The following is a 72,089-nucleotide window of genomic DNA, read 5'->3' on the forward strand; positions in this document are numbered from 1 at the left end:
CTGTGTAGGATACGGATTGGTCGTTCAACAAAAGACAGATCTGGCTCTAGCTGAATATCAGTGGACTGAATCACATGAGATTCATCAGCTATATACTGTCGAAGTAACGACACATGAAAAACATTATGTATACTGGAAAGATTTGGCGGTAAAGCCAAACGATATGCAACATCTCCGATCTTCTCCAGTATCTGGAAAGGTCCAATAAAACGAGGAGACAACTTTCCTTTCACGCCGAATCTCATCACCTTCCTGAAAGGTGATACTCGAAGGAACACATATTCACCAGGCTCAAACTGAAGTGGCCTGCGGCGAATATTAGCATAACTGGCTTGTCTATCTTGAGCAACTTTGATCCTATGCTTGATCAAATCTACCTTGTCTACAATCTGCTGCACCAATTCAGGACCCTCGACTTGTCGTTCCCCGACTTCATCCCAGAATAACGGAGTACGACACCGTCGACCGTACAATGCCTCAAAAGGTGCCATATCAATACTACGATGATAACTGTTATTGTAGGCAAATTCGATCAAGGGTAACTGATCCTGCCAAGATAAGAAAAAATCCATGACAGAAGAACGTAGCATATCCTCCAGCATACGAATCATCCGCTCTGACTGCCCGTCAGTCTCCGGATGATATGCAGTGCTCAAACTCAGAATGATACCCAACGCTTCCTGAAAACTACCCCAAAAATGTGAGGTAAATCGCGGGTCTCTATCACTGACTATGCTCACTGGAATCCCATGTAATCGCACTATCTCCTGGATGTATAAACGTGCCATGCGATCATAAGAATACTCCCGGTTATAAGGAATAAAGTGTGCTGATTTCGTCAAACGGTCAACAACGACACAGATAGCATCACACTGACGTGACGTCATAGGCAAGTGGGTAACAAAGTCCATAGTCACGTGCTCCCACTTCCATTCGGGAATCACAAGATTCTGTAGTAATCCACCTGGTCGTCGATGTTCAGCCTTGACCTGTTGACAAACCAAACATCTCGAAACAAATTGATACACACTCCTCTTCATCCCTTTCCACCAGAATCTAGTTCGCAAGTCTTTATACATTTTCATGCTACCAGGATGAACTGATAATCGACTCCTGTGAGCTTGAGAAAGAATATTAATCCTGAGCTCCGCATCATTAGGTACAACCACTCGATTAGATAAGCACAATAAACCATCTGCCTGAAAATGGAATCCAGATGTATTAACTCCATTGGCTAGACGTGCCAAACTCTGAGTCTTAACATCATATATCTGAGCATCTCTGATCCGAGAATACAATGCTGGCTCAGATAGAATAGTATACAATCGAATCCCATTTCTCCCTTTCTTGTGCTTGAGCGTAAAACTCAATGAACAGCACTCTTGAATCATATGAGATACTTCACTAGTCTGAAGTGCAGAAAGTCTCACCTGCCGACTCAAGGCATCAGGAGTAAGATTAACAGAACCTGGATGATATTTGATTTCACAATCATAATCCTTCAGAAGATCCATCCAGCGTTTCTGTCGCATATTCAACTCCGCCTGAGTGAATAAATACTTCAAACTCTTGTGATCCGTAAATATCTCAAATTTCTCGCCATAAAGATAATGCCTTCAAATCTTGAGCGCAAATATAATGGCGGCTAACTCGAGATCATGCACTGGATAATTATTCTCATGCGTCTTCAACTGTCGAGAAGCATAGGCAATAACATGTTCATGCTGTGTCAGAACACATCCTAATCCCTGACCAGAGACATCATTATAGACAACATAACCTCCTGATCCAGAAGGTAGAGCTAGCACAAGTGCAGTAGTAAGACGTCTACGCAGCTCATGAAATGACTCCTCACAATCCGAGGACCAAATGAAGGTAACATATTTCCGAGTAAGCTGAGTCAAAGGCCTGGCCAACTGTGAAAAATTCTTGATGAACCGACGGTAATATCCAGCTAGACCCAAGAAACTACGAATCTCAGCAACCGTCGTCGGACGAGACCAGTTCAGCACTGCCTCTATCTTACTAGGATCAACAGATATCCCTTCATTAGAAATCACATGACTAAGAAACACTACCCGATCAAGCCAAAATTCACACTTGCTCAATTTCGCATACAGCTGCTTATCTCGTAACGTCTGTAAAACAATCCTCAAATGCTGTGCATGCTCATCCTTGTCATGAGAATAGACAAGAATATCATCAATGAAGACGATGACAAATCTATCCAGATACTCTCGAAATATCTGATTCATCAGATTCATAAAGACTGCCAGTGCATTCGTCAAACCGAATGAAATCACAAGAAATTCATAATGCCCATATCTGGTCCTGAAAGCAGTCGTAGATATATCTGAGTCTCGTACCCGCATCTGATGGTATCCAGATCTCAGATCTATCTTAGAATAAACATAAGTACCCTGTAGTTGATCAAACAGATCATCAACCCGCGGCAAAGGATACTTATTCTTGATGGTGACACGATTCAACTGCCTGTAATCAATACATAATCGCATCGATCCATCCTTCTTCTTGACAAACAAAACAGGTGCTCCCCACGGAGAAACACTCGGACGAATATATCCCTTATCAAGCAGATCCTGTAACTGCTGTTTCAATTCCCTCATCTCTGATGGTGCCAGACGATAAGGTGCTCGAGATATAGGCGTAGTTCCTGGTACTAAATCAATACCAAATTCAACCTCTCACACCGGAGGAAAAGCAGGAATCTCATCAGGGAATACATCAGGAAACTCGCTGACAACCGGTAACTGATCAATACCCGTACTACTCGTGGACATATCAACTGCATAGATGAGGTAGCCCTCCCCACCTGACTCCAAGACATGAAATGCCTTCAGAGCCGAAATAAGTGGCATCGGAGGTCGCGCACTCTCACCATAAAAATACCAGCTATCACCCTCAACAGGATAAAACTGTACCAGAAGCTGATAACAATCCACAGTAGCATGATACAAAGTCAGCATATCTATTCCCAAGATACAATCAAAATCTGCCATCGCTAATATCATCAAATTAGTTGCTAACACATTACCCTCAAACTCCAGAAGGCAACCCATCACTAGACGCTTAGTTACTATCTCTTGCTCCAACGGAGTAGATACAACTAAATCAATATCTAATGATACATAAGGTAATCTATGTCTCTTAACAAAGCGACTAGAAATAAAGGAATGCGATGCTCCAGTATCAATTAATACAAGTGCAGGAATACCACATAACAGAAAGGTACCTGCCAACATGCGATCGCTTCCCTCTGTAGCCTGCTCCTGAGACAGAGCAAACACCTGCCCTTGAGTCTGGGGACGATATCCAGAAGAACTCTGTGGTGCTGGCTGCTGACGTGGAACAATAAAAGCCTGAGATCCAACCTGTGATCCTGATCCACTAGCAGAACCCATGCGCTGAGGACAATCTCTCCGCAAATGTCCCTGCTGACCGCAAATATAACAAGCACCAGTAGCTCTCCGACATGAAGCTGCAGGATGCTTCCCTCCATAATGGCTACAAAATTCCTCCTTCTTCTTCTTTTTTCCAAAACGGAACATACCTCGTGAACCACGAGATCCAGATGAAGTAGTAGGAGTAGAAGAAGACGTAGGTCCAGATTGCACAACAGATTGAGCTCGAGGCTCAAAAGATCCACTAGGTTGTGCTGGCATCAACAACTGTGCCCGCCTGTTGCTAGTCTCCACAAGACGGCAACGGTTCACCAAAGTCTCAAAAGATACCGGGTCATCACAGACGACAACCTGTGAGTAGATATCTTGGTTCAAACCTTGTAGAAAGATATCATACTTCGACGCATCACTCTCATTGATATGAGGACTGAAAGGTAGCAGATCAAGAAATCGTTGCTGATATTGATCAATAGTCATTGATCCTTGCCTCAAAGTAAGCAAGTCCATAGATCGTGCCTGGCGAACAGCCGAAGGAAAATACAATTTCTGGAATTCCCGACAGAAATCCCCCCCAAGTCACCTGTCCTCTCTCAGTACGTGCGTGAGCAGCTTTGGCATCCCACCAAAAACGTGCTCGATCTTCTAGAACAAATTTTAGAACTTCCAATTTCTGATCCTCAGTACAATCGAAAGCACGAAAAGTACTCTCGAGTTTAGACATCCAACTCCTCGCCTGTTCAAGATTCTCACCTCCCACCAAAGGTTTCGGTCCTACTTGCATGAACTTATTGATAGAGTAGCGACGTCTACCCTTATGATGACGATGATGATCATCATGATGATGATGGCGACGATGATGATGACCACCTCCCTGGCCAACACTACCGTGACTCTCGTTAGCCATATCCTGAAAAGAATTGCACATTAAAATCCCAAATGTGCAAGAATTACTCAAGACTAAACTAAATCCCAAGTACTAATCCCAAAATCTAAGCATGCTCTGATACAAAAAATGTAGTGACCCTATATGGTATCACCTACTAACTGAAAACTAATAGCATGCATTAAACTTAATACAGCAAAATAACTTAACAGAGTAAAACATGCGGAAACAAAACCATAATTTACATATCAGTTTAGTAACATAATTCAGGTTTAAATCTGTAGTGATACAACCAAATCAAAATCTTAAACAGTAAACATTATACAGCTATATCAGATCCTGCTGTATAATAAAATCCTCAAGGCTCCTGCTCTCTAGTCCTGCCTTGAACTACCAGCTCCATCCATCCTGCGACCTGCCCCATGGAATAGGGTGTCCAAGATAACAACTAGGACGTGAGCGCTAATGCCCAGTACATAGACATGAGTAAACATATGTATATAATGCATGCAACATGATGACTGGTAACGGGTCATCTGAAAAGTCATGCTCAGAACCGGCGCCACATGAGTGCTGCCACCGCACGGATCAACCTCTGGGTGCATCCACACTCGTCTAGTACACCAGAGTAGACAGACATAAATGCCCCCGCCGTCGCGGTACTCTCAGTGACAGACTATCGAGTATAGAGCTGAGCGGCTCTATAGTCAGGTATAACAAGGTATAGGCTCAACGTGTATATGCACATGACATATGAATATAGAAAGCAGTAAATCATATATCATGCCATATAATAATGCCAAATAAATGCAACATATAAAACATGTATACTCGCTGGCAATCTCAGTCAATGTGTACGTACCTCTAGGCTAGTTCAAGTATAGTAAGATCCTAGGTTCCAAGCCTATATTCAAAAATTTACCGTATCACTACATAAATTCTATAAGCCTTAACTAAGCCAATAAGTACTCCCAAAATTTAAATAGATTTCCGGACCATACCTTCGTCCGTAGTTATCCCTTTGAAGTCGCTAGTCCCGGATGACTATAACCACACCTTGGTTATTCCAGAACCTCTATTATAACCGATAGTGTCCTCAAGTGTATATCTCACACTATATAACTGAAGAAGAAAACTCGGGAATTCGTATTTAGAAATGAATCTGCAAAGCCCTATTTATAGGCAAAATTCCCGGCCAGGATCGGAACTTCCGATTTCGGGATCGGAGCTTCCGATCCAGCTCATTGCGTGCATGCAAGACACGCCAGGATCGGAACTTCCGATCCGTCGATCGGAGCTTCCGATCTCACCCCCGATCAACACTTGTCAAAACTCGCGGCTGAGTTATCGGGCAAAGCTGGCAGCCGGAGATCGGAACTTCCGTTCCTGGATCGGAGCTTCCGATCTCGGTGCTTCCGCTGAGCTTCCGAAGTGGCTGGGATCGGAGCTTCCGATCTGAGTTCGGAACTTCCGATTCGGCCCAAAGTCAAAAGCCCAAATTCTCTTCCGAAGTTCAATAATACTCCGAAATTACTAACCCTTAATCATGTTTAACATATTATTATCTTAAAATAGAACATGGGTTACTACAATATCGGCTGAAAACCTTGCGTAACCGATAGTTCTGCTTTGTCTGAACTGGTTCGATAGGTAAAACAATGTCACGTACAAAGGATTAAATGTTAAACACTTTGTTAAGACAAATTTGGGGACCACTAGGGAGTTGAAACAAAGAAATTTGAGTATAAAGAGTTAAAAAAAATGTTTGGGTTTGGGAATTTTAAAATAATTTGCCCTTTATTTATTATGTATGATATGAAAAGTGGTAGGGAAAAAATAAATTCATCTCTTCGATCTGGTCTACAGGTTTTTTGACAGTCGTGAATAAGTATTATTTTTAGACGTATATATCCAATCAAAGTAAAGATGAAAAGTAATAATTTTTATATATATATATATATATATATATATATATATTTACAAACAGTCTCAACAAAAAACATTCAACTCACAAATTAACCTGTAAAACGACACCAATAAAGTTTGTGTGCCCGTGAAATACAAAGCTCGTAAATATATGCATCGCATACGTGCGTGTTGTTTCCTTTTATTATGACACCACACCGTATCATCTCCATCTTTGAAACATTGGGTTTGCCAATTTACTTGACCTATTACAATTTTGTACCCGAAGGCGACTCTATACCACACTGTCTCCGTGTCTCGTGTGTTTTTTTTGGGGAAAATTCATGTTATTTTTTTGGATAACTATATTCAAAGGCTAGATCGAATGTCGCATATTCATTTGGATCTCATGTGCAAATGAATTTGAGCCGTGGATATAGCACACGTACACTATCCATCTTCCAGCATCATCGACCGAACAGCCTTTTGGCCTTCAATTATTTTAATTTTGTTTAAATTTGGTGCAGCATATCAAGAGACTTTCCACGAGATCATACATCATATTCCAGAGTGTAAAAAACACAAGTAGTCGAGAAATATGTTACCAAAAATTTGTTATATGTCAATGAGAGTATTCCACTCACGCAGGCAAAAACCCATCACAATTCATTCAAAAAAAAAAAAAAACAATTTTTATACTCTGGAAATAAATTTCTTAAACTAAAAACCAAAATTCAAGCAGTTTTCTTGTTCATCTTCTGCACAAGCTGTCTCATTTGAAATCTCCATATGAGGAAATAAATCAAACCCAAACCAATCAAAACAAAAATCCACACATTCTCCTCCTTACTCTCCGACTCTGATTCCACCTCTACTATGCTAAATTCCGCCCTTTCTGAATCTTCACTCATCCCTTCATTCACATGCCCATACAATACATACACCCGGCTCTCTGCCCCCACCGTTACCGCACTCGCCTGCCGCTCCTCCAACAGAGGCGTTTCGTCGAACACAACGCCCTCGCTCCAGCTATCATCACTCTTGATGTAGTACAGCTTGTGTCTCGACACCACGACAACGACGCCGTCTGGCCTCGTGGCGATCCCATCGGCCGCCGTTAAGTCCCTGTTCAACATGACCCTTCTCGCCGTCCCGTCCTCGGCGTCAACTTTATACAGCTGCCCCGTGTTGGATTGAGTCACCAAAAGGTATCCCTTGGTGTTGTAAACGATTCCGTTCAGGCCGCAGTCCCGGTAGAAAGCGGTGGTGTCCACGGGTTTGGATTTGAAGAGTTGGGATTTTGAGAGGGTGGAGACATCGCCGTGCTCGTTGACTTTGAAGATGACGTCGTTGGCCGAGTCGGTGACGTAGGTGTTCCCGGAGTAGTCTACGGCGACGTCGTTGGCAACGGCGGCGGAAGGGAGGTGGGTGAGGGAGAGAATCCGGAAGGTGGGGAGGTGGTAGGATGCGAGGGCGTTGAGGAGAGGTGCCGGACGGTGGACGACGGCGAGGAGGCGGTCGAGCCTGGGGTCAAGGGCGATCCCGAGGAAGGAGGAGTTGGGAGGGATGGTGAATTCGGAAGTAAGGGCAGATGTGACCCCGGCGTCGGACACGGCGATGAGCTCGCGGAGGCGCGTGGAGCCGACGACGAAGTGATCCGACTTGGGGTCCCAGGTGAAGGACTCCGGATAGAGGCCCGGCCAACGGAAATTGATGACGTGCGGCTTCCGGGCGTCGCTGCCTCCGACGAGGAAAACAAGGACGAGGATTACGAGGATAGATTTCAACATGTTTGGATCTGATATTATGATTGCTTCATTTTTGTTCTCTTCTGTCCACTGCTTGGTTATATCTGTTTATAATTAATTCTTTTTTAAAAAAAAAAATCGAATATTTCTTTTATAGGTGTTCAATATTAGTGTCATTCTTGGCCTAAATTTGGGAGAAAAAAACTATATAGCTCATGAAGATTTAAGTAAAATAAAAAGCCACGGCTGATGATTAATCAGCTCTGTTTATAATAATTGGAACGAAAAGAGTATATATATATATATATATTTATTTGATTCTATTTAACATAAATCATACCTCATGAAATTGAGACATGCCATGGAAATTCTTAGGTGTTGAATATTAGAATATCATTTTTGGCCTTTATTTTATATAATATAGACCATTGGATTGGATAATTAGATAGACAAAATTTATACTAATTACATAATTTAATGTGAACATATAAGTTGAACTTGAACCAATTAAAAGGCTTGTTTAGTCTCAAGAATGATGATATGCAAGTTTTGACCAAGAAGAATACGCTCATCAATTTTGTCACGCTACTTGTATTTAACTCTAATATTTTTTTATAAAAAAATAAGACTAACAAAGGGAAAATTATATCACAATTAATATAATACGTGTGACGTGGAGTCGTCTTCATGGCCTATGACGTGTGTTTATTTGTTCTCACAAACTTTCAATTTCTGAATAAATCTATTTTCTGTTATAACGAAGTCTCAAATTCGATTTTCTTAAAAAAAAAAAAAATAATAAGGTCTCAACTCGATACCTCATTCTACATTAAAGCGTGACCCCTTTTTAAGAAACAATATATAAAAATAGATTCTCGACGAGACCGTGAATAACCTGATTCACTGATTTATATATAAAAACACAATTGTAAATCAGAAAAATAAAATAGGGCAGGTGTTAATAGTTGGGAACTTCCATATGATATAAAAAATATTCTCTATTCGTTTTATCATGTTGTTTTCAATAAAAAGAAATTAAATTTTAAGATATTGTTTGATTGATATATAATATTGTTGATGATTTGGAATTAGAATTGATAAGCATGATTTTTTTAATTTTTTTAAAATTGATGGTTTTTAATATTGTTGATGATGTGGAATTAGAATTAGAATTGATAAGCATGATGAGCGTGTTAACAATGGAAATGGATCCTCTATTTTACATTATCCTTCAATTTGAAATGGATCCTCTATTTTACATTATCCTTCAATTTAAAATAGCTAAAGTAATGCGATATTGCTTAATATGGATTCCAAAATTCATGACTTGCTAATCATGAATCCATTTTTTTTATTAATAAATCATCCCGTGAAATATATTTTATTTTAAGATTTTACTTATTCCAGTTTATAGAGTATGTTCGATTTATGTTTCAATGTACAAAGATTTATAGTGCACTTCAAAAACAAAATAAAAAATTAAAATCATAGTTGACAAAAAAATTATCATGAGATTATCTCAGCGATTAATTTTATGAGTCAAATCTCTTTTTCGATCCAATCAATTAAATAAAATTATTTTTATATGAAAAATAATATTTTTCATTCAATCACCTTGTTATGCAAACCTACCTTCTCGCTAGTATTGGGTGCATCAATTAGTTAAACAGCGAAAGCACACATATCTCTCCCTTATCTTGTCACACAGGCTCCTTCTAAAGAAAAACCCCCAAATTGCTTTTTGCCAAAATAGTCCAACATTCACTAAAAGCTAATTGAAAAAGATAATGTGCTTTCAAAGCCACATAGGCCCCATTGCCTTTATTTTCTTTGCACTTTATTCGAATTTGCTTTGATTTCTATATTGAAAATTGAAATTCAAATTTCAAGAATTCGGACGAGAGGATGAGATTGTGCAAGCGAGGAAACTAGATTATAGAGATGCAAACCATTATATTATTTATATATATTTTTTTACCACGACGATCAAAGCCATACTACAATCAGTAACAGTTTTGAGTGATTTACATTACACTGTGAAGTAAAGGACACACGAAACAAATACAATAACAATGACTTGCAAAATCAACAAGGGGGAAAGAAAATCTTGAAAATTAAAGACACTAGATTACATATGGAATTTAAAGACGTACAAAGCCTAGTTAGTGGGAAAAAAATCTTTTATAATCTCGTGTGCTTCCACGTTTTCCTCTATTTTGTTCCCCTTTAAACAAGGTTAGTCAACATTATTTCTTCCCTCGATCTTACTTTACACGATTTCTTGGATTGAAATTGGGCATAATCCATAAATTAGGGGATAAGTCAGCTATCAATGCCTCCAAATTCTTGGGAAGGAATAAATTTTTCCTACATTGCTCGACTTGTTCTCAAGATCCAAAGTTAGAGACAAAGTATATGATTTTGATGTAGCCCTTGATGCCATCGGACATTGGAAATTATCTTTGAATGTCGTCCGAGAATCTTATAACCCAAGAAGTATGTAATATACCAGAGTGATTGGTAAAGCGATCAGCATTCCAAATATAACCCTGAAATCACAAAACGTGAAACCATTTGTTAGAAACATCAAGATTGATACATCATTTATCCAATTGTGAATTTAGAAAATTTTCTTACATGGTGCTAAGAATAGCTGGATGAACATTGTATTCTTTTGCGAACACAAACGGAACAATCCCTTGTGGTAGTGCAGCCTAATGGACAAGAATATATATATGTCAGGGAACAAAAAACATTACAGCACACGGGGTTGAACTTGAAGCTAATGTATGCAGCAGATGAATTGAATCTTGCATGTATAAAAATAAACTATAGATTCTTGAAGTTCTAATCAAAGTTGAGAATCAGCAGTTCCCAACATTAAAAATAAGTAAGAATTTGTCATTTTTCCCCATTTACAAGTTGGCGCATGGTCCCCAACACCCGAGTCACAAGAGCATATGGTGTGTAAAATTTGAACCGTTGGACTGTCGTTTAAAATATAAAAGAATATTGTTAATCCTTAATGGTTCCCTACGTGGTCTTTGGCCCGTTATAGTGATCGCATGTATAATCATGTAAGAATTTCACACCGTAAAATGTTGACGTGAAAGCGAAAGTCACCTGCACGATTGCGACGTGGAGGAGGGTACCACGAAGGCCAATGGCGATGGCAGCCACAGCCATTACTGCCGGACCAGTGAGAAATCTCACAGCCATGGCGAATCCCGCCACGGTGTTTCCACATGCTATCAGCTTCGGTTGAAGGGCCATAAACAAACCTGTAAAGCAACCAAAAATCGGTCAAACCAAATTCCAACCTGTAAATCTCAACCACCTTTGTTACTATGGCAACATTTTGATTAAAGGGATCCAGCATCCGTCGAGTTCATGACCGCGAATATATCATGCTCATCGGCCCCATATGTCGGGTTGCTTTCTTGCAAGTTTTTATTTTTTTAAGAAAAGTTTTTTCATATCATCATATTTTCATGCCCAAGAATGAAAGGCCAGAACTTTTTGCTGTAAAAGGAACTCTCGAAACATTTAATTCTAAAACTTTTAACAAGAATACCGATGGGGTAAATATCCAGTCAAAGAATCTGAGTACGTGCTCACCTAAGCTAAACATGGCCATACCGAGGCCAGCATCAGAGAGTATAGAGATTGACTGTGCTACAATTTTAGGCATATGCACACCCCACCTGAAATGTAACATCTGCATAGTTGAGGACTAAAATGTTATCCCAATTATATTCTTGATTGGATTCATGTTACCTGAATGAGATTAGAGACCAGATAAGACCAACGAGGCTGGAATAAGTGTTGGGATTTCGAATAAGTTTACGCCAAACCATGATCAAGATGAGGCGAGTCATGACACTCGCCGGCGGCATATGTTTAACGGCGGCTGCCTTTGGGTCTAGATCAGCGGTGGAGCAGGACCCCAGTTTTGACTGAGCTGTGAGGCCTTCCTTATCTCTGTCATCGGTTCCATGATCTCTGCCTCCACCACCAAAGCTAAAATCTTCTCCACCAAAATCCCCAGTTTGCGGAACAGCTAGAATAAGGAAACAATAATTTTTAAAAAAATACTTGATTTTTTAAGCAAATGAATGGTGCTTACATTTTCCACTTGATCAATAAAAAAAAAAGATCTCACCTTTAGATCCTCCATTTTGAGGTATATCATTAACTAACAACTTGATTTCCTTGGCAGCTTGATCAGACCGTCCGGGTTGGTCGGAAGAACCAAAATCCGGTCCCCCGAAAACATGTAGGCCGCCGCCGCCACCTCCTCCTCCTTCAGACACCGGCGAAGCGCTTGAGCTCCACACAAACATGTGAAGCTCTTTAGCGTCGTGATTGGCTTTGCTGACTTGGTTCTGAATCTGGGCCTGATGGGTTTTCCCTGTTCTTGGCATAGTGGACGAAATTTCAGGATTTGGAGCGGGATAAGAAGTTGGAACAGTCTGTGTGGGATAGTACCCGAATCTAGGGGAGCTCATTTGAGCCCCTGGAGCGCAGGTTTCTTCAAAGTTGGAAGGCCTTGGAGTCGGACCTCTGGATGATTGAACCGAGTACATTTCAGCCACGTTGAAATTAGACAATCTGTTTGTGTCAGATTGACCAAAATTAGACAGCCTCCCTGGAAATCCCATCATCGAATAGAAATCTGAATGGTTGAAATTAGAGCCTCTGGGAGTTGGATTTCTGGAAGAGCTCAAACTGTAAATTTCAGCCCCTGTTAAATTCGAAGGCCGGGGAGTAATCCCTGTGTAGGAGCCAGGCCCCAGCGAACGCCTCGAAGCATTAGATTTCCTGACAGTAACATGAAGCTTTCCATCATTTCCAATCTCCGCGTCAGTTTCAAGAAAATCTTGCCCATCCAAAGAGACGACATCGGATTCAACCTTAAAAGACACGATGGAAGCAGCTGTCTCAGGAAACTGCTCCATAATCAGCATTTTGGCGCCACGGTACTCGAATAAAAAGAGCAGTAAAGTGTACCAAATGATGCATTGGAGCACCACAATCTGCACCATGAGGCTGCCGGAATACTCTCCATACATGGCGATCAGCAAAGGAATCCCCATTACAAGAGTGTTGGGAAGAGTGGAAAGAGAAAAAATGGTTATGGCCCATTCCAAGCTGCCATTTTTGGTGAAATTTGCCCACAACCCAAGAAGTACCAGCATTATAATCTTTTGCAGCGTGTCAGCAGCGATGAACTTGAAGTTCATGGCATATATATCGTTGGAGGAAATAAAGTGGAAAGACAGAAGCGGGACTGCGAAAATGGCGACGAATCGGTTGATGCCGGAGCATTGATCCGGAGAAAAGATTTTCCACCATCGGACAGAGCCGTAGGCCAAGATCATGGCCACATACAGAGGAACCATAGCAGTTAAAACAACGTAAAGATCGTGCCAGGAAATCATTTTCTCTGTTTTTGCAAGGAAAAAAACAAACTAAATTTCTCCCAAAATACCAAAATTTGACAAATATTTTCGAGTCGGGGTTGGTGATATAGCGGCGGAGTATAGAAAGGTGAAGCAGAGACCAAAATTTTCAAAGAGACTTGCAGAAAGAGAGAGGAGATGGGGAATCAAAGGTGGTGCAAATTACAGAAGATTTGTGTATATTCTTGTATATATATAGAGAGAAAGGGTACCTCTAAAAAAAATTATTATTATTATTGATATTATTTATTTTTTTAGGCCGATTTGAACAGGGCAGGGATAATGGATATGGGATCTGAGACCAGTTGAATTGGACACATGTTTTCAATTTGACCAGACACTGTGGTTAGTCCAGTGTGGGACTAAAATTTTTATTATACTTTACCTAATTTAACCGCTGTTCCAGTTCATAATCCACTTTCTAGCTTCAGTATCATATTTTTATTGTTTTTTACTATTGGGAAAAATCGATGCTATCATGAAGATAGCACCCCTAGAGTGATCTGGACGGATCAGATCATATCAGCCGATCAAATTATTTGATTTGTTATACAATTTGGTCTGTTCAAATCATGTTGGGTAGTTACCCTCAGGATAGCATGAATTGTTCCATACTATTGTAGTAACTATATTTTTTTAAAAAATATATATATATATAAATTAGTTGCATAGAAATTTATTTAAAAAATTAGTTATTTCCCATTGTGAGTTCAAAGTTCCAACTCAAATCAGATTTGAGTAGTAAAATTAAAACAAGACTAGAATCCGAGCATCTCATGATCACTTTGCCTCAGCTGGAGTCGCACTGTTTTTTCCCCAAAAAGCATGGGAAGGTCACCGCCCTTTTCTTTGAAAAAAGTGTTGCTTGCATGTGGTCTGCTCATTCAATTTGTTTTCGATTAATTAAAGCATAATCAAGATTCTCACTTGGGCTCAAAGATTAATTTAACTTGGTTTTCGCAGATTTGCTCACTGTGTTTTACTTTTACCCTTCTTTTCGAGATTTCTTAACGTATTCACTTGTCCATATATCTCTAATATATATTATAACACAATAATCCATTTGTTTACTAAAAGTGCGCTATAATCGATGGGTTCTCCATTGCTTTGTCCACTTATGTCACATTTGTCGGATAACCCCACACCCCCGCACTAATATTCATGTGGAAAATCAGTAAAATAATTAACTTCATGCTGTTAACCCAACATAATTATGACACTTGATTTAATTATTTGTGTCACGTCACGGGTCTCTTACAATACTAGTTGATCCAATTTATATTTACATTACATAAAAAAAAATCATATTTTTTCAAAGATAGTCGTATGAACATTGATTTATTGGTCAGTATCATGCATTCACCAAAAGGATATATGGGCTATGGCTCCTCAAACACTCACATGCACTTGATTCGAGTAAGAATAGCATATGATAGCAGGAAATTATTGTATTCCTTTGCCTTTTGGTATCCACAAGCATTACCCACCCACCAATGAAGCTTCTTTCTATAATCATATCTAATATTATGTTTCGTTTGGACGGTTGTTTGACTCGTAGAGATACTCGGATCTATAAATCAGATTATGTAATAGTATATAAACCCAACCAATAGTATCCAATAATTCTAAATTTTAGTTTTTTTTAAAATTTTATTTCACTTGTTTTTTTAACAAAACAAATTATAGACCAACATTACTAGCGTGGTTGACAAGTTATTTACATTAATCTAATATGTATATAAGAGCAATAGCTACATGTTTTGTACATTTTATGCGTTTTATTTGGTTAGTAATTAATTTCGATCTGTTTAGTTACTTTTTTCCAAACTTTAAAATATGCGATGATCGAGTAGGATCTCAAATAAGCAAAATTTTGGGTTGAAACACCTAAAGCTTGGAGACAAAGCCTTTATAATAAAATGATATAATGGGAGTTGGAATGCTTAACCACCTATAATCCAATCATTTGACCTTAATTGATCTTAATCATTAAGTGAAAAATATACATGTGCAGCAGTGTAAGAAATTGATAGTAATCATCCAACAAGAATAATCCAAATTTATTTTCTCCGTACAAGCTATTTGGTAGGAAATTATTTATGACAGTCGGCCCAATGGACTACCAACCCACAATCAAATTAGGCCCACACTCATCTTTTGTTTTCCAACTTTAGGTATCGTACTGTTTCTATGAACTTCAATTAGGCCCACACATATATGTTTAGATAGATTTATTTTTTGAAATAAAATTAAATAAATGAGCGACTAATTGTGTAACTATCTCGATTCTCGATCATATATTATATAAATATTAATTTATAACATTTAATAATTAATTTTAAATGTTGGGGTACTATATTTGGCATCAATGAAGTATGGATGACAGCGCCACAAATCACTTTTTGTTGGTTCTTTTTGACATCTTGCGGTCTAAGGCCCCGTTTGATATCAAAAGTCAAATCAAAAAAGCAAAAAAAGTGTTTTTTTTAATTTATAAGATTTTTAAATGGTCATTTAAGTGCTTAAAAAATATTTTTTTTAATTCAAATTTAGAGCTTTTTCAAAAACAAAAATTATATCTTAAAAAAACTCTTTTTTTAAAAAAAATTGCCTGTAAAATCCAAACGGGCTCTAAATCCTTGCGCTACATAACTCCATAATCTGGAAACAAAATGGGCCGGTCAGTTACACTAATTTGGGCCAGAAAGCCCACGAAAATTGGTTTCACCGAGCCGACTCCATGCACAAATGCACGAAAGTCGAAACGTTCATGAATTACACGAACACAACAAATCATTTTAGTTGAAAAAATCAAGGCAAGAAAGGAGCCAATTTGTTAACTTTAATTCTCTCTGCCAAAACATTCTTCCTCCACCATTTTCAACAAGATTTATCCACTGTCGTTTCTCATAATCTCATTACAAAAAGAGATTTTCTATATATATATATATATATATCATAAAAAATTTTGTGAGATCGTATCACGTATAAGATGAATAATTTACTCGATCCGATTCATGAAATTTTGTTAGAAAAATATCATAATTGACTCGATTCATAAAACTATATTATTTTTTTTGTGCACAAAATACTATTTTTCATTCTATATATGAATTGAGTTCACTTATGTCACAAATAGATATTTCGATATCATTTCATATGAGACACGTACAAGTGATATACCATGATTATTATTTGATTTTTTAAATTATTAATAGTGTACATTAATGTTGTAATTTCAAAATCACTAGTCCGTTATACATTATAAGTTGCTTTTTATTTAATTATCCTTCAAACGTAGTAAATGTTATATATATTTTATAAAAAATATTACAGCAATCCTTTATTAGACTGGCAATATCTTCCGCTCCAATAAAGTATATATAATCACTGATACTTCTACAATTTCCCTTTCTTGCTAAACCAAATATTATTTTCGATTCATTTCGAGAATCTTGCTCCTTCATTCTCAATCTCGAATCAACGTCTCTTGGAACGAACACAAAAGGAGTAAAGCAACGACAAATCTCTATCATAAGTATTCTCAATATTCGTGCAGAACAAGTGTAGAACCCACAAAAGAAACCCAAGATTCTTTTTTCAAAACTACCATCTTCGTCAAGATTGAATTTTTATCACCAACTACATAAATTTGATCCCCAATTTTTGGTTTATCAGCGCAGAGCTAAAGCTAATGGATGATGAAGTGGTGCAGCGAGTATTTCAAGAAGGCGGCCGTGATTTATATCAACAGGAGCCCTCCACTTCTTCCTCTTCTTCTTCATCGATTCTCCAATCTCTTCCTCTTCATGTGGTATTTGTTTATTTCGTGTTGTGTTATTTATTTTGTTATTTCCCTTCATTTCCAGTGTTGGCTTCTTTAATTGGTGAAAAGAGTTCAAGTCCATTGAAGTTGTTCAAGTTTAGGATTCGAAGATTAAACTGATGTCGATTGTTTTTAATCGACCTTATTGTTCGGGTTGATCGATGGCAAGAGTCTGTGGGATAGGATTTTTTCGTTGCCTCATTATATTTTTGCTTTTTGAATCGCTGCATTTGTATTAGGATTCAGAAAGCAGTTCAGTTAATCAGTTTTATTTTTTCCTCTACCCGAAGGAAATAAATTTTCAATTTTATACTTCTTTATTCGGGGGTTGGGGGAAGGAATTCGTGGGCGATGAATGTGTATCCTAAGTTTTAGATAATTTAGTAGCCATCGATTTCAATCATATAAGCATGATGGGTTTCCGGAAATTTGCAGTCTTTTGATCGCGGATATTATTTGTTGGTAAAATCCATTCAAGAACTCAGATCAAAGAAAGAGGGCTTGGTGACTGTTGGGATTGGAGGTCCGAGTGGGTCTGGAAAATCTAGGTGCGTGTCTTTCTTCTTATTTCACTTATCTTTAATCTTTTACGTGTAACGTACACATGTAAATTGTTGCTGCACTTTTCTGCATTATCTATCACCCTTTAATGAGTTGAAGGAGTGCTAAATTATGTGAATGTTTTGATTCTTGAAGCTTAGCTGAAAAAGTAGAATCTGTAATCGGTTGTGCTGTTATCTCTATGGAGAACTATCGAACAGGAATTGATGACGGGAATGATTTGGATTCAATAGATTTTGACCTTCTTGTGAAGAATCTCGAGGTACTCTTTTGTTTTATGAGTAAAATCTTCGTGCATACAAAAAGATTGGATATTTACCGTATATTTCTGTGTATGCCCAAAAGGGGGTTAACATTTTGAAGGATTCTTTAATGATTAATTGATGTGTTGTTATTTACTCGGAGTTGTTGACATACTTCTGGTGAAATATTTGCTCGACTCTTGGAAGAAATTTTTTCTGAAACACAAAATGCTTTTGCTATTTTTACTTCCATAAATTTGCAAAATCTGTATTATATAACCAAGGCTTCTTGTTCGTTATAGGACTTGATTAACGGCCATGACACGTTGATCCCAGTGTTTGATTTTCAAGGAAAAAGACGTATTGGCTCAAATGCTATAGAGAACAATTCATCTGGTGTGGTAAGACTGCTTTTCAGTGCTTTATGATGCATCTTTTTAATCATACCAAGTTTCATTCTCAATGTTACAATTGTAGGTAATAGTCGATGGCACTTACGCGTTGCATGCAAAACTACGCTCTTTGTTAGACATAAGGGTTGCCGTGGTAATTCTTCCTCAACTTTTTTCAAATTTATGTAAATAGTTTATACCCAAAAAGTTTCTTTGTGGTGGTTTAAACTGCGATGGTCTGCATTTTTCACAATTTGCGTGTGTTCTTAAAAATTGTTTGGTCTTAAGGTTTTTACTGAACTTTCATTATGATGATTCTGCCTCAATTCATTTCAGGTATAAAATCATGATTTACACGCACAAATTTTTAACAATCACTTTGTTTTCCACTCTTTTCAACAGTTATTACTCATAAATTGTTGGGTGTTGCCAAGTTCTATAAAATTAAGGAAGCACCATCTCATAGTTCCTCTTCGTTGTAATCTGAAAAGAACTTTAGATGGGATATTTTAGAGGCTAGCCAATTGATAGCTTAGATTTTTTCCCTATCTGATTTCTATTTGCTATCTTGTTATGATAATAATTTCCTAGTCTCTGATACATATGGGGATTCAGGTTGGTGGTGTTCATTTTAGTCTACTTTCTAAAGTTCAATATGATATTGGTGGGTCTTGTTCTTTGGACTACCTCATTGACAGCATTTTCCCACTCTTCCGAAAGCATATTGAGCCTGATCTTCATCATGCACAGGTTGGGACTCAATATTCTGCTTGATACCACTTAATGATTACTTTAATCTTATTATCGGTTGGATGTGTTCTTTTGTAGATCAGAATTAACAACAGTTTTGTTTCATCATTCAGAGAGCCTATTTACAAGGTCAAATGCAAGAGTGAGGTACATTAAACTGGGCTTCAACTTTTGGTTTTGATTCTTAGTTAATTTAAATGTACAGTCAGTCAACTTTCAAAATTTGTTGTGGTGTGTGACAGTCTCAAAGTGGGCAAGCTGCTTACATTTTTCATGGAAAGGAAGCACAACACGACAAGTCAGTGTTTGAGCCATTCTATATTACCTCCATGAAAATAGTTATATGCAATTCATTTTTCACTTTCTTTATCACAGTGGAGTCTCAACTTGTGTACTTTTGCTTCTAGTTTTATTGAAATGTACCTCAGACCTCCATCAGCAAGTGAAGAAGCAAGAATCAATGACTGGATCAAGGTGCGGCAATCTGGTATAAAGTACTATTTATCACTGGGTGATCAGCGGATAGTTGACAAAAATTACATCATACGGCCAACAGCTGAATTCGAGGTAAATTATGAACGCATGCTATTTTTCTGCGTTGTCTTCCATATGTAAACTTCATTGTCTATGTCACTTTAAAATGCATCTCTGAAAAATACCTGTGTAGTGGAGAGAAATGTTATTTGTTTGCCACATTCTTAAAAAATTCTTTGAACAAAAAACATCAACTCGCGATTTCCATTTACAGCTCCATTTGTGTCACTGTTTTCAAAAGAAATTTTGTGCATCTGACCTTGGGTTAAATTGATAGATCCTTCAACAGAAATTCGAACTAGAAATCCGGGTTCTAGGTTCTGTGATATATTTTTGTTATATTTATATGGCCCATGCATTTGTTTGTTACTTTTCCGTAATTGTTTTTTGCTCCTTGTTCAGGTTCTTTTTGGCCATAAATCCCCAAAAAATTGATGCAAAAATATATTTCTCATTTTGTACAATCTATGTTTCAAATAAACTTTCAATGCCGCTAGGAGGCTAGTTTTTCCTAGTTGCTTCTCTCATTGGTAATTAACAGTTTGTGCTCTCCATAACTGGCACCTTTGAAAGTTTCTTGATATATAATAAGTTTTTACAGATTGTATTGCTGCTTTCTGACGTGCTATTGCTTATAACAACCTTGTTTTTGGGAATCTGTCTTCGAATTCTTTCATTGTAATTTATATATACATTTTTTTAAAATGGTTGACAGCTAATAATCTCTGGGTTTTCTGTCACAGATATCTAACAGTATTTATACCCTCCACAATTTATCAGGTTGGACGGATGACTTTGGGTGGATTGCTGGCCTTGGGATATAGCGTGGTGGTCAGTTACAAGCGGGCATCAACCTCAGTTATTGATGGCAATCTTTCACTGTCATTGGAGACCATTGATACTCTTGGAGAGACCTATATAGTTCTCAGGGGCACAAGTAGAAAAGTATGGATATGTTCATCATCTTTAATAAGTACCTTAATGCTTTCTAATAGTTGTTTTGAATACACCTGGAACTATACATCTTTTTAATTTGATACCCTAGCTCGTTGATATATTTCTTCTGGTTTTTTTTCTTAGTCTTCTAACATCAGATAAATCGTGTTTGATAATTGATATACCCCTTTACTCGCAAATGTTCATGAGCCGTAGGGATTAATTACTTCATTCTCACATGTAATATATATTTTTTCTATTTCCGACCTTGACTCCTTAAAATTTGTTGTCCATGAGCTCTTATAGGTTCTAGTTCTTGTCGCAGCATCAGTCTCATTGTTTAACTTTAGTTGATGTTTGATGTCGTTAAATCCTTTTTTTATTTGCAATTTCATAGTTTATACTTTGACATAAGCCCTTTATTAACCAGGAAAATTTATGGAGTTGAACTTGTTTGACGTATTTTATCTCTTCTATAGATTGTTGGAGCTGAATTATCGAGGATGGGTATTACTGGACCATGGATCACAAAATCATATCTTGAGATGATCCTTGAGAGACAAGGTTTGAACTCAGACATGTATATCTTTGATATCTTATATGCTAGAAATTTTCAGTGAACGGATGTGATTTAGTTGGTTCTATCTCATGTCAGCTGCAGAAAACTGCTTCATCTGCCTAACATTAAATTTTGTATCATACGCTTCTTGGAATGGTTGTGGATGTTTCAAACTTGATTGGAATAAAAAAGTGATGTGCTGTCTCATGTTTCTTTTGCATAAGTTAGATGTCTAACCAAAGCATTGTGAAATAAGTAAGTGAATGCCATGGTAATTGTACAAATTAACTGTACCAAGTGCTGGTGACTAGTCACGCAAAATTGAAAAGTTGGTTTAGATTCTCTTGTTCTTTTTACTTCTGATAACTCTACAATTATCAACTGTATGTAACGAAATTCTCGAAGTTGCAGGGGTACCTCGGCTTAATACACCTCCACCTCTGTCTAGCGCACCTTTGCGAAGTGCTCAAGAAAGGATGATCCAAGCTCCAAAGCCGCTTCGTATAATTCCCAAGCTGGACAACCGAATTGAGGATTTACAACAGCCGTGGACTCGATCACCAACCAAGTCCCAGATGGAACCATTAGCAACGTGGCAATTTATCTCATCAGATCCTCTCCAGACTGAGGGGGCTGTCGCTGGTGTGTTTATTTTTTTCATTGCAGTGACAAAAATATCCCTCCCTTACCCCACCCACCCCACCAAAAAAAAAATGAATAAATAAATGAAAAACTGGAAGTAACTTAAAAACTGGGAAGTCTTTTAAATTTCTTTGTGGCTGGAATATTTTCATGAAAAAACTACAGGTCCTTCTTCTTCCAGGGATGCCTTTAAGCTTGCTCCACTGCCTGAGTCATATGACTTGGATAGAGGATTGCTTCTTGCTGTGCAAGCAATACAAGTGAGTGTTATAATATAATTGTGGGGTTATTGTTCCCTGTACAATTACTTGTTGAAATTCAAATCTCTGCTGAATTTTTTGTGAACATTAACTTCGGTGAACTGCAAATGATCATTGCAGGCTTTATTGGAGAATAAGGGTCTTCCAGTCATAGTTGGAATAGGTAAGATAGACTCTCTCTCTCTCCCCTCTTTATTGTCTTACTGCTCTTTAGGTGTTGTGATAGTTCTAAAATAACCGAATCTATGAAATCTTGGTTCCATTTTTTTTTTTATTATAGTATTGTCACTTAATTGTAGGAGGTCCCAGTGGATCAGGAAAGACAAGTTTGGCTCATAAGATGGCAAATATCATTGGTTGTGAAGTTGTTTCCCTTGAAAGCTACTACAAGTCGGAGCAAATGAAAGATTTCAAGTTCGATGACTTCACCGCTCTTGATCTGGCTTTACTTTCAAAAGTATGCATTAATTTATGTTATTTGTTTTTCTTGTCCTCCATTTTATACTCTTTGTGGTTTTATAATATTTAGAAAATGATTTGAATAAATTTTTATTTTGATCAGCTTGTTGGAACAAAGATTGGTGCCTATAATTTACTTACTTAAATTAACATGGTGGAAGAGTAATTTTTGGATGTTGTGAGTTTATCAGATTACTCATGGAAAGAAGCATCATCAAACACTGGTTTGTGGAATGGAGCCGTAATATGAATATAGTGTTATGAATTTATATAACATGTTATAACCACCTTTCTACAGTTCTTTACCAATACATAGCCTCCTATATAAATTTTTTATAAATTGACAAATTGGAAACACTAGAGGAGAAATGTGCTGATTAACGTCACTTCTTCTCCAATAGCAATTTTTCGATGCTCCTTTTATCTGAAAATTCGTTTCAACATTGGCAGAATATTGATGACATAAAAAATTGCCGAAGAACCAAGATACCTGTCTTTGATCTGGAGACTGGTGGTCGCAGTGGTTTCAAAGAACTTGAAGTATCTGAGGATTGTGGTGTGGTGCGTATTGGAATTGTGATAATTTGATTTCTTACATATCTTAATTCCACCTGATTGAATGATTATTCATTAAATCACGTTGAATCAAGATAAACTGGTCTAGGACTCACTATCGTGTGGATCAATAATTGCTTGGGTGACCTTGATTGTTATCAAAATGGTGTATTATTAAACTTGGTTTAATTTTCATCATAATAGCCTAATAGGTCTAAGAAGTTTGCTTGCCTTTTTTTTTTTTTTTGTCAAGGTAATTTTTGAAGGAATCTATGCTTTACACCCTGACATCAGAAAACCTCTGGACTTGTGGATTGCTGTTGTGAGTATGATGTCCATTACACTCATCTTTTCTTTGCTTACTGTTTTCCTGATCCCTCAACTTTGAGTAAGATTACCTCTTTGAAAGTAAACCTTTGGTACCAAACAGGTTGGTGGGGTCCATTCACATCTTATTTCTCGAGTTCAAAGAGACAAAAACAGAGTTGGCTGCTTCATGACCCAAAATGAAATAATGACGACGGTATTTCCTATGTTCCAGCAACATATAGAACCGCATCTTGTTCAAGCACATGTTAGTTCCTCGATTTCATTTGAGTTTCTTTTCGCGTTCTTGTATTATGGAAAAGACAAGTGTTTTAACAGCCATGGTGCACATAAGAGCGCATTAGGACTTGAAGCTCTTTCAAAAGCAGCATTTTTTATGAACGAAGTGTTTTTTTGGTTGTTTTTTTAATTAAAAAAGCACACACACAAATTGCTTTAAAAGGCTGGATTTTAGAGGCCAGGAAGTGGTTTCTGGGCATCGATCTCTGTTTCTTTTTAGATAGATCACCAAAAGTTTTTTTACTATCTTGACACAAATCTGCTAATACATTTTGGGAAAGAAAAAAGAAAAAAAAAACTCTTCTTATTAGGTGCTTTGTTACACCAATTCTGCTTATTAGGTTCTTTCTAAAATAATGATAAAATAAATGGAATTCTTCGTCAATTTGATGCAGCTGAAAATCCGAAACGACTTCGATCCCGTGCTTTCACCAGAGAGTTCCTTGTTTGTGTTAAAAAGTAATAAGCAAGTAAGTTGTTTATATGTTCTTCCGTCCTTGAATTTCACGAATGTTTTGCTTTTAACATGCTTGTACCATGCACAGGTGGCTCACCAAGACATCCTGAAAATGCTCGATCCCACTAAGATATGCAGTTCAGTGCAAAATTTTATCGATGTATATTTAAGGCAGTCTGGAGTACCTTCTAATGGACAGTTGACAGAGAGTGATTGTATAAGAGTCAGGATATGCGAAGGTAGATTTGCTCTGCTGATCCGAGAGGTTTGTTCTGTTTGAAAACTTTTCCATCTTGTTTCCATTGTATACATGAAAAATTATCAATTATCTGCTTCAAACTACCCCAAACCACCTCCCCCCCCCCCCCCCTCTCTTTCCTTGTGCAGCCTATCAGAGAAGGGAGTTTTGTTATTCAGCCAAAAGTTGATTTTGATATCAGCATAAGTACAGTTGCCGGCCTTCTTAATCTCGGGTATGTTGATTTTTTGGTGTCAAAGGTGATTAATTTCTCGTTTTCTTTCATCATCCTATCATGTCCTTTAATAACTAGGTTATTTCACATGTTGGTAAACCAAGAAACTTTTGTTGTGAAAAGAGTTGTGGTCAATTTTTTGGGCATATTAATAGCAGATAGATAGAAGTCTCAATTTGTTGATAGCACATAGTTTCTTATTTGGCAGCTTTGTTCGTGCTACTTGAAATTACATGTTGTTATCCATATGACTTCAGGTATCAAGCTGTGGCTTATATTGAAGCTTCTGCATACATTTACCAAGATGGAAAGGTCGTACATACTTCTTTGAAAAGATATCTAGTAACCATTATGTCTTGGAAATCAAGTTCAGTTAACAACTCAATCAGATAAATGAAATGGACCTTTCAGAATTTTCTTATGTCATTAAGTTTGCGATCACTCAGACGATATGGGAATCACTCCAGCTTTAATTCACATGTTGCCATCAAGGAAATGGGTTATTTAGCCTACGGAACTAGTTTAGGACTGATGCATCTCCTCCTTTTTTTAGATTCTCGTTGAGGTTGATCATTTACAAGACGTCCCAAGTCCTTACATTCAAATCAAGGGTGTCAACAAAGAAACAGTAGTAGCTGCTGGTTCCACCCTTGAGCTTGATGGTTCATACACAACAAAGGTCCAGTCTTGTTTCTTATACATTTGCCTGTTCTCCCATTGGCCACATTGATTCTTCGGGTTGTTAAACATTCAATAAGTTGTGTCTGTGTTCCTAACCCTGTCGTCTCAGAGTTATCTTCAAATAATTCTGGAAAGGTTACCTTCTCTGGAGAGAAGTTCAATCGGGATTCATTCTCAGCAAGCTGCAAGACTGCAAGAACTTGTGGAATATATACATTCCCAGGTATTATTTTCTAGTTTTATCTTACGTTGTTCGTCTATCATAGTAGCCTAGATTAATGATCTTGAACTGCGATACAACTAAATAGTCCCGTTTCTAATCTTTGATTCGATTTCAAATTTGTCACGGCATTGAACAGGGTAGTAGTTCGGCTTCAGAATCATCACCAAGTAGAGAAGCATCACCGTTAGAAGCCGTGATTGAAGATATGCAGTCGAGGATTAAACGTCTTGAAAGATGGCATGCAATCAATACTGTATAGTACCCTCTTAACCCCTCCAACTCTCCCTCATTTTAGGGATACAATTGTGAAATCCCTATAGATTCACATTTGCATTGAATTTTTGTTTCATACGGCTTACGCGAAATTTTCTAACTCGATCACTCTTTCGTGTAGGTACTATGGACATTTCTAATGTCTGCATTTGTCGGATATTCACTCTACCAGAGGAAACGCTAATGAATACTCTGAGACCAAGCTTGATCATAGAAAGTAGCATATATTTATCACCATTTACAATTTCACTCGCAACCACCAAACAAAGCTTCATGATTTTAATTTGGAGCAGATTCGACTAATGTCTAATCAAGAATGCCACTTCTAACTTTCAACTGTAGGCAGTGTACGTAGAACATATTAGAGCATGAATTTTGCAATACGAATCTTAACGGGATATCGATTTCTTCTTCTTTTTCGTTTTGGTTATATTGATTCTTGTTATATGCAAAATCTCATGAAATAAAATTAGATATGTTGAATGAATTGAGGAATTTTCGTGTATAATGTAAGAATAATTTGAATACGAGCAATCGTATATTAAGAGGCTAAGAGCCAATGGCATCGTATTCTCAACATGGATGAAAACATCATCAATGACATAATATGAAGTCCACTATTTCTTTATTTGGAAGTAAATATACTGGGTGAAATATGTAAAAACATGTTTATATTGATATTAAACCATTCAGTTGATTATAAATATATACTCGACTGATTCTTGATATTGGCAAGAAGAAAAGAGACTGCTTCCCCAACTGTCAAGAACAAGCAATCTGGTCTTGCGAATTCTTTCGCGTCATCGGCATGTTGCAACTTCTCAATCACCCCGCCCAGTGGATTCACCAAAACAAGCTGCACATGCATGAAAAGATGGCAGAAACAGTAGAAAATAAGAACGAGCCATTCAAAGTTCTTTCCAACACTGACGACTAATGTAATGAACAAGCTTGAGAACAAGGCAACTTGCCTCTAAATTCTTTTTCTCCAATACCATCCTCAAATCTTTGAAGAATGAGACTCCATTGGTATCAATTGAACTCACAGCTGAAAATAATTACCAAAGAATTGAACTAGTGTTTCTTAATTTTTTTCCCTACTTTTTAATCTTTTGTTTGTAAATATCCTCACCAGATAAATCAAGTATCACAAACTTAAGTTCAGGGCGCTTTTTGGCATCATCTCCACCTTCCGATTCCTGTTCGTCTATCCATCTTGTAATCCTGATAAAACAAAATTGATAGATGAGAGGAAAATACAGTGTAGAAACACGGAAATGCAACAAGAAAAACATGAGACAACGTAACAGACCTGTCTTTGAGATAAGTTGTATTAGCAAAGTTGATTGGAGCCTCAATACTCAAGATGAGGAATCCAGGGACACAAGTGGCTTCTTTATAATGTTGAAGATCGCGATAAATATCTGTGCCGGGTATGTTCCCCATCAACACGGTTTTTGGCCTTGTAACTTGCAGTAAGAGCTTGAAAATAGATATTCCCACCTTAAAATTCACAAAGCTAAATACGATCAGTTTGCAGTTTATTGTGCCTAGTGCCAACTATATAGTTTCAAACAATGTATGGAATATGGTGTCTCCTACTGAACTATAAATTTTATTTATCTTTGAAAGGTGTAAAGCATCCCCCAAACGTAAGGAACTTACAGCAATGGCAAGGCCATTTTGAACAGAAATGAAGAGGACACCCAAGAAAGCACATAACATCACAAAAAAATCGAATTTGTCGATCTTCCATATCTGATATGCAGCTGGAACATCAATGAGACCAACCACCGCAGTGACGATTATGGCCCCTAACACGACATTTGGTGTGTACTGAAAGAGTGGCATTAGGAAGAGAAGCGTAACCATAATCGTTACTGCCATTATTATGTTAGACACCGCGGTTTTACATCCAGCATTGTGATTCACGGCTGATCTTGAAAAAGCACCTGCAGTATTATTTAATTTTTTATAGTCATGCATGGATCCACTAATGGTAAATGAAAAGCTTTTGTTATTTATTGTTTTTATTTCTGACAACAATCGAGTTTTTTAGGGTGTCACGCACCTGTTGTAACATAGCAAGAAGTTGAAGACCCAACTATGTTCATCAGACCAATTGCTATCATTTCTTTGTTTCCATCAACTTGGTAGTTCTTCAATGCAGCAAATGTTCTTCCCACCGCGATTCCTTCCTGGAAGGAAAAATTGGATCGAATGATTTTTAGATACTCCATCTTCGGTAATATGATACTTAAATAGAAATTAAGGGGCAACCTGAGTATTATGTCTCTCTCCTATTTCTACATTGATCTTATACATGAGTCTATAATTAATTATGAGAATGCATTACTTACCGTAAGTGAAATGATGCCGGTGACTAATCCAGTTTTCATGACCAACCCCAAGTAGCTATCATGAAAATGTAGCATACTCCATGAAGGAGGATTCAATCCTTCTTGCAGTTTGCCAATCTGAATTAAGAAAACAAACAATTAGAAAATACAAGCAACGCTTGGCCATGTTTGCCCACACTCGGTTTTGTTAGTGGTGATACTTGAAAATTGCTGAAACTGCTTGCTACAAAAGCTCGAACTCATAAGGACAGCATCATAAAGAGTTGTATACCTAATGTAGGCTAGCTGGAGATTAGAAAATATACATCAGAAATTGATATCTAGCTAGGAGACACTCAGATACACATAGACGTTGGTCGAGTACTAGGCAACAAAGGCCTAGTATCATATCATATTGAAATCATTCCAACTTTCTGGCTATGACATCGTGACATTGAGTCATTTGTACCAAAACATAGCGTCCGCCCCGGACAATATAGTCAATAGTTTGATACTTATGATAACAAAAATGAGTTGGAGGAAGAAACTTACGATACTTATGCCATGATTTTGAGCTTTGAATGCGAAAACAAGGAGAGTTGAGAGGATGACCGAGACTAGAGGAGCCCCAGCAGACACCCAAAATAAGTTCGGTTTTCTCATGCTCTGCATGCACAATTACAAACAATACATGCATTAAAACATTGTGCCACCAAAATCGTTTTCTTTTCAATCACTCAAATCACAAGTGTTTCACTAGACGCCTCATTCAAATTAAAATATTGATTCTATTAAGTATTTTTCATTTCATAAAAATGTGTAATCTATCATGATTTTAAAATGCAAGTTCTGTCGCAAAGATCAAAGTCTTCTTTATCATAAGAATTCTCGAGCCTGTTAAAGGGACTCAGAAGTTTCCAATTTCAAGAAAAAAGAATTGTCCAATTAGTATAAGATGATTCTACTATACACAGGGAGAAACACTCTTGATGTCTTTTTAACAAGATGATCGTGTGAAGATGTCACTTGAAAACGAAAATGTACTAATGAGTCTCACCTGTTTGTTTTAGATTAAAATGTTTTCACGAATGCCTTTATAAAAAATATATATATATATAACAGAGTTTTTCTTCAGACGTAACATAAAATCACACGTTAGTATAGATTAAACAATCGTGTTATATCTATGGCGCGAAGCACTGCAATTACCAATATTGATATAGGTTCATAACTGGCAACCATAAATAATTTGCAAAACGGATTTACGAATTATAATACTCTTTTTATTCAATGAATGATCAAAAGATAAATAGAATATATGAAAATAAACACTTACAATATATCTTGTCAAAAGAAGGAAAGACAGGAAGCAGAAGCCCATCAATATAGTTTGCCATGACCACTACATAAAAAATATAACAATATTATTTAATTAACGAACCCGAATTATTATTGTAGCATGCATCCAAAAAATAGAGATGGAAAGGAAAATAAAAATACAGAAACTAATTATAAAGTGTCAGCGTTATGCATGTGCTCAGTTGTCTTGATATGATTCCGCATACTTGTTCGGTCTCTATTGTATTCTTCGAAAAAGGTCTTAACTTTAAGCATACAAAAGATTTCTACACAATATTTTAATTGAAATAGTTTCTAATCAAGATGATTGAGAGGACATAGGTGGGGCAAAACTTGGTTAATTTCTGAAAAAGTATTTTTAAAAAAAATTTATTTAAAAAAAATTCAATTGAAAAGAACTATCATTTTCTTGTTTGATTCTATTTCTCGTCAACCATCCAAACATCCAACGACAAAAGCTACACCCGTGTAGCATATAATTAATCTACCCGTTCTCATCATGTTATAAGCTAGCTAATCAGCCCAGGTCGCCTATTAAACAAAAAACCCTACGCATTTTTCTATTTTTAATTATAATATTTATATCTAAAAAAAAAAAGAGGCACGTACATGGGAAATTTATTTTTATTTTTTTTATTGAAAAGAAAAGAAAAGAAAAAAGAACCTCATGAGTATTATGAAAGACAGAAGTCAAAACAGGAACTATGCCCATTTTCTTGGTGAAATTTTTGATTCCGAGAAGGCTCTTGAGTTGTTGGAGAGATACAATAATGGCAGCACCACCCATGAATCCAATCAGTGTTGCTTTGGAGAGGAAGTCAATCATAAATCCGAGCCTGTCATGAATAATAATCATCATTATGTCAAACAATTTATTAATTAAACTATATAGTTCAGTCGTTAATAAAACCCAAAATTATCTTAAGTTATAACTTGTACTAATGAAATAAATTAACCTTAAAAAGCCCAAAGAAGCTTGAAAAAGGCCAGCAAAAAATGTGGAAGAAAATGCTAGTTGGAGAAACAAAATAGGGTCTTTGACTGGGGAAACTTGTTGTCTTAGCATTGATCCCATGATTAAAGAAGCTATTGAAACTGGCCCTACTGCAAGATCCCTCGAGCTCCCAAGAACGGCGTAGATTAAGGGTGGCACGAAACTTGAATCTGAAATATTATAAATAATACCCTTTTTCATTAAATAATATATTATATTTACATACTTATATATAATAAAATATGTTTTATTTCGGTAGTCGCAAAACGGGAGACAGGATAGAATATTCATTATCGTTTATAATTAATTAATTACAGGCGATCCACGAAAATTAAAACCAAAAAATTATAATCTGAAAAAGATGAAAACCCCGTGAAGATCAATCATTTATAACAAATTTTTTTTTTAAAAAAAGTATCAATAATATCTTAAGAATATTAATATAGAAAAATAATTTTACAATATTTCAAAATTTTCATGGAAAGATTAGCGAGGATATATAGGAATTAATACTTACAAAGACCAACAATTGGAGGCAAATTAGCTAACTTTGCATAGCTTATGCCCTGAAAGAAAGGAGGGAAACCCATATATAATTAAATTTCATTTTATAAAAATATATAAAAAAGGAAAATAATATAAGGAGTAATAATTTAATCATGACATGTATATATATATATGCGATGGGAAAAATGGATTTAATTTCGGGAAATGAAACCTGAGGAATAGCAAGACTTGCAATAGTGAGACCAGAAACAATATCAGATTTGAGTAGTTTAAGGTTATACTTAGGACCCCACTCAAATATGGGGAATATGTATTGTGCTGCCAGAATAAATTTTGTTTTGCAGGGCTGTCCCTTGAACTGCCGGAGAGGATCATCGGGAAAGAAGGTTTCTTTGAGCCGCGACTTTAGTTTCTGAAATGTGCTCCGGCGAGGCGGCGGCGCCACCCTGTGCACCTCCGTCTCCATGGCTATCTCCACGGTGTGAGAGCTGTTTTCAACGGTGCTAGTTTTTGGTGGTTCCATTGGCGGTGAGTTGTGTGTGTGTTTCTGTGTTATAATAAAATGATCGATGTTTGGTGATGTTTAAACATTTTATTTATACTCGCATGTTTTTGCTTTTGGAGATAAAATAAATAAATATTGTGTTTTCTAATAAAATATATATATATATATAATTAATTATTAATTAAATATTAAAATTATTGAAATGATTAAAGAAAAATAGGACCAAGATAAATGTCATATTTATAAAAAAAAATTTGTTTTAAAGAGCGACACTTGCATTGTGTCCCTCCACCTCTGCCCCTAAGTCATCCTTCTATCTTATACGAATTTGTACTCACTCATTTGTTTTTTTATTATTATTTATGAATCAAAAAGTGAAGGTCGTGGTTGGGTTTTTTGTCCCTTAATTTGCATGAAAATGAATTTGCATGATTAATGTAAAAATGAAACTTAGGTCTTTATGGATAAATTAATGTAGAATCTGATACCATTTATTTATAAAGAAGAAAAAAGGAAAAGTTGGTTTGAACGTGATTGAAACCTTTGAAATGAATATACGAGGCATGGATATACACTTATTATATGCATGTCGTATGATGCAAATTATGTAGAGGCTCTTTCGACAAAAAACATATTCATCCGTATCATTTATTTAGTCTACATTTTTATTCATTCAGTCTAATGATATAGTTTAGTTTACATATTTCATATTATATTTCTTATTTTTTTATCAATTAATCTCTACTAAATTAATATCATTAACTATTTGTACAATTATTTTATTCTATTAAAACTTTCATTAAATAAGAACAAATATAAAATTGTTTTACGAAATTAGCTTTTCTAAACATTTTATGTCAAAATAGATACAAACTTGAATAAGAGGAAAAGAGATAATAGCTTGCAATGTCATGATCAATTAAACCGCCTAAAATTTGGTTGGCGAACGATTGGATAATCCAAATTATTATAATCGTGTCATGTTAATTAGCGCAATAGCATAACATGTTTGATGTTACATCCTCCAAGTTGCGTGATTTCAAAGTAGAGCTGTAATGATTCAAGGATCTTTAATTTTTAGCCATTGATAGTACCGATATTTCTCTTCTTTTTTTTAAAAAAAAATCCTTTTTTATGAACACACCACACAAAAATACTAATAATAATGTTAATAATAATAATAGAAAAAGATGCGTGTAAATTTTTATAAAATGATATAAACCTAAAAACAAATTCAACGTAACATTTCGTTTTGTCTCTATTGAAAAATAATTGATAATACAAAAAGATTGTACAAAAACAAATTAATTAAGCAAGCACAAACAGCCTATACAAGAAATCTCAAATGTTGAGAGTAATCTTCTCAAAAAAAAAATGTTGAGAGTAATAGTTTAATATTGATGAGTGGTGCACTTATCTAAGCTGGTTATTAAATTTAGGCAAGTTTTAAATGTGAATTGCTCAGGTGATTTTACTGCTCTGCGAATTGGGAACATCAATGCGTGTACATATATAAATATTGCAAACAAAAAATTAGGGATGTAAATGAGTCGAGTCGAGTCGAGCTTTTGAATATTCAAGCTTGGTTCATTTATAATTGAGCCGAGCCCGAGCTTATTTAATGAATATATTCATGGCTCACGAGCTTATTCGAGCTTTTATCGAGCCTAAACGAGCTTAATATATTTAAACTATAAATTTAAATATTAATTAAATTAATTAAAAACTAAATTATATATTTGAATAAAATATAATATTATTATTAAAATTTGTAATTTTATTCTAATAAATTAATTTTTATAAATTTTTTAATATTTTTCATTAGTAAAGTGTAAATTTATAAATTAAATATCAATACTATTATTTTTTCGTGTAAGAGATGACTTACGAGCTTGTTAACGAGCATGTTCACGAGCTAACGAGCATGTTAACGAGCATGTTCACGAGCTAACAAGCCGAATATTGTAAAGTTCAAGCTTGGTTCGTTTGCCTTAACGAGCCTCATTAAATAAGCTCGAACGAGCTTTTAACGAGCCGAGACCCGAACAGCTTGCGAACTGTTTGGCTCATTTACATTCCTACAAAAAATTGTATTGGAATATATAAACATAAATTTGGCCTCAAATAAACTACCAGCGTAGTACTCCATCCGTTTCATTTATCAGCTGAATTTCATTTCTCATCCGTCTTAATTAATTATATAATATAGTTTTCATATCTTACATTATTCTCTTTACGCTTTTACCAAATTATCCATATTAAATTAAAATTATTAAATTATTGTACAATATTTTTTATCCTATTAAAATATTCATTAAATAAAAAAAAGTAAGAAACTACTTTATAAAATGTAAGGTTCCAAATACTTTCTTAATTTCTATTAAAACACACTTAAGTATCTTATTTACTAACAATGTCTGTCCAAAGAGTTTGAGCTTATTGGAGATCATAATAATACAATCGGTAGCGGTTGTCTCATCTCTTCATCTATTTTCGTGAGCAAAAGATAGAGATGTGTGAGTGTGTGTGTATATATATATATATGAAATTTAATATCTATTAACATTCATGTGCAAAATTGATAGGACATTCATTAGTCAACAGAAGCCATAAAATACTGCTTTAATGAAAGATAGGGACTTGTGTATTATAGGAAAACATCACTTGTTCCAAAATCTTAAACATGTTCAAAATATATATGAAATGCTATAAAGAACTATAACATATTTCATCAATCGATCATTATTAATTGGACAATTGTTGCATACGTGTCAATCGAGTAAATCAATTTCATTACACTTGAATCACGGTCCATGCCCAACGGTTGGTGGGCAAGAATCCGTGCATCATAGTAACTTCTATAAGTAAAAATGTGTTTCAGTGTCGATGAAATTTAAAATCTTCAATAAACCTTTTGTTTTGGTTGCAAAGCTCATTGCAGTACAATAATGATTGCTTAAAATCTAAGTGAGTGGTGAAATAGCTATCAGTGGTGTCTGTCCTTCTCCATCTTTCCAAAACGCAGAGGTATTGTTTCATTGGGACGAAAAAAAAATGAAAAGAGTTCGTTAAAATTACTAAAAAAAATAAAATCCATAATCACATATTTTTGAAAATTACAAAACATTTTCTAACACGAATGGTATAAAATATGGTGGACTCAGAAGATGAATGCTAATTCGCATGGGACAAAGAGTGGAGAAGCGGTAAGAAAGAAGACACCGAGTATAATATTTTGAATAAACAATAGAAATAAAATCAGTTGGTCTTATGAAAGGTAAATATTGTGGGTGTATATGTGGAAACAACGAAAGAGCCTCTCATGTAAGAGACAGTGATAACTACTAGCTATAATTGATAATCGAAACTTGTGGTGTCTAAACTTTAGAGAAAATATCAAGTAGCATTACATTTAAAGTGCAGTTTGGTTCGAATGATGAGATAAATAATACATGTATAAGTAATATAATGTAATATAAAATAAATAAAAAATGATAGTTAATATAGTATTTGATTTGATTGATAAATTATAGTTTATTTGATTTGATTGATTAAATTTTATATAAAAATAATAAATTACCATTTTATCCTTTTAAAAATAAATAAAATATGAATAATATTATTTATAAAGATAATATAGTATTTTAAATTCAATAATTTGATTGATGTAAGATAAATGATTAATGATTTGATTGATGTAAAATAAATAATTAATAGATGGATAAATAGTATGACGAAAAAAAGACAAGATTAAATAAGATAAGTTATACATATATTAATTATACTTATACCAAACGAATATAGTACCGCTATTATCAAATATAAGTGCTACATGTTGGATATTAGAATTCATTTTTTTATATAGATACGATTGCTTACGTATAATATATAGTCTATGATCTGTTTGATAAAAATTTCTAGCTTGTCATCTGTTATTACGATCTACGTACACTATAATAAATTATCGTACACTTTAAAAGGTTCTTATGTTAATTCTAACACGTGTCACAGAAGAAGTTTGATTTAAAGAAAATCATCATTGATTTATATATATATATTTATACAATAAAGATAAAGATAAAATATAATATAAATATTTAAAAAAACGTGGTCGGCAGGATTCGAACCTGCGCGGGCAGAGCCCACATGATTTCTAGTCATGCCCGATAACCACTCCGGCACGACCACTTGTTGTTACAGTTTTGACTCAACATTATTCTAAATTATAAAATATCGATTCAAGAGATTCTAGTGTATCTGATTATCACACGATAGAGGTCCCCTTACCTAGACTAGAGTCTTCGCACTTTCTGAATCACAGAAAGTTACAGGCAAACGCACTAAAGTGACATCCATCCCATTATTGCCATACGAAAATTATATTCTCTATTCATCTTCCTCCCCCCTTTTGTTTTCTCGAAAACAAGCATGACCACTTTTTGCAACTTTATTGTGATTCCATTTCAAAAAAAGAAAAGGAAGAAAGTAAAAAACTCCAACCAGTACTTCAACATCACAAGGGTTATTTTATAATTATTTCGATTTCATACTATATATATTCATTTATTGATTACAGATTCTGCTCAACACTTTCTGACTACAAAAAGTAAATGTGATGTTGGACTCTCTTCTTATCCCTGCAAATAAAGTGTTTTTTTCCCCAAGATCTCATATATCTTCAAAGTTGGACATATGTTAAGTCACCATATATACGTGTAGGATCGGAGAACAGTACTAAAGCATGCATGCCTCTTGTGATATAATCTCCTCAAAATATTATACATCTTTGATACATCCGATTACCAGTTCCAATTCCTAAAAGAAAAAAAAGGCAAAAAAGAAAAAAAATCTTATATATATTAGGCACCGCCCCCATTGCATGATATTCCTCCTACAATGGCCTACGCCAAAAGTGGGGTTTGTTTTATTTGGAATTTACGTTGGGTGGTATTGTGGGACAAGTCATATATATTCTAGCTTTTGAACCTTGTGATTGATCTTTGAAAGAATAAAAAAGATGGTCCTCTCTCCAATATTTTCACAAAAAGATGATGGGTTATATATTACATCCGTAAATTAAATTATTTTATTTTACAAGCAGTACTGGGATAAATTCTGCAGTGTAATTATTGTTTAATCATGCATTGATTCACTTCATAGATGTGAGAGTGTAAATTTGGCGTGTTATGCATCTAATTCAATATTCATGCATGATACCAACCTGCCCTGCACTTCATTCAGATAGCCTAAGATATATCATTAATTTCATTCCTAAGTTGACCAAACAAAAAAAGAAAAAGTTACTAGCTAGCCATCAAAAGTGGGAAATAATATATGTGGGGGCTAGATTAGGAAGTTTGGTGGTTTGATATATAGTTTTGATTTTTGAATATTGGAAATCAGAAGTGATGGCTGATATATTGGGTAGCTGTCCATTGAAAATATTGATTGTTCATTATTCGATCATGCGGGTAACTCTTCATAAATAGTAATATATAGATAACTCATGATTCGGATCAAATTTGTAATGAAGTTATCACCGAGCTAGCTAGGGAGACACCTAAGTTCGCTTGGGGTATTAAATTTGTAGGTTGGTCTATGCTACACCAGGAGAGATACACCCCATTTTTCTTCAGATAAAACATTATGTTAAAAAACCAAAAAAGTTATTGCTGGATACACATATTTTTTTCTCAGTGAGAAACGTCTAATGTTTTTTAACGTGATGTTCGCGCGAACATCTGAGAAAAACACTAAAATGGGTGTATCTCTCCCGGTGTAGCATAGAATATCCCTAAATTTGTAATGAAGGTATTAAATTATTGAACCTACGATTTGCCCACCCTAACTAACCTCTGCCCAGATTTCCTTTCTGAATCAGAACTGGCAACCCCAAATTGGTATTTTTTTTTCAAAAAAAATGAAAATTAAAAATGGAAAAGCTATTCAATAATATCAATAGACTACTTGTTGGTTTTAAGCCCAAAATAGATGGAGTGGACTTTTACATAGTATTGGGCCCAACGTTTTAAGTGGGTTCACTTTCTTGGAGCCTATGGTTTTGGGTCGCAAATAAAATAATGCTCTTATTTTACTTTTCTAATATTGACATATGTTATAACTAATAAATTTTAAAGCAAAGGTCCTCAAGCCTAAAATCTGAGCTGGAGGTTGAAGCAATGCTTTCCTGTGATCTTGAATGTTTAATTTGGAGGGAGGAGCAAGATGATTTTTGGTATTTTTTTAGTAAGATTAAAAAACGTTGCTTGTGGCAATATTGTTTCGTGCACAAATCGACATCAAAACTTATAATCAGAGTTGTTCAATCTCTGATTAACTAGTATTAACAAAAAATCTTGATTAATACCATTTGAGTTTGCCGGCCATCGAGTTTCCTTGAGAGTTGAGTTGAGATAACTCCATTTTTATGGTGATGTTTCCTTAGTGAAAGAGGTATAAATTTTTTGATGATGTTGGAGAGATTCGTTCATCTTACTTCACCTTCATGCTGATCAGCCAGTGGTACTGGTTCTAGGTTATTTGACGGCTGGATATGACATGATCATAGAATAGATATATTGGGTATTTTATTATCTAACATCGGTCAAACATTTTTTTTAAGCAGTGTATTTCATATGACCGAGTCTATTTTCCCAAATATCCATGTTTTTTTTTGGTTTGGGACCCTCTGTTCATTTGCCCCCTTAGCTTGTTAAAATTTCTGGGTCAAACATCAAGAAAATCTGTCTCGTACGTGCTTAAATCTAAATTTTTTGATACATGCATATTCTTGAAGCTGTTGCCAGAGCTGTCATGTTCATGTGTAGGAGGTATATATGTACATGTGCATGCTGATGCTGTACATAAATTTATTACCCAAAAACTATTCATCCATCCATCCAATATAATCTCTTCTGAAAAAGAGAAATAAAATAAAACACGTCCTTTCATGAAATGCGTAATGATCGTCCCATGTTCTATAATATATAGAAAATCGTCATTAAGGTGTACTTAACCTCTCTAGTGGCAAATATTAATTGCATGCACGTAAGGAGGATACCAAATTGCCTATGGGTGGCGTTCATGCTATAGTATTTATTTATTAAAGTTTTCAATGTCAATTTTTTTTTTTGTTTGGACAGTGGATCATGATCATTTTTTACATAAATTAGGAGTTGCTATTTGGCAGATTATTATTATTATTGTATTTTGATTGTGGCAGCTCATGTAAGGTGTATTATAACATGTGAGATGATAAAAATATTAATAAGAATAATATGATGTGTATAGATTGAAAAAAAAATTTAGAAATGTTTAATCCAATAATGGAGGCACTAAACACCGTATTAATCAAATAGAAAAAAATAGAGAAGGGGATCCGAGTCTGGAACCCAAACAAGCCCTAATAATCCATTCCCCCACCCCCAAACCCCCCCCCCCCCCCCCCACCCGGCTTCACTCCGTCTCTCTCGTTCCCCAGTTGCAGTTGCAGACCCCTGCGAGAGAATCTCCATCAGAGCACGTGCCCGCTCGCCTAACGTCACGTGCCCGCCAATCTCCACGCTTTCCCTCTATTCATGATTTCAATCATTTCGCGCGATGATGTTGCTGTGAAGAAAGGAGAGCGATGCAAGCTTACAATCGTCTACCCACCAGCGGAAACAGCAGCCCTTCCTCTCCGCCGGCGTCTCCAGTTTCCCGCTCGCCGCGTTACCGCCACCGCGCGTCCAAATCTGCCCGAGCCGCGGCGCCCAAGACACTCGCGCAGCGTCTCACGTGGATCGTCCTCTCCGTCCTTTTAAAGCGGCAGGGGATTTTTCTGTTTGCTCCGCTGTTGTACATTGGCGGGATGCTGTTTTATATGGGAACGGTGTCGTTTGATGTCGTCCCCGCTATCAAGCACAAGCCTGCGCCTGGGTCGGTTTATCGAAGCCCGCAGCTTTACGAGAAGGTCCTCGCTGAAATGGACTCCGATAATTCCTACGGCGATGCGGTTAGTGGAAATATATTTTTTCTTTAGAAATGGTGATGTAATCAGGATTGATGTGTCTAGGTTCTTGATAGTGACCTGGCTGTTTGATTATTTTGAAACATTACTATTGATATAGGAGTCACTAGCCTTTGCTTAAAAATTCAACTTGAAGGTCGCAATTTTCATGGCACATTAGCTTTTGATAATATAATTTTTTTTAATACCATATGAAGAAATGTTGAGATGAATTTAGAAATTTGATTGAGTACGCACTCATTATCTTAAGCATCTGAGCTTTTATCTTTCTATTGTTTAGATATCTGATTCAGTTCTATTATTTCTGCTTGGTGTAGCTAATGGATATGATTTGATATCCACATTTACTTTTATTTATTTGCTGGATTCGTCCAAATCGTCTATATCTTTCCGCTCATTGTAAGGTGCCAGGCTTTCCATCATGATTCGGAAGAATTTAATCGAGTAAAAAGAACAGCTATAATGTGGTATTATATCTCGAAGAAGAGAAAGATCCAAAGATCACACCAAAACGTTCTTAATTATTTTTCTTCGCATCCCTCTAGATACTGAAATTTCACGAACATTGAGTGTGTTGGCTGATGCGAATTGAAGGTCCGTACACATATTTTTGTGACATTTAAGTGTTATTATTGCTCCATTGTATGGAGATTGATGTATAAGGGATTGTGTATTAGGTTATACCTATCAGGTGTGTGAATAAATTACTCAGTATTTTGATTTTTAAGATGCACTTACATGACAAATTATTTTTTTTGAGGAGAAGATAAGTTGCAATTCTCTTTCACTTTTGTTATACCTAATGTCTTTTTTTTTTGTGCTAAATTTTACTTAGAGAAATCTTTGATTACTTTGTAGATTTCGACCATATGGAAACACTCTTATAAAGGTGGTGAATGGAGACCGTGCATCAACAAGTCCACAGAAGGTGGTAAACTGTCTTACCATGAAAAATTCTATATTCTCTGTATTTGTTTTCCTCTAAGCATAAAATTTTAAAGTAGACGTGATTGGAGGTAATGTAGTCAGGTTGTTAATGGTTCCCTGATCTAATTTTGATTGTTGTGTCAATTCCTCCGCTTCCTTAACTTCGTATATTTGCTACTATGCCATTACTTGAATCTGTTCTTATGGAAAGTGATTAAGATGTGTATGTTAAGTTACATTTGAATCTGTTCTCATGAGAAGAGATTCAGATTTGTATATTAAGCAGTAGATCTACTTATCATTGCAGGCTTGCACGAGTCAAATGGATATATTTTTGTCGAGGCCAATGGCGGTTTGAATCAGCAGAGAACGTCGGTATGCTTTGTTAGCATCATGAATTCCATGGTTTATCGCAGTTTGTGCTTTCATATTTTTTTCACTGGTCAACATGCTATATCTCATTTGTGCTGGCTCTTCCAGATATGCAATGCGGTGGCTGTGGCAGGTTACCTTAATGCAACTCTTGTGATTCCGAACTTCCACTTTCACAGTATTTGGAGAGATCCGAGGTGGGTATTTTTATTATCCGTGAAAAATCTTACTGACAAACACTTTCTTCTAATAACTTTTTTCCAAAAAAAACTTGGGGCATACATGAAAAAATATCAGATAGCGAAAAATAAGTTGTCTCTGTACGAGTTTGAAGTTACTTGGCTTCTGTTCTCGAAATCAACAATATCGAGTATTTCATGTTCTACACTGGATATATGAAAATATTTCACTACCTGACGCAGAATACCCAGTTGAATGTATTCTCTATAAGTATTTGAATAAGTAAATCTCCCACAATGTCTTGTAGTTTCTCTATTTGATTAATATTTATGGGTTCCAAAAAATGTATGTTTTTTGTAACTTGAATGGCTGGAATTCAAAATATTTGCTCTTGGATCATTGGATACATACTCGTCAATTTTGTGCAAGATGTTATTCTTGTTTCAAAGCTATTGTTGTATGTATCTCTTATACCGTTTCTGTGTGCAGCAAATTTGGTGACATATATGATGAAGATTTTTTTATCAAAACCCTGGAAAATGATGTCCGGATAGTAAAAACTGTTCCAGGGCACATCATGGAGCGATTTGACTATAACATGAGCAACGTGCACAACTTCAGGATAAAAGCATGGTCATCCATCCAGTATTATAGGAGTACAGTACTTCCCAAGCTGCTGGAAGAAAAGTGAGTCCTGGATACTTGTTCTCATTCCTCGACCTTCTGTTTAATGCGGTTTGTGGCAAGTAATGATTTGGAAATTGTCTTTAACTTGCACAGATGATTACTTATGTCCTGATGGATATAGCTTCAAAGCTGAAATATATACGAGTATTTTTGTTAGTTGGCACGAGTTTCTTGATTTTGGTAGTTCTTTGTCGAGTTGACCTTTGGTCCACCTGCTCTTTGTAATTATCTTTATTTCCAATATTTTTTATTATCAGTTTCTTATCAATATATATATATATATATGATCATTTGTGTTTTCAATATGACGTCTCGGTGTGAACATTTCTACCATCTGCTTGTTCTCTCTTATTTTCTATTTTTTTTCTATTGTTGCTTTTTCCCCCTGTTTCCATGTTTCGTTTTCTCTCTCGACTCCTGGTGCCAGCATGATGAATGACTGTCTTAGATTCCTTTTAGTTGCTCTACTTATATTTCAGCAAAGACTTGTGGGAGTGAGTGTGATCGACATGATTCAAACTTTAAGAGTTGGATACTTATGATTTGGAGCTTTCTTTATTTACTTCTCCTATTGCCTTGACTTTCATTGACATTAAGGCTCCGCTTGGATAGAAGTATTTCAAATCCATTGATTTAAAATGCATTTTTGTTGTCTAGAGAAGTGGCACCACAAACATCAAATCCACTTCTTTTATGTTTATATGGTAATTAATGGTAGTTAGGATGAATTTTAAGTTCATCGAATAAAGTGTTGATTTAGAATCCTTTTTAATCCATCTAAGTAATGTATAAATAATTAAGTTATGAATTTGAGATTTTTGTATGTTTAATTGTTAACACTAAAATTATAATTGAAATCCATGGATTTGAAATACTTCAATCCAAGTGCAACCTGAGGCAATTATGTGATTTGCATCTTTTCTTGGCCATTCTTTTCATCAACGAAGCTTGAACATTTTGTTACGTAGTTTTTCAAATTTTAAAGTTTCTACCATTCTCAACTGATCAATTCAGGATTATAAGGATTTCACCCTTTGCAAATCGACTATCGTTTGATGCTCCGTCGGTGGTACAACGACTTAGATGCTTGGCTAATTATCAAGCTCTAAGGTTTTCGAATCCAATATTAACTTTAGGCGAATCTCTGGTTGCAAGAATGAAAGAACGGAGTGCAAATAATAGTGGCAAGTACGTGTCTGTTCATCTTCGATTCGAGGAGGTTAGTTGGGGTGCATTATAACTTTTTTTTAGCTGAACACTTTCAAAAGCTAAGTGCTGAATATCTTCTTCTCTAGGATATGGTAGCTTTCTCTTGTTGTGTATATGATGGTGGGAAGCAAGAAAAAATTGACATGGATGCTGCAAGAGAACGAGGCTGGAAAGGAAAATTTACCAAACCTGGTCGAGTCATCCGTCCTGGAGCCATCAGATTAAATGGGAAATGCCCGTTAACACCTTTAGAGGTATTATCTATTTAATTTTCACCATCTTCAATTTCCTTTTAATATTTCTTTGCTAGCAAGTTTGTTTCTGATGAACCATGACCCTTCTCTATATCGTCTATTATACGCTGTAGGACTCGGATTACCTATGTAGATGTTACAAATTTATCGGGTTTATATAAAAATATTGTGATCTTTTCAAATGAGCCAATCATGACTTGTGAAATTTCGGATCAACCTTTTTAAAGTACTAAATGACCAATTTCTTCATTTCAAGCCTAAGATATGAAATACCATTTATCAAAATGATTTTGTTTAGTTTGGACATCTACGAATTTTTAAAGCAGCCGCCGTTTCATCATTATACTAGTTTTTTTGTTCATCAATTTGAGTGCAAAAGTGGTTGAATGGCAAGTTGTATGTCATGTATAATTTTTCATATTTTCAGGAATCAAGAATATAATCGATATAACTTACTCAAATAAATATACACATAAAAATTACTCTGTTAATATTTTGGGGTGTTACGACAGTTTTATTTCTTCATTCACTTAAAAAGTTGTGCGCCAGAAAGCAAAGTGAGGTTGTGGAGATTTGTGGGGAATGGCTCTAACACTTGATAAGTTCTTATTTTGTCAGCCTTCCTGAAACCCTTTGAATGATTTGTGTTTGTACCCGGTATAAGAGATTTTACCGTGGGATGGTTATTTGCTCCAACTTCTGAGATGTGTTTATATCTCCTTGAGATTAATGTGTTTGGATTTGAGTAAAGTATTTTGTTATACTGGTTTGCCAAACGATGCATGTTCTTTGAATATTTTGTTGTTTTACCTATTAATTGGGGAATTGATGGGAATTGATTTTACCAAGTTTTGGAAGAGTCGTCTATATTTGCAATATTTGCATGAAGATTCCATGATATGTGTCTTATTTTATGTGATTGTTATGTATTTAAAGGTTGTAACATTCTCAACCATTTAAATATCAATATCACGGGCCACTGGTTTACTCATTATTGTAGGCTAAAAATTTCGCTCTTAGAAATTATTTTATGCCCTTTTCATTTTATTTTTCCTAGTTTACAAATATCTTTGTCGCAAGTATCACTACCGATGTTGATAATCTCATCTGTAGTTCCGCTGATGTTAATTTGTATTTAGATCTGTTATGATTGCTCTTGTGTCCTTTCAATGGGATCCCGCACAATACTTCGATTGTAACGTCGTCAACGTTTGGTTCTTAAATGCCGCTGCATAATAAAGTCTTTTCTCTGTGTAATCCTTGAATGGCTATTATTGATTAGGTAGGTCTGATGCTACGGGGGATGGGCTTTGACAAAAGTACTTCAATTTATTTAGCATCTGGAAGGATATACGACTCTGAGAGGAACATGGCTCCGCTGCTGGAAATGTTTCCGTTGCTACGGACAAAAGAGATGCTGGCATCTGCTGAGGAACTAGCTCCATTTCAGGTCTAAATCAAAGCAAATATCGTTTTTTTATATCCATGTCTCCAATTCCTGGTTCCTTTTTGTATTCACTTTGGATTCATCCCACTCTACGACATTTTTGACTCAAGTTGCTTATTTTCAGAATTACTCTTCAAGAATGGCTGCTATAGACTACACTGTTTGTCTTCACGGTGAAGTATTTGTTACCACTCAGGGTGGAAATTTCCCTCATTTCCTTTTGGGCCATCGAAGATATCAGTATGGTGGACACTCGCGAACAATTAGGCCTGACAAGAGGAAGTTGGCACTATTATTTGACAATCCAAATATTGGGTAATACCTTTAGTTTATTTACCAAATGTTTTTAGTAACAAACTAACAATCCTAATATTGGGTAAAACCATGTTGTGGTTTCGCCACAGAACTTTTTCTTTCATTTTCCATACGATGATGGTTTTGACCTTGTTATCTATTAGGTTAATTTGGAAGTATGCCTGCAAGGTGTTTATTAAGCATTATTCATTTTTGGGCGTTAATGATGTTTTAACTTTTAAGTCTGATCGCATGATTGCCATGCTTTGCTACACAATTTAAGGAAATTCTATTTGCTTTAGCATGGAAGATGACAGTTTTACCTTCCACTTGAATATCTTTTCTGTTTTACCTTTCTTATTATAATACATATATATATAATTGTTGTTTCTTTGTCCCAGATGGAAAAGCTTCAAGAAGCACATGCTTAATATGCGTGCACACAGTGATTCAAAAGGTTTTGAACTTAAGAGGCCGAATGACTCTATCTTTTCACTTCCATGTCCAGATTGCATGTGCAGATTGAACAAGACCGAAGATTCAAGATTGTCATCCGTGACATGAGTTTTGCAGTGATAGAACCGGATAAGTTGTTTTGTTCCCATCTTTTGCGCGCTCGCATCCTGGCAAACACGGTATCTTGATTGTGATTAGTTCATTTTTTGCCATTTATTTTGGAGGAATGGCAGATACTCGAATTTTGGAACGACTACAGGCGTCTGGCACCTGTAATCCAGGCATTAACTATCCGTCAATTCTTTGTCTCAGCTGTTTTAGTTATAACAAGCTGTGTGTTGATACAAGAGGCCGATAGGATGATATTTCTGTGCTCGTACTGTACATTAGTGAGCTATTCTTGACTAGACTAGGGCTAACAGGATTCATGGTTTTGAAAGTTAATTCAAGTGTACAAGCCATTAGAAGCAGAATGAACATGATTCATCAATTCAAGTTCCCAGTTGTGTTTATTATTGATTGTGTTGAGTTTTGCCTTAGAAATTGTGGCTTTTCTCGTCTCTTTCCTTAAAATTTTCTCATGAAATCTCCGTACATAAGGGGACTGCGCTTTTATTAAAGACTTGATCCATGTTGTAATGAACGGTAAATTTGAGGATTAATTCTGGTCAACATGTGGCTGCCGTTGGTTGAAGCATTTGTGCAGTGTGCAATGCTATGGAACTTCATGCAATGAATGATAAGATTTTTGGATAAAAGGTAAACCAGAAGTGGGAGAGATGGGATATTTTTAGGGATAAAGGGCCAACCCATAAATGGTCAGACACTGAAATATCCTGTATTGTGTCCTACTTCTCACACATGATATAAGGGACGATTGCTTATATGTGACCAATAAACTCTTAATTATGTCAATTCTGTTCACAGATAACATGTTTGATTATGATTTTATTATTATAATCACCATATTATGCCTATAATTATTCCATTAATCTCCTTTCCGTGACAGCTATGTAGGGCCGGCTGTGTAAGAGTTATGAGTGTAAGTAGTACTAAGTACTACAAGAATTATAAATGCAGGGCCTCTTCAATCAATGCAAGAATTTTGTTGGTGATATGGGTTTTATGTTTTCGGACATAGGCAGGTCAGAAGCCAGGACAACACCCTCTGAAACTTTTTGTATCTTCATTCTCTAGATTCTGTCTGAAGATTGCATGGTCTGTCTCTTGGCAGTAGCCACTCTTATTTTATCCAACATATAATTATTTCATTATTTATTTAAAATAAAATGGAAAAAATAATTTATTGTGTCTACTGTTTAGTGCTTGTGAAAATAGAAGTATGTATGAGAGGATGGATGCGACCACACAAATATTAGTAATACACTGATCTGCTAGACCAAACCATTACAGGTACAAAAGAAATGTAAAAGCATCAACATACAACGAATTATGAAGCACTTTCATCAATTCTTTGTGGGAAGAAACTCAAAAAACTCATAATTAACTCTAAATTCGGTTCCATAATTTCTCGTAACACCTTCTTCCTCACCAATAGGATCAACAATTTCGCAATCATTAATGCTCCCAACTGGAAACAGCTGGAGAATTGGATTATTTTCTGGAATCCCACCTTCAAAATTAATCTTTAAACCGTCACTCTTCGAAGGCGAGGATATGCTAAGATTTAGTGCACAAAAGGGGTTTTCTTTTTCTTGGGCTGCATAAATTTTCTGTGCAGAAATTGGAGAGGGAAACATGCAACAAGACAGGTCCAAGTTGCAGCAGATTTCATTATTTTTTGCTGCTGTCTTCTGCTGCAAATTCAATTCAAAATGTGTCATTAATCCAACTGTTAAACATTCTGATTCTACTGCCCTGTGTTTTGATACAGAACCCTGCAAGAAAATATTTAAACAGTTGATGAAATGAAAAGCTGAATGATTTTTGCACTTGTCCCAATAAATTCTAAGCTTTTCATGTCAAAAGAGCCAACAGAATGTATCAAATGCAGGTTTTGAGGACTGTTCTTTTACCATCATACAAAGCAGGCCCTTCCCTTTTCTTCAATGTTTTTTAGTTTAGTTTTTATAATATACATTTATGTTACAGATGGGTTGAATTTGAACTTTTATTTGGAAAGAAAGATAAGCTTTTTTGGTGCCAAAAAAAGGGAGACAGGAAATTAATTTTCTTGCAAAAAAAATTGTACGTGAAGATTTGTCGTCAGGGGTTGAGAGTTGGACGGTAAAATCATTCAATCTTGTATTATCTTGGTTTTTCTTCCTACATTTATTTACACTTTCTATGAATGATAACTAACAACCATTGGATCTTGAAAGGGTCGCATCGAAATTACAAAATATAGGTAATTTATTTCTAATTAGTTTTATCATGTCACAACTCTTTAATTATGCATTAAGAAACTCGTTATTCTGGTTACTAGTCATGTCTTGTAAGCGTGTTTCCTTGACCACATCTGAAGTAGACTTGTGTAGTTGTGTGGTGCCATATATATCAATAAATAAGCTAAGGGTAGATAAGACAACAAATTTCTTGATATTGAGGAATATATAAACAGACCTCTGAAGGTGTGCCGCAGTTTGAGGGGCCACCCAATTTCTTGGGATGTTCGCTTTGCATGTATTTCTTGCTAGAACCTGTGAATCAGATCAGATGAGGATATGGGTAAATTCTAAATTCTTTACATCAATTCTTTCAAGTTTCAACAACAAAAGAAAAAACACACACATAATAATGAATCAATGATACTGCAAGTCTGCAACAAACATGCATGCATGCATATGCTTTTCTCTGTACGCTTTTCTATACTAGAAGGTCAACCAGATCGAATTTAACACGAAACACTCTGCCAAACATTCAAATTTCAAACTCCATTTTTTCTCAACTACTGATTTTTCTTACATTGAACAATTTACACATAGACATATGATGTATAGATAACAACAATATTTGTTTACCTGGTTCTTTGGGTTGAACACATTTAGCTGATGACAACTCGAGCTGGCGGCGTTTCTTCTGCCTCTCTCTGGCCTTGTGGTTTTGAAACCAATAGAACACATTTTTGCCCTCTATTTTACCAAATCTTCGAAGCCTGCCAGCAATTTGCCTGATCTGTTCAGCCGTTGGAGTCCTGATTCCTCTTCTGTACATTTCTTCCAGCGCCTGTAATTGTTCTGGAGTTGGGTTCCATCTTGTACTGCTCACTAATGGCAATGCATCATAGCCTGCTGCAGTACCTTAAGCAGGGGACGGAATCAGAATCTTGATCGTAGGACCAGAACAAGAAGGCATACTCATCATGATTTGATAATAGAAAAACTATATGAAATTTGATTTTTCTTTTTACATTTGAAAGGGCCGACTGCCATATATATCTTTGCCTATTGTTCCTAATGATTGTGTAACAAGTTATTCTCCAAAATGATTTGAAGACAGTATAAAAATTGTACATGCCACATCAACCAGTATATATCCAGATACACTACACATGTAGCTAGTTGAAGAATGATATACGTACCTGCAAGGATATTGGAGTTGTGTTTGCAGCAACAAGGAGCTGGAACCGCAGACAATTTGCCACTCATTGTTCCGGTGCTGCTGCCTATCAGAGCCATCCTCGGCATTAGCTGCCGATGTTTTCTTCTGTAAACAGGATATTCAATTGTCGTCTTGAAATCTTTGCAACGATCATTAATAGACAACTTAGACTCCACCATCCACATTGGGGTGTGAATGTCACTTTTTTGATCTGTCTTTATAATGCAAATTCGTGGTGTATAGGTGATGGGTTAATGTCAACTTTGAAGAGGGTACGTAGTTCTTATTAATATAGTATATTTTACATGCATGCCCTGCCCAAGAAATGTAGGCATATAGGGTGTCTGAGATTCAGGGAAAAAGACATGACAGGAAACAAATGAAATGAATGGTGAATGAATGAGGGAAGAAAAAGGGTTCTTGGATTTTGAAGAATAGACCTGCAGTAATTAACACCATTATATAGGTTGACCTATACACACACACATAGCTAGACGTATATATATAATTCATTTGAACTAAATTTTATATATTTTGATATGTTGGTTAATATCTTAACATATTATAATACATCAACCCCTTAGAAAAACTATAAAGTGTTGAGACTTAATTGCCTTTTTTTAATAATAAATTGTCATGACATTTCACAAGCAATATTTGAATATAATTTCGTAACTTTGAAAATTCATGACAAACCTAAATCAAATCTGAAAATCCCACTTACCCACTTCTTAATCAACAAAATCCACGTCGAATTTGCAAACCCGTTGCAATTTTCAACTTTTTTTTTTCCAACTCTTGCATTTCTCATCGTCTTATATAATAAATTTTATTTCTTATTTTAAAAATTATATATTCTTATTTCACCTTATTCTAAGATAATATTCTCTATGTATATTATCAATTCAAAATAATTCATCTAAATTACATTCATTTATATTTTGATATTTGTATACTATATATAACACACACATCGATAGCGTGTGCATAATTGCTAGTTATTAATTAATCGAGAAACCGAACAGAATGAGAAGATGGGGAGACACCATGTGACAATGATAGATATATATAATGAGAACTACTGTCATTGAGACTTCAATCATCAATGCATATGTCTTACAAATTAAATGATCATCATAATAATTATATCATCATCATAGCTAGTAACAATTCATTATTATTGATTGTAGCATAGATTTTGAAGTGAAATACATTCGTCTTCAAAAGTGAAAAAACGAAATCAGCATAAAGTAGTACTAATCAATTACAACTTGTATGAACCAAAAAAATCGCATGCATGTCTAGTTTGTTGACATGATCTCGAAACGGCAGATAGGACAGCAGCGACTTTTCGTTAACCATCTTAGGATGCAACCCCGGTGGAAATAATGACAACATGGCAACCAAAGAAGTTGGCCTTGAAAATCTTCCAAGCAAATCGCGCAAGAATCCGCAGGTTTCTTGCCCTCCAAATTAGATCCATTAATCAACATATTATGATCTGTAGCATGATGATGATCTCCGACAAGATTGTGATCGCTAACACCATGGAAGATGGCGGTGAAATCCAAATGCAGATTCAACTGGTTGTGGCGGCCATCAGGCATGCACGTAGCAAGAAGATCATAGGCTGTGTGCGACGCTTTGTACGCCAACTCTACACGCTCCCCGGGCTTCAACGGCAAATCTACGAGAAGTTCGATCATCTTCTCGCGCATTTTCGAGCTGTCCATGGACGTTTTTCGGATCTCGAATCGCAACAATTTGGAAACACAAGGCGATTCAGACTCTTCCTCCATCGGCGACTCATCAGCATCTTCAAATATCCATGTGTAGCGTGATTGGCGTTTCCAAGTAATGTAGAATATTATTCGAAATCGATCTTCCTGGGCTACAACGTGTTCTGTAGTCAACCATGGACGAGACATCACTAATTCTTGTTTGCAAGAAGTGTATTGCATGCCTTCCATGTTCTTCAAGAAAATTAAGAAATTTATTTAGTGTTTTTTTTAGAATGACGAGTAACAGAGACCTAGCTAGCTAGCTGCTATATATATTTATAGTGGTTAATTGTGTTATCATATAACTTGATAAATAAGTTTGAGATTGATTTATGATCCAAAAAATCCCAACGATTTAAATTTAAAATAAAATATCGTGCGGTTTATTTTAAATTTAAAATAAAATGTACACGATCGAGTGGGTTTATTTGAAATTTAAATCGTTGGAATTTTTGGATCATAAATCAATATTCTCATCCTTAGTTACCAAGTTATATTATAACACAATTAACCACTATATATAAATATATATAGCAGCTAGGTTTAGTCAATAGTCTAAAAAAACAAACACTAAATATAGAAGAAAATAATAATTCATGTGATTAATAAATTTCTTAATTTTCTTGAAGATCGAACATGGAAGCCATGCAATACACTTGTTGTAAACAAGAATTAATCATGTCTCGTTCAAGGTTAATTTGTTGGAAATATTAAATCCATAAAATTATAGCCAGAATCGTCATGCAAATCATTAAGATTAATCTGAAAAACTTAAAGCGGAAGCATACCTGAAGCCATGGTCTTAAATCTATAGAAATCTGTAGAGAAGGACTGGTTGATCTTCCAGATCTACCCGTTCTTCTTGAAAGCCCTTTGTTTTCTCTCTGGTTCTATTCTAATAATGGGGATTAGAGATAGTGGAACTTGATACGTGTAATCTGGGGACCATAACCACGTTATATAGATAATTCTGTTAATTATCTCTATTATTTCTGTTTCAGCCCATCACAAAACCAGAAATAATATTTTAGTCTCTACACATCAAAAGGCCCATGTCGTATTAGATACATTAAAGTCCAATTACTAAAAACTTTAATTGATCACTTTATTTTGGACTCAACTTAACTGACAGCTCACAATACATAATTATTCACATATAAACCCATATAATTAAATTGATCTAACAATCTCTCACTTGGGCTATATGTATAACCTTATAATTATGTTTCGTGAAAATAACCTTATGAGCTCAAAACCTCTGTCATTCCTGAATGTATCTACGCTAAATCCTGTCCATCAATCGTGTCAACATAGGATCAAAGCAGCCTTCGTTACATTTATGGTAACTAGACCCATCAATGGTCACATATGCCAAAACAATTGAATGACATGGATTATGACATGAATGTGCAGCATAGAAATTTCATGCAATGTGATCATAATATGCCTATTTCCAACTGGTCCTCCCTAAACCTTATTGAGATCAAACTTTAGCCATAATCAGAGTGTGAATAAACTGAAACTTTATTTCTACAGAAAATAACCAAATAACTGAAAATGTCTATAACAGAAAAGCATTAAAAATTACAAACTTCCACTAAAACTGAATATCCTCTATCCTCTATCCTCTATCCTCTATTGACACAACACCCATACGAGCTGTATGCTCATGAAACAATTTGGGTGGTAGTCCCTTTGTAAGCGGATCCGCAACCATGGAGTTTGTACCAATATGCTCAATAGACAACTGTCCACTCTGAATTCTTTCTTTAACAACCAGGAACTTGATGTCAATGTGCTTCGACTTCGTCGAGCTCCTGTTGTTATTGGAATATAAAACTGCTGACTTATTGTCACAATGTAACTTCAGTGGTCTGTCAATACCATCAACAATGCGCAGTCCCGTGACAAAATTTCGCAGCCATATTCCGTGATTGGATGCCTCGTAACATGCTACAAACTCTGCTGCCATAGTGGAAGAGGCTATAAGATACTGTTTAGCACTCTTCCAAGAAATGGCACCTCCAGCAAGGAGATAGATGTAACCCGAAGTAGATTTCATACTATCTTGGCATCCAGCAAAATCGGAGTCAGTATACCCAATGATCTCAAGCTGATCCAACCTCCGATACATGAGCATGTAATCTTTTGTTCTCTGTAAGTACCTTAAAACTCTTTTGACTGCTTTCCAATGATCCATTCCTGGATTAGATATCGGCCCAACACCCTGTCATGTATGCAATATCTGGACGTGTACAAACCTGAGCATACATTAGACTCCCCACTGCAGATGCATAGGGAATCTTCTGCATTTTCTTTTCCTCAAAATCATTCTTGGGACACTGATTGAGACTGAATTTGTCTCCTTTAGCCATAGGGGTATCACCTGGTTTACAATCTTGCATCCCATATCGCTTGAGAACCTTCTCGATATATCCTTTCTGTGATAATCCAAGCATATCTCGAGAGCGATTCCGATGTATCTGGATACCCAGTACAAATGATGCATCACCAAGATCTTTCATCTCAAAATTCTTAGCTAGAAATCTCTTGGTGTCATGCAACATATCTATATCATTGCTAGCGAGTAGGATGCCATCAACGTATAAAACCAGAAAAATATGCTTGCTCCCACTGAACTTATGGTATACACAATCATCAACCAAATTCATCTCAAAACCGAACGAGATGATCACTTGATGAAACTTAAAATACCACTGTCGAGATGCCTGCTTGAGTCCATAGATGGATTTTTTGAGTTTGCAAACCATATTATTTGTATCTTCAGACACAAAATTTTCTGGTTGCACCATATAAATCGTTTCATCAATGTCACCATTCAGAAATGCTGTCCTAACATCCATCTGATGTAACTCAAGGTCGAAATGTGCCACTAATGCCATTATAATCCTGAAAGAGTCTTTCGAAGAAACTGGAGAGAAAGTCTCTTTATAATCAATGCCTTATTTCTGTGTAAAGCCTTTTGCAACAAGACGTGCCTTGTATCTTTCCACATTACCTTTCGAATCCCTCTTGGTTTTAAATATCCATTTGCAACCAATGGGCCTCGCACCTTTAGGTAATGGGACAAGATCCCAAACGTCATTGTCTTTCATAGACTTTATCTCCTCATCCATGACATTAATCCACTTTTGAGAGTTAGAACTTTCCATGGCTTGACGGAAGTTGATAGGATCATCCTCCATCATTCCAATGTCTACCTCATGTTCTTGAAGAAATACAATGTAATAATCTGGCACCGCATTTCTTCTCTCTCTAGTGGATCTCCTTAATGGCATAGGTTCTGGAGGTTCTTGAGTTTGTTCATCCTGAATATTGTCTTGAATGGGAGGATCTCCATAATTGTCTTGTATTGTGTCTTGGGCAAGGTCAGAAATGATATCCTGATCAGTTCCCAAAACACCTGTGGGAATATTCACATATTCCTCTTCAAAGACAATATCTCTAACTTTATCTCCCCCCGCAAACTCGGCATCCTCAAAGAACCGGGCATTTCCCGACTCAAAAATCGACTTAGTTGTGGGATCATAAAACTTGTACCCCTAGATCTTTCAGAGTATCCAATAAAATAACAACTAACCGTCCTTAAGTCCAGTTTCTTTTCATTAGGCTTGTAAGGCCTTGCCTCAGCTGGACATCCCCAAACGTGCAAATGCTTAAGACTAGGCTTTTTGCCTATCCAAAGTTCATAAGGGGTTTTGGTAGTTGCTTTTGTCGGAACCCTGTTAAGGATATATGCTGCAGTCTTTAGCGCTTCTCCCCAGTGATTCTGGTAAGGTAGAATGACTAATCATACTCCTCACCATGTCCTTAAGCGTTTTGTTTCGTCTTTCAGCAACACCATTCATAGTGGGCGAACCCGGCATAGTGTACTGTGGGACGATACCGCATTCCTCTAGGAATTTAGCAAAAGGTCATGGACGTTGTTCACCTGAACCGTCATATCTACCATAGTATTCACCACCACGGTCAGATCTAACGGTTTTAATCTTTAAGCCAAGTTGATTTTCAACTTCAGCTTTATAATTTTTGAACACATCCAATGACTGTGCCTTTTCATGAATGAGATAAATGAAGCCATATCTTGAAAATCGTCTGTGAACGTTATAAAATACTGTTGACCATTCCAAGAAGCCGAAGGGAATGACCCACAAATATCAGTATGTATAAGTTCTAAGACGCCTGAAGTCCGGTTGGCTTCAAATCTCCTCTTATTGGTTTGTTTTCCTTTTATACAATTAACACAAATATTAAAATCTGTGAAATCTAAAGGCTCGAGAATTTCGTCTAACACAAGTCTCTGTATTCTCCTTTCGGAGATATGTCCTAATCTCTTGTGCCATAACGCAGCTGAATTCTCACTGATTAATTTTCTTTTAGTGCCTTTACTGGTTTGCAGGGATTCGTTAAATGAAGCAATTGTATCCAAAGAATAAAGATTATCATAGCCTGATAAAGAACCGGAACCAACTAAATTTGAATCACGAAACAAACTGAATATTCCATTTCCAAAAGAACAAGAAAAACCAGAATTGTCCAATGCAGAAATAGAAACCAAATTTCGCCTAAAAGACGGTACAATAAATGTTTCAAAAAGATCCAAATAAATTCCAGTCTTTAACAATAATCTAAATTTTCCAATTGCTTCAACTTGAACTTTGTTGCCATCACCAACATAGATGAATCTTTCAGCATCATTTGGTTTTCGGCAATCCAAGCAACCCTGCATAGACACACTGATGTGAGTTGTTGCACCAGAATTTATCCACCACATGTGTCTAGGCACTGAAATTAAATTAATTTCAGAACAAACCATATTAAGAAGCATACCTTTATTAGCACGCCAAGCGTGATAATTAGTTCAACACCTCTTCATATGCCCTTCACCACCACAAAAGAAACATGCATTACTTGGAGAATCACTAGGATCCTTCTTTTGTTTCTTTAGAGGTTGTGTAACTGCAGCTTCCTTACCCTTCTTTTTATTTCCTTTGTCCTTGGTTTTTGAGGTACAGGCGAAATGAGCACTTTCTATCTTATCTTGCTTCAATCTTTCCTCTTCCTGAACACAGTGTGAGATGAGCTCATTCAGAGACCAAGTCTCTTTCTGACAGTTATAGCTCACCTTAAACTGGTTAAACTGATGAGGAAGAGATAACAGAACCAAATGCACTTGCAAGTCCTCAGAGATTTCAAGCTTAAGTGCTTTCAATTTTGAAGCAAGATGAGACATTTCCATAATGTACTCCCGGATATTGCCTTTACCCTTATACCTCATTGAAATTAGATTTGCCAAGAGTGTACCAATTTCAGCCTTTTCATTCTTGACAAACCTCTTTTCAATATATGTAAGGAAATCTTTTGCCGTAGTGATGTCGCTAGACATCGTGCCCCTGAATGTTTCCGGAATAGCTTTCTTCATAATCATAAGACACATGCGATTCGACCTCTCCCACTTTTCAAACTCCCTCTTATCATCAGAGGTACTCTTATCAGTAAGAGCAGGAGGACGGTCAACCCTTATCGCAAGATCTAGATCCATGACTCCGAGAACTATAAGCAAATTCTCTTGCCATGATTTGAAGTTTGAGCCATTTAACAGAGAAATTGAATTGATGTTGGAACTGATATTCGCAGGAATTAAATCTGAAGCCAGAGAACAAAAAATAAAAAAAATAAAATTACATGCTCAACAAATATCCATATAAAATAATCAATAAATTCTAATAATGTAAACCCCATTACAGGATACCGATAACTCCATTAATATTTTATCTTTGGACAACATATTAACTTGTAAGTGATATCCTGACATAGTAGTCAAACACTGACAATAAATATTATGTCAAATAAAAATCTTCCTTTGGGCCGATTTATTATTTACATAAAACCGAATAACTGTCACATTTTTACCACCACACATGCATATGTAAAAATATTAAATATTAAACTTCCTTTGGGCCGAGTAATACTTATAAAAATTACATACGCAAAAAACCTTTGATATTTTAAAATAAATTAAAATCCAAAAGAGAGGTCACTTTGGCGACATCATGTTTCAATTAATTAATTTTAAAATATATAAAATACATCTTATCATTATTTGAATAAATTGAATATTTAAACCTTAAACCCAAAAATAAAATATTGGGTTTATAACTAAATTAAACTTTATCCAAAAAATATGTGATGGGTCAGAAAATTTTCTCAAATATGAAATTACAGTATTTTAAAAAAATAATTTTTTTTTAAATTTTCGAATTTTCGAAAATTACCAAAAAATAGAAACCCTAACTTTTTCGAATTTTTTTTTAAATTTTCAAATTTTCGATCGACCAGTGGCAGCACACATGGAGGCGACCACCATGGCACCGTCACCAGTCCAGATCGTGCCTTTATCGGCCGGAGAAGGAGACCTGAATTTTTCGAATTCGCGCAGAAACAGAAGTCTAAACTTTGGGGTCCAAATTCGATCAATATCCGACGTAATCCGACGTTAATCTGGTTCTAAGTGAGGCGCATGTATGTCTCCTACAAAACGCCTCATCCCCCGCCGCCCGAAAATGGCCGTAGGTTGGCCGTTTTCAGCGTTTTCCGGCGGCTTCAGAAACCCTGATCGGGAAATTCAAAATTTTCCAGTTTTTTTTTTAAATAAATCCGAAAATAAAAAAAATATACTGGACTGAAAATTTCGAATTTCATACACAATAATCATATTCTATTTTCGATTAAACCAAATCGAATATAATATACATCTTAATGATTTAAATATGAGTGACTCTGATACCACTTGTTGGAAATATTAAATCCATAAAATTATAGCCAGAATCGTCATGCAAATCATTAAGATTAATCTGAAAAACATAAAGCGGAAGCATACCTGAAGCCATGGTCTTAAATCTGTAGAAATCTGTAGAGAACGACTGGTTGATCTTCCAGATCTACGCGTTCTTTCTGAGAGCCCTTTGTTTTCTCTCTGGTTCTATTCTAATAATGGGGATTAGAGATAGTGGAATGTGATACGCGTAATCTGGGAACCATAACCACGTTATATAGATAATTCGGTTAATTATCTCTATTATTTCTGTTTCAGCCCATCACAAAACCAAAAATAATATTTTAGTCTCTATACATCAAAAGACCCACGTCGTATTAGATACATTAAAGTTCAATTACTGAAAACTTTAATTGATCACTTTATTTTGTACTCAACTTAACTGACAGCCCACAATACATAATTATTCACATATAAGCCCATATAATTAAATTGATCTAACATAATTCAGTACAGAACACGTTGAAGTACTACAGGATCAGGATCGATTTCGAATAATATTCGACTTTTCTTGCGAACGCAAATCTCGCTACACATGGATATTGGAAGATGATGATGGTGGAATAGTACTCTGAATCGCCTTGTGTTTCGAAATTGGAGATCCGGAAAACCTCCATGAGCAGATTAGAGATGAGCCAGAAGATGATTAAACTAGTGGTCCGGTAGATTTGCCGTTGAGGGCCCTGGAGTGTGTGGAATTGGCGTACAAAGCGGGGGACACAGCCTATCATCTTCTGGCTACGTGCATGCCTGATGGCCACAACCAGTTGAATCTGCACTTGGATTTCACCGCCATCTTCCATGGATCTTTGGAGGGCAAGAAACCGGATTATTTGGAGAGTTGCGCGATTTGCTTGAAACGTCAAGTATTAGTTTTTAGGTTGGAATGTTGTCATAATTTCCATCGGGGTTGCATCTTAAGATGGTTGAGGAGAAGTCGCTGCTGTCCTATTTGCCGTTTCGTGATCATGCGGCCAATACAATATAGTCGTGATTGATTATACTTAACTACTTTAATCTGTCAATTAAATTTTTGTTTTCGAGAAATTCATATATATGTATAGTACTTTCTCATATTAATGTTCGGTTTCTGGATTAATAATATTAACCAGAAAGATGGCTAATTGGCTATATATATATATATAATTCAAATAATAATTCTCCATCTTCAAGTAAAAATATAACTCCTCAAAATTCTGATTTTGAATATGACGACAAAGAAGATAAACTTCAATGTGTCATAAATAAAATCAGTCTTCAAAAATGATATTCTCAAGGAACAATTGTTGTCAATAAACAATTCAAATTAAAAACAAAACTTTTAATTGATTTCGGTGCAGATCAAAACTGTATCCGTGAAGGATTAATTTCAACCAAGTATTTCGAAAAAACAACCGAAAGGTTATTTGGTGCAAACGGAAGTCCTTTACAAATTAAATACAAAATCTCAAATGCACATGTGTGTAATCAAAATATTTGTTTCAAAAATATATTTTATCTTGTTAAAGATTTAGAACAAAATGTTATTCTTAGTACTCCATTTATAGTTCAATTATATCCTTTTCATGTAAATGAAAAAGGAATACATTCAATAATTTTGAATCAAGAAATTACATTTCTTTTTCTCAATCCACCAACTAGTAGAGATATACATACTCTAAAACAAGAATCTATTTTTCAAAAAATCAATAATATAAATCTAAAAAGACAACATATCAAGTTTCTTAAAAGTGATATTAAATATCAAAGAATTGAAGAACAATTATCTAAAAAAATAATTCAAGAAAAAATTTCTCAAATAAAAATTCTCAAAATTAAATTTAATTAACGATTCAAATAAAATAAATATTGTCAATGAAATTGACGAAATTCAAAATCAATTTAATGACTCAAATGACGAATTATTAAAAATTCGTAATCCTCAAACAAGTCGAAATCAAAATAAAAATTACAATTCTTTTTTCAAACAATACTATAATTTTCTTCCAAATTATTATAGTAGACCATCTTTTCCAGATATGCAATTTGAAGAACCTCAAAAACATCAAAAAACCTTTTCTGGAGATAGTCTCCTAAAATGGAATCTCGATGGAAGAACTGAACATCAAATCATTTCTATGTTAGAAGAAATGATGATGGCTTCCACCGCTTACAAAGAAAAAGGTGTTGATGATTACAACACAGCTTTCAATCTAATTGCAGGATTTACCGGTCAGCTCAAGGGTTGGTGGGATAATTTCCTCACTGAATTCAATAGAACAACAATTCTAACCGTCATCAAACATGAAGTTGATGACGCAACAATACCTCCTATTCAAGACGCTGTCAATACCCTAATTTATGCAATTATTAAACATTTTCTAGGCGAACCCAAAAAATTTCAAGAAAAATCTTCAGAAATTCTGATGAATTTAACCTGTCCAAAATTACATGATTTTCGTTGGTACAAAGATATGTTTTTATCTAAAGTACTTCTACGAGATGATTGCAGTTTTTCTTTTTGGAAAGAAAGATTTATTGCAGGATTACCAAAACTCTTTGCAGAAAGAGTTAGAGAATCTATTCGCAAGCAAAATGCAAATTCAATTCCTTATCCTTCTCTAACTTATGGTGAAATCATAAGTTACATGCATCAATACCGAAGGACTAGCTTTGTGCAATGATTTAAAAATTAAAGAAAAACTCAAACGGGAGCATAATGAGAGCAGAAGAGAATTTGGTTCCTTTTGTGCTCAATATGGTTTCGAACAATTACTTCCTCCTTCAAGAAAACATAATAAAAACAATAAACCTAAATTTCAAAGAAAGTTTTACAAGAAATCTTATAAAAGAAATTATTTTGAAAACTCAAGATATTCAAAACCTTTTAGAAAATCAAAAACTTTTTATAAAAATTCAAAAAATCGTTTAAAAAATAAATCTAACCAAGTTACATGTTTTAAATATAAACAACTTGGACATTATTCAAATAAATGTCCATTGCAAGGAAAAATCAATGAACTTCAAGTAGATGATGATTTTAAACATCAATTATTAACTTTAATTTTTTCATCTTCTGATGATAATCAAGAAGATATTCTTTTTCCTATCCAAGAAGAATCTGATTCTGAATATTCAAGTTCTTCTTCTTTTGAAGAAGGAAAAGAATTCTGTAATTGCAATGATGTGCCTTGTGTAACGCCCCGTTCTTATCTTAATTGATGTTATTTGAGATATTAAGTTATTTCAGAATTCGAGAGCCGATTTTTATTAATCAAGGACCTTTTTGCAATTTTTAGAATTTTCAGGGACTAAAACGCAAATATGGGAATTGTTAGATATTTAAGAGGCTTAGACTCTTTCTTTTCACTCCATCTTCTCCCTTCACAACGCCTCCACCATTGATGAATCTCCCCATTTCATTCCAAGCTTCCAGATTTCCATTTTTGATCGATCCGTCCGATATTTTTTCGAATTGAAGGCATAGCGACGATCACTGTCTTGAGTGCTCTGTTTAGAAGTAAGTTTCTTTCGATTCTGCGAGGTTTGAATTTTTTGATGTCTTTAGAATCGATTTATATTCGGAGAGGATGATTATGAGATAGCTGTGATAGTATATCTAAGACGGTTCGAAGATCTAACGACGATCGGAATTGTTATGATTTTCTTAGTGATTTTCGAAATCTTTGAATTTGAGATGTGTTGGGATTGGATTGGAAATGATATGTATTGATTGAAATGAGTTTATTGGATTGTTGAATTGTTGTCTGCATTTCCGGTTTGATCAGTTTATAGCCGTTATGCCGTCAGTTTGAGTTTTGGATATCGTTTCTATGTTTTGATCGTATTGAGTTTGAGTGAGCTTTTGATGTCGATATTGATCCTTATGACTCCTTCTGATAGATTGAATCGAAGTCAGCAGAGTTGCGAGATAGCAGCTTTGGACAGTTTGGAAGATTGAAGTCGGTACAATATCGATTTTCTTATTTATCGATCGAAGAAGTTTGATTGAGTTTTGAATGAATTTGATTGGATATTGATTATTATCCTTATTATTGATTTTTCAGATTGAAGTACCTTCGAAGCAAATAAGGTAAAAGATGACTTAGACTTAAATGGAACGATTAACTCGAATCCGAATTTATTCGAGTGTTCCGAAGAAATTCACATACTTGCATGATTGAATGCTTATTTGACATCATGATTGAATGCTTATTTGAAATCATGATTGAATGTTTATTTGAATTGATGATTGAAAATATGATTGAATGTATGAGATGACATATACATTCATATTGAGCCGAATGATTATTCGTTTTGAATTAGACGATCTGGAGATTATAGTTGAGTGGCCTTGGTAGGCGAATTACTACAAGTGTCGATTAACTCTCTATAATGCTCTGGAGTCTAGAGGATTAAAATATACCTCGTCCACCTCAAAAGGGGAGTTCGGTGTGATTGTTGGATATTTTAACCTCGGGATCCCAAACCGAAGAAAAAAAGAAAGAAGAATTTCATTTGATTATCTGAGTCTGATAATCCAGAAGTTTTAAAGACATGCATATCATTTTAATTCACTACTTGAATGGATTAATTGATTATATGAGGAATGAATTCATATCATGACTTGATATGTTTATTTGATTGTATGTCAGTCTTTTTTACTGGGAATATTATTCTCACCGGATTATCCGGCTGTTGTCTTTGTTTGTATGTGTACTTGGCAACAGGTGGGGCAGGATCGAGTCAGAGACGACAGGGATAGAACGAGAAGAAAGAATAGAAGTGGGACTTCAAGTTAGAATTGGAAATGCATGTCAATCTAGTTTATGTTTTGAAAGCATGTTTAGAACTCGAGCGTTGTTGAATATTAGAATTGATTATGAATGATGAATATTGAAGTTTTTATGTTGATTACATGTTGGATTCGGAATTGAGCATGTTAGTTTGGTATTAGATTGAATTGAATTGTTGATTTGAGATTTGAAACATGTTCAGTTTTCTGGAAAAATTCTGATCCCAGGGTGCGCTCGATCCTACGATTTTATAGGATCGAGCGCGGCACTAATTATTTTCTCGGCAGAGAGTTCAAAAATATGGTGCGCTCGATACTGAAATTTTCTAGGATCGAGCGCAGCACTGTTCACTAGAATAATTTTTTTATTATTTGGTGTCTTATCTCTTGGCCTTTGAATGATTATCGATAAAATTAACTCTTGATTAGATGATTAGAATCGGGGTCTCACATTAAGTGGTATCAGAGAATAAGTTTTTGGATCTTATTTCTAGAAGTGAGCGGGGTAGATTGAGTCCGTTTGAACTTAATTTCTCGCATGTGATTGATTAATTCTATGGTTGAAGAATATGCGAGCATGCTTTATGATTGAGAATTATTTGAATTACTCGGATATGTGATTTAATTTTTTAAAGCATGAATTAATTGAGATACGAACTATTTCAGGTTACTGGTTGCATTGAATACTCTAGAGATCGAATGAGTATGTCGAGCTGAGTTTGTTGGTCACCAGATAGATGTAATTGAGATGTTGTGTCCTAATCCTCTTGAATCAGATTTTCTATTCGGCAAGTTTTGAACAGGATTCAAATTGTAGCGAACCCGATTGTACAGAATTGTTCTGTGACTTAACTGATGGATGTCACTCCGACACTGATGGAATCATTACTGATGAGATTTCAGTCATTTAGCCCTCCAACTCTGAGGAGTTCTGAGAATGAGTTTGGTGTGAAAGCTTATTAGAAGAGATCGATCAGTTGTTTGATTCTTTTAGAATTTACCGATGAACGACGGATTCGGTTAGTTGGGTACCAACTGCAAGGCATTTCAAAAAGATTGGTGGTTATCGAAGAAGAAAGCCTTAGAGAAACAAGGTTTGGTCGTTTAGTAGAGTTTGTTTAAATCCAAATTTCTGCGACAGGCTGTGGTACTTACTCTTATCGAGGATTCATAGACTCTAACTGCTCCTGACGATGATGAAGCATGTAACTGTTCAATTTTGGTCTTTTGACTCTTATACTTTTAGATATTGATGCAACTTTTTCTTCTTATTGAGAAGTTAGATTAATGCTTCCTCTACTTTTGAGTATCTGAATTAGTTGCGGTGAGTTTAGTTCAAATTTTTGAACTTTGTTTCGACGGGAGTTGATTGTACTGAACAGTACTATACTTCGGTTATCAGATTTTGATTATATTATCGATGTAGTGCATTAACCGAGTACAGAACAACCGAGGTTGATTTCAGATTGTTGCCAGATTCGGATCTGAGATGACAGACGAGTGGATTTACCTCCGATGATGTCTTCAATCAGCCGTGTTGGTTGATTTAAAAGAGTTGTTGAATTTTCTGATGTTGTTCTTGTTGAGATTCCAGATTGCCTCCGCGTCGAGAGGAAGAGTTCAACATTAATTAGATCAGAGATCATCGACTCATAATATGAAGGGAAGAGGTTTCAGAGATCGAATTCAGAATGAAGTACGATCGATTTGAATTTTAGCGTACAGATTGAATTGGAATTGCATCTGCAATGTTATGAGTCCTTTGAACCGAATCTTTCAGAGATTTGTAGATGAGTTCTTGAGTATTCTTATCGATGAATCTCTTATCCTTCGAAGAGCCGTATTGATCTTTCAGATTCCTTAAGAATTGTTCGCAAATTTGCATGCCGATCAATTATGCTATTCTTTTTACGTCTGAATCTTGTTGAGACCGAGTTGTCTTTTCCTCGATCTTTTCTCTAGGAAGATGGAATTTTATATAACACCTCAAGACTGGAGCTGTAATGAATTGATCTGGACTGACGTCCTTATCTGAAATTTGAAGATTCTAGGATTTAGCGTGTTCTATCGCGAATCCTTTGAGGAATTCTTATTGTTGAGAAGACGATTACTCAACAGATTATGTTCTTCTGTTTAGTGTGTATATTTGAGACCAGTTCTTATTGAATTGAAGGAGAGATTGAATAGCACCTCAGTATTATTGATTTCTTCGATATTGATGACCTTTCGGTGCTTTGCACTCCTTCTTATTGAGAGTTGAGACTTATTCCTGTTCAGAAGAACTCCTTGTTAACTTGAGCATCGACGAATTTGAAGACGCTCGGGACGCAATGTTAGTTTCCGATTTGAGTCTCACAGAGATCTTATTGCTCGAAAGATCTAGCATCATTTTCTTGCTTGGAAGATTTCCGTAATCTGTTCTGACCTTGGAAGATAGAAGTTAATTGTCGCAGTCCGAACTGATTATGAGTTGGGAGAGAGAGTTTTAGAGGACGATTAATATGACTGCGAATTTTATTGTTATCCGGAGAATTGATTGTAACAGCTAAGAATTTAAGCTGAATGATTTGTTCTTATTTTATCTACTTCAGTTGTCCTCTTTGACAATTGATTGCTGCACTTTTGATAGAGTCGGGAACAGATGGAACGTTTATCTTGACTCCTTCATTCGATTTCGAACTAGAGTTGATTGAGAAGATTGAGAACGCTTTGGAATCAGATTTGACCTTTCAGAATCCGATGAAGATAGATCATATCTGGGTATAATCTGAGTTTCAGGTTTATATTGATGCCTTCTTAGCGAATAACTTTTGTTATGCCAGATGTTCCGGTTTGAGACAGAGTATAAGGAGATTGGAACTTTGAAGTTTATTCAGTGTTCTTCCAGATGATCGGAAGATGTTTGATGAATTGAGGAATCAGATCGAATAGAGGACAAGGAAGCATGAGGTTTGAGGTATGGCTTCTGATGTTACGAACTGTCAACAGTCAGAGAGAGAACGATCCGATTTTTTGTTGTACAGTCTATTCTGATTCAGAATGGAATTGGGGTCACAATTCGATGATTTTCGTAGCAAGGCTACTTTGTTGAGTCTAAGATGAGATGTCATCGGAGTATCGTTGAACGAGTGATGGAATCCTCCGTTAAGAATTCTCGATTCTAAGAATTCTTGATTTATTTTTTTGAATGACTATTGTTACAGAATAGTATGAATGAACTCCCGAAGCTTTACAGTTGATGTATTGGATTGTAACTGGTTGATGTGCCAGTGGTTATTGAACGACTGAAGTTGTTCGGAATGAACTTCTAGATTGGTCCCGATTGTCAGAACGAGTTCGACACTGAAGGGGGATCCAAATTTTATCTACAGGAGGTTCGTAAAGAGAGAACTTTCTCAAAATCATTTCCGGGTTTAAGTTTGGCCGTTTTGAACTTTGGACAGGCCGTTTGATTTGACGAATACTCCTGCATTGTTGAAGAATTTTCTGTTGACCGAATCTTTCTGAAGTATTAGTTGAAATTAGGAATTCTTATTGATGAATTTCTTGTTTTCTGGTTATGAGAATTGTACTGATCGTACAGAGATTTCGAGAATCTTTTCAGAATTGTACGCCGAATAGTTGTATGTTAAACTCGATGTTTGAATTTTGGTTTGGACCGAATGAATTTCTTCGATCCTTATTATCTGATTATGGAATTTTTGATTATCCGCTTTCATGTATTATGATTTTCAGTGCTGATGATCTTTCAGTGCTGGGATTTCTTCTTATTGAGATTTTGGAATTATTCTTATTTTAAGTACTGTCTGTTTTTGATTAATTGATGGAATCTGCCACAGTTTTCTGTACAAAATGATTTTGATGAAGAACAGAGAATTGATATCTTGTCAGAGGTTGTCAGATGTCATGAATTGCCGAAGTATGTCAGTCTAGACAGAGATCCTTGATGTTATTGTTCTCTCGGCATATACTTTAAAGAGAATTTTGTTGTTGATTTCAACTATTTTCGATTCGATACCCTCAGAACGACGTACAACCAGATCAGATGAGTCGAACTTTAGAGGAATTTCCATGAGTTGTAGTGCTCGACTTAGCACTAGTTGGCAGAATTCTTGATTTTTGTGGAGACTTCGTACAATGGCAGCGATCAAATGATATATGGAAAACACCTCTCTAGAAGTTGTACAAGGAGAGATGAAGATCTCTTTCATTTTCGAGATGAACTTTCTGTGTCTCATGAGTTAGAATGGTAGATGATTCGAAATGTGACTGAATTGTAAGGATGTTCTGATGAGGATGAGATGACTTTTGATAGACTGACGGAATGTTGATGAATTAATCGACTAGAGTTTCTGACTTTCTCCTGTTGTTGAGATGTCGAACTGATTGAGACGAATGATTCAGAGTTAGATTGGAAGCAGATTTTGGACTTAGTTTCGAGATATAAATTCTTATTGCAGTCCTGTGATTCTATCCTCGACCTTGTGATAGAACTGTAATTGATTTCGAGGACGAAATATTTTCTTAGAGGGGGAGAATTGTAACGCCCCGTTCTTATCTTAATTGATGTTATTTGAGATATTAAGTGATTTCAGAATTCGAGAGCCGATTTTTATTAATCAGGGACCTTTTTGCAATTTTCAGAATTTTTAGGGACTAAAACGCAAATATGGGAATTGTTAGATATTTAAGAGGCTTTGACTCTTTCTTTTCACTCCATCTTCTCCCTTCACAACGCCTCCACCATTGATGAATCGCCCCATTTCATTCCAAGCTTCCAGATTTCCATTTTTGATCGATCCGTCCGATAGTTTTTCGAACTGAAGGCATAGCGACGATCACTGTCTCGAGTGCTCTGTTTAGAAGTAAGTTTCTTTCGATTCTGTGAGGTTTGAATTTTTTGATGTCTTTAGAATCGATTTATATTCGGAGAGGATGATTATGAGATAGCTGTGATAGTATATCTAAGACGGTTCGAAGATCTAACGACGATCGGAATTGTTATGATTTTCTTAGTGATTTTCGAAATCTTTGAATTTGAGATGTGTTGGGATTAGATTGGAAATGATATGTATTGATTGAAATGAGTTTATTGGATTGTTTAATTGCTGTTTGCGTTTCCGGTTTGATCAGTTTATAGCCGTTATGCCGTCAGTTTGAGTTTTGGATATCGTTTCTATGTTTTGATCGTATTGAGTTTGAGTGAGCTTTTGATGTCGATATTGATCCTTATGACTCCTTCTGATAGATTGAATCGAAGTCAGCAGAGTTGCGAGATAGCAGCTTTGGACAGTTTGGAAGATTGAAGTCGGTACAATATCGATTTTCTTATTTATCGATCGAAGAAGTTTGATTGAGTTTTGAATGAATTTGATTGGATATTGATTATTATCCTTATTATTGATTTTTCATATTGAAGTACCTTCGAAGCAAATAAGATAAAAGATGAATTAGACTTGAATGAAACGATTAACTCGAATCCAAATTTATTTGAGTGTTCCGAAGAAATTCACATACTTGCATGATTGAATGCTTATTTGACATCATGATTGAATGCTTATTTGAAATCATGATTGAATGTTTATTTGAATTGATGATTGAAAATATGATTGAATGTATGAGATGACATATACATTCATATTGAGCCGAATGATTATTCATTTTGAATTAGACGATCTGGAGATTATAGTTGAGTGGCCTTGGTAGGAGAATTACTACAAGTGTCGATTAACTCTCTATAATGCTCTGGAGTCTAGAGGATTAAAATATACCTCGTCCACCTCGAAAGGGGAGTTCGGTGTGATTGTTGGATATTTTAACCTCGGGATCCCAAACCGAAGAAAGAAAGAAAGAAGAATTCCATTTGATTATCTGAGTCTGATAATCCAGAAGTTTTAAAGACATGCATATCATTTTAATTCAGTACTTGAATGGATTAATTGATTATATGAGGAATGAATTCATATCATGACTTGATATGTTTATTTGATTGTATGTCAGTCTCTTTTACTGGAAATATTATTCTCACCGGATTATTCGGCTGTTGTCTTTGTTTGTATGTGTACTTGGCAACAGGTGGGGCACGATCGAGTCAGAGACGACAGGGATAGAACGAGAAGGAAGAATAGAAGTGGGACTTCGAGTTAGAATTGGAAATGCATGCCAATCTAGTTTATGTTTTGAAAGCATGTTTAGAACTCGAGCGTTGTTGAATATTAGAATTGATTATGAATGATGAATATTGAAGTTTTTATGTTGATTACATGTTGTTGGATTCGGAATTGAGCATGTTAGATTGGTATTAGATTGAATTGAACTGTTGATTTGAGATTTGAAACATGTTCAGTTTTCAGGAAAAATTCTGATCTCAGGGTGCTCGATCCTACGATTTTATAGGATCGAGCGCGGCACTAATTATTTTCTCGGCAGAGAGTTCAGAAATATGGTGCGCTCGATCCTGAAATTTTCTAGGATCGAGCGCAGCACTGTTCACTAGAATAATTTTTTTTTTATTTGGTGTCTTATCTCTTGGCCTTTGAATGATTATCGATAGGATTAACTCTTGATTAGATGATTAGAATCGGGGTTTCACAGTTTTTGATTGCAAATCTACAATAAATGTTATCACAAATGAACAAAAAATATTACAAGATGTTATTAGTAAAATAACTAATCCAAAATTAAAAGCTAAATTTGGAAATCTTCTTCAAGAACCGAAACAAGAATATTATAGTCTAAATAAAGTTATGTCTAGGTTTAATTCAAAAGTTCAAGAAATACCTTCAACAAGTTTTGATCTTCGATTTGAAGTTAATCAAATGAAGAATCAAATTCAAGAACTTCAGAAAGATATTTCTGATGTCAAAATAGAACTTACACTTCTAAATCCTCCTTTACCAAATAATGAAGATATTAATTCAAATAATATATACTTTCCCATCTTCAAGTAAAAATACAACTCCTCAAAATTCTGATTTTGAATATGACGACAAAGAAGATAAACTTCAATGTGTCATAAATAAAATCAGCCTTCAAAAATGGTACTCTCAAGGAACAATTGTTGTCAATAAACAATTCAAATTAAAGACAAAATTTTTAATTGATTCCGGTGCAGATCAAAACTGTATCCATGAAGGATTAATTCCAACCAAGTATTTCGAAAAAACAACCGAAATATTATTTTGTGCAAACGGAAGTCCTTTAAAAATCAAATACAAACTCTCAAATTCACATGTGTGTAATCAAAATATTTGTTTCAAAAATATATTTTATCTTGTTAAAGATTTAGAACAAGATGTTATTTGTAAGGCCCTGAAATTAATTATTTTGGGATTAGTGGAATTTATTAATTATTAAAATTTAATTGATGGAAATTAGTTGAGCCGAGATGGAATTGATTTGATTTGGAGTTTTAGGGACCGGTTTGCAATTAAGAAAGTTGACTAGTCTATGGGGTATTATTGTTATTATCTAATATACTTCTCTCCATCACCTACTCCTCTCTCCTCCTCCTTCTCCCTCATGCTAGAGAACCGAGAAAGCCATGATCGATTCTCAAGCTTTTTGCTCCGTCTGATTCGCACGATCCGACCGTCAGATTTTCGTTCCGAGTTGAGATTCACGATCACCGCAACGAGGGCTTTGTTTTGACGTAAGTTTTGCTACGATCTAGGAACTTTGATTTTTGTTGGGTTGTAAGAATTTGATAATTTTCGGGTATTTCGTTCTTGAGCTAGCATAGACCGTGTATTTGAAGTTGGTTTAGAAAAAGAACGAAGTTTGGATTTTATATGATTTTTGGAGCATAAACTCAAAAATGGGGTTTTGAATATTGTTGAGATTTGTTGTGTTATGAAGGATTGAAGGATGATATGAGATGGTTTGAGTTGTTTGGTGATATTGTTGATTTTTGGTTTGACCGTTTATAGCCGTTATGCCGTCGAAATCGAGTTTGGACTATCGGTTGTTTTGTTTCGGTTTGATTTCCGGGTTTGATTGATTTGGTAGATTGATATCGAATCCGTATATTCTTCATTTTCAAATTTGGATTGGAGTTTCGGGTTTGGATCGAATTTGGGAGTTGAATCGAATTGAGAAGCGAAGACGGTATATTGTTTGAGTTTCTTTGTTTTGATTTGTTTTGATTCGATTCGATTTTGATTGAGTTCGTTGTTATTTTTCAGATTTGAATCCTCGACGAACTTGAAAAGGTAAGAAGATGACAATTGAATGAATGAGACGATTAACTCGAATTTGAATTAATTCGAGTGCCCGAAAGAAATCACATACTGCATGTTATTTATTGGTGTGAATTTGATTGATTTATTTTGATATTGCATCGCATTCATATTGAGCAAATTACCTTGGTTTTACGGGCAAGAGAGACCCAGAAGAATTAGACGTTCTGTGGACTATAGTTGAGTGACATTGGTTAGCAGATTTTTACCAATTGTCGAAAAACACTCTCTATAGGTGACCAGAGTCTAGAGGAGTAAAATATACACCGTCCACCTCGATCGGGAGAGTCGGTGTGTTGGTGATATTTTGTCCTCGGGATCCCAATTGAGAAAAGAGAACTTTTATCTTGTGATTATCCAGACTTGATAATCCTTGTTTTAAAGACATGCATTGCACTTTATGCAATTGGTTTGGAGTTATTGACATGCTATTGGAACTCTTGTTTGGTTGTTTCATATATCGCGTTCGATATATTATTTGATATGCATGTTTTGTCTCTTTTAATGGGAATTATATTCTCACCGGATTATCCGGCTGTCGTTTTGTTTGTATGTGTACTTGGCGGCAGGTGGGACATGATCGAGTCAGAAGCTGCATATCTAGATCGAGTTGGAAGTGATAGAGTGAGGACTTGGTTTTAGAAGTCATACCTTGTATTCGAACTCCCTTGTATTCCATTTTTGAGTTGTAGAACATAGAATCGATGCTCGTTCTACATTTTTATGTATTTGAATACCTCGTTGTTGGAAAAATATTAGTTGGATCATGTTAGACTCCTTATGGGTATGATATTACACTTTTGGAGTCATTTTTGGAGCAGAAACAGCAGGCCATGCGCGCCCGCATGTCCTGCACTCTCTCGAAGGCCCGGACAGGGCGTTATGCGCGCCCGCGCCTCGTTTGGTGCGCCGCGCGTCCTCCTCTGTAAAAAAAATATATATATATCTACTTTTCGCGACGTGGTTTTGCGTCGCCGAATGTTAGGTGTGCGTCACTAAATGTCTTATTGATTATTTTTATTTCTTTTGATTACATGATTTTTTTTATGTTTGAAATATTAGAATCCGGGTCCTCACATTAAGTGGTATCAGAGCGATAAGATTCTTGGATTTGAACTAGAGTGAGCAGGGTAGATCGAGTCCGCATGGATTGAATTCTTGCATGTATTTGATTTATTTAAATGATTATTTAAATACGGGGCATGCTTTATTGATTGAGAATTACTTGAATTACATGAGTTACGATTAATTTTCGAAGCACGATTATTTGATTTGATTGGAAGCATGCTTTATTATTTATGAGTTACTTGGAATTACATGATTATGTGATTTAAATTTTAAAGCATAAATTACTTGAAATATGAACTGTACTTTAATTTCGGATCCGAGTTCCACCGTCTGCTTGAGCTAGCAGATCAGAGATTGTTGGCGATGTGAAATAGAATCCGATTGAGATCCAAAATTCAGTGAATGGTAGTTGAATGAACTTATCA

General features: G+C 35.6%; 5 protein-coding genes and 1 non-coding gene across 10 annotated transcripts; 2 read left to right on the forward strand and 4 right to left on the reverse strand.

Moving 5' to 3' along the window:
* Nucleotides 1-6,765: 6,765 nt before the first annotated feature.
* LOC140883958 (uncharacterized) lies at nucleotides 6,766-8,068 on the reverse strand. The gene has a single exon (XM_073290586.1). It carries the CDS (start codon nucleotides 7,998-8,000, stop codon nucleotides 6,945-6,947), a length of 1,056 nt encoding a protein of 351 aa, XP_073146687.1. The 5' UTR covers nucleotides 8,001-8,068; the 3' UTR covers nucleotides 6,766-6,944.
* A 1,885-nt stretch (nucleotides 8,069-9,953) lies between these two features.
* LOC140879742 (auxin efflux carrier component 7-like) lies at nucleotides 9,954-13,643 on the reverse strand. The gene is made up of 6 exons (XM_073283607.1): nucleotides 12,121-13,643; nucleotides 11,736-12,018; nucleotides 11,577-11,662; nucleotides 11,082-11,239; nucleotides 10,596-10,672; nucleotides 9,954-10,507 (listed from the first exon to the last, which is right to left on the reverse strand). Exons 1-6 carry the CDS (start codon nucleotides 13,397-13,399, stop codon nucleotides 10,441-10,443), a joined length of 1,950 nt encoding a protein of 649 aa, XP_073139708.1. The 5' UTR covers nucleotides 13,400-13,643; the 3' UTR covers nucleotides 9,954-10,440.
* Nucleotides 13,644-16,825: 3,182 nt separating this feature from the next.
* On the forward strand, nucleotides 16,826-26,279 carry LOC140883545 (uncharacterized). 5 transcript variants are annotated; one of them, XM_073290060.1, is made up of 27 exons: nucleotides 16,826-16,930; nucleotides 17,099-17,234; nucleotides 17,682-17,794; nucleotides 17,943-18,069; nucleotides 18,352-18,450; nucleotides 18,527-18,595; nucleotides 19,057-19,191; nucleotides 19,270-19,338; nucleotides 19,434-19,489; nucleotides 19,599-19,758; nucleotides 20,506-20,670; nucleotides 21,141-21,225; nucleotides 21,632-21,862; nucleotides 22,028-22,122; nucleotides 22,243-22,285; nucleotides 22,422-22,579; nucleotides 23,032-23,142; nucleotides 23,390-23,458; nucleotides 23,567-23,710; nucleotides 24,138-24,212; nucleotides 24,288-24,464; nucleotides 24,587-24,672; nucleotides 24,930-24,984; nucleotides 25,226-25,351; nucleotides 25,463-25,576; nucleotides 25,713-25,829; nucleotides 25,971-26,279. In XM_073290060.1, exons 2-27 carry the CDS (start codon nucleotides 17,115-17,117, stop codon nucleotides 26,031-26,033), a joined length of 2,862 nt encoding a protein of 953 aa, XP_073146161.1. In that variant the 5' UTR covers nucleotides 16,826-16,930; nucleotides 17,099-17,114; the 3' UTR covers nucleotides 26,034-26,279. The 5 variants fall into 5 exon arrangements, with proteins under 5 accessions (XP_073146161.1, XP_073146160.1, XP_073146164.1 ...); XM_073290059.1 differs by having other exon boundaries at nucleotides 16,829-16,958; XM_073290061.1 differs by having other exon boundaries at nucleotides 16,844-16,958; nucleotides 17,104-17,234.
* Nucleotides 26,280-26,401: 122 nt separating this feature from the next.
* On the reverse strand, nucleotides 26,402-31,633 carry LOC140883546 (probable sulfate transporter 3.3). Its single transcript, XM_073290064.1, has 13 exons — nucleotides 31,260-31,633; nucleotides 31,059-31,107; nucleotides 30,504-30,711; nucleotides 30,212-30,383; nucleotides 29,525-29,590; nucleotides 28,741-28,854; nucleotides 28,210-28,326; nucleotides 27,921-28,047; nucleotides 27,515-27,801; nucleotides 27,162-27,352; nucleotides 26,982-27,073; nucleotides 26,821-26,897; nucleotides 26,402-26,705 (listed from the first exon to the last, which is right to left on the reverse strand). The coding sequence occupies exons 1-13, from the start codon at nucleotides 31,569-31,571 to the stop codon at nucleotides 26,547-26,549; spliced, it is 1,971 nt and encodes a 656-aa protein (XP_073146165.1). The 5' UTR covers nucleotides 31,572-31,633; the 3' UTR covers nucleotides 26,402-26,546.
* A 4,026-nt stretch (nucleotides 31,634-35,659) lies between these two features.
* Nucleotides 35,660-35,741, reverse strand: TRNAS-AGA (transfer RNA serine (anticodon AGA)). Its single transcript has one exon. It is a non-coding gene; the product is annotated as a tRNA-Ser (tRNA).
* Nucleotides 35,742-39,007: 3,266 nt separating this feature from the next.
* LOC140879903 (protein ESMERALDA 1) lies at nucleotides 39,008-45,948 on the forward strand. The gene is made up of 10 exons (XM_073283865.1): nucleotides 39,008-39,546; nucleotides 40,420-40,489; nucleotides 40,796-40,863; nucleotides 40,969-41,057; nucleotides 41,530-41,727; nucleotides 42,742-42,946; nucleotides 43,023-43,190; nucleotides 44,473-44,640; nucleotides 44,762-44,952; nucleotides 45,333-45,948. The coding sequence occupies exons 1-10, from the start codon at nucleotides 39,181-39,183 to the stop codon at nucleotides 45,493-45,495; spliced, it is 1,686 nt and encodes a 561-aa protein (XP_073139966.1). The 5' UTR covers nucleotides 39,008-39,180; the 3' UTR covers nucleotides 45,496-45,948.
* The last annotated feature ends 26,141 nt before the right edge of the window (nucleotides 45,949-72,089 follow it).

Source organism: Henckelia pumila, chromosome 2 (genome assembly GCF_033568475.1).
Source record: "Henckelia pumila isolate YLH828 chromosome 2, ASM3356847v2, whole genome shotgun sequence".
Classification (NCBI taxonomy): Eukaryota; Viridiplantae; Streptophyta; class Magnoliopsida; order Lamiales; family Gesneriaceae; genus Henckelia; species Henckelia pumila.

Coding starts and splice junctions, on each gene's coding strand:
- LOC140883958 (XM_073290586.1), bottom strand. CDS start 8,000: ATGTTGAAATCTATCCTCGTAATCCTCGTCCTTGTTTTCCTCGTCGGA.
- LOC140879742 (XM_073283607.1), bottom strand. CDS start 13,399: ATGATTTCCTGGCACGATCTTTACGTTGTTTTAACTGCTATGGTTCCT. Junction 11,240..11,576: donor TATGGCCATGTTTAGCTTAG/GTGAGCACGTAC, acceptor GTTGCTTTACAG/GTTTGTTTATGGCCCTTCAA. Junction 10,508..10,595: donor CCAGCTATTCTTAGCACCAT/GTAAGAAAATTT, acceptor TTGTGATTTCAG/GGTTATATTTGGAATGCTGA.
- LOC140883545 (XM_073290060.1), top strand. CDS start 17,115: ATGGATGATGAAGTGGTGCAGCGAGTATTTCAAGAAGGCGGCCGTGAT. Junction 18,596..19,056: donor TAGACATAAGGGTTGCCGTG/GTAATTCTTCCT, acceptor ATGGGGATTCAG/GTTGGTGGTGTTCATTTTAG. Junction 23,459..23,566: donor TGGACTTGTGGATTGCTGTT/GTGAGTATGATG, acceptor GGTACCAAACAG/GTTGGTGGGGTCCATTCACA.
- LOC140883546 (XM_073290064.1), bottom strand. CDS start 31,571: ATGGAACCACCAAAAACTAGCACCGTTGAAAACAGCTCTCACACCGTG. Junction 30,384..30,503: donor GCTTCTTTGGGCTTTTTAAG/GTTAATTTATTT, acceptor TATTCATGACAG/GCTCGGATTTATGATTGACT. Junction 28,048..28,209: donor CCGGCATCATTTCACTTACG/GTAAGTAATGCA, acceptor TTTTCCTTCCAG/GAAGGAATCGCGGTGGGAAG.
- LOC140879903 (XM_073283865.1), top strand. CDS start 39,181: ATGCAAGCTTACAATCGTCTACCCACCAGCGGAAACAGCAGCCCTTCC. Junction 40,864..40,968: donor TGAATCAGCAGAGAACGTCG/GTATGCTTTGTT, acceptor TGGCTCTTCCAG/ATATGCAATGCGGTGGCTGT. Junction 41,058..41,529: donor AGTATTTGGAGAGATCCGAG/GTGGGTATTTTT, acceptor TTCTGTGTGCAG/CAAATTTGGTGACATATATG.